General features: G+C 45.0%; 1 pseudogene; it reads left to right on the forward strand.

Annotated features, from left to right (window-relative positions):
• Positions 1-10,485: 10,485 nt before the first annotated feature.
• Positions 10,486-16,606, forward strand: LOC138515304 (E3 ubiquitin-protein ligase RNF34-like; annotated as a pseudogene).
• Positions 16,607-72,089: the final 55,483 nt, after the last annotated feature.

The raw sequence follows: 72,089 nt of genomic DNA on the forward strand, positions 1-72,089 counted from the left end.
TCTACAGACAATAGGAGAGAATGTGAGATGAATATTTAATCCAGAGGTGTCAAGACGTTCCCAGGTTGGGATCACTGGAAGGTGGCCTCTAAGTGTTGCCACATTGTGAAAATTTCGAGAATCCATGAAATCTGACCATAGTGCACCTCGTTCTAGAGATGTCGAAAGATGGGTATTTGCCGGGAGTTGCTCGCATCTGACATTCAAGTCTCCGCAGATGACAATGTGATCGGTGGCTAATTCTGTGGTAAATTTGTCTAGGGTTTCCGCAACGGCACTGCAGAAGTCAGTGTTATTTGTTTGTTGTGGATTCCAATAGACATTTATGATAGCTAGGTTCAATTTTATTTTCCCTCATGGTGCCTTTTCTGGGTAAAGCCACTCTGTTTGTAGAGCCAAAATACCATAGGTTTCTGTCACTTTCTTTTTGATGGAGATGCCTGAGCCAAGTTTGACTGCAGTTAAGAGGCCTGATGATGGTCTGCCAAACATGCCCTTAATCGCTGGAGAAGTACAAGTTTCGTTACCATCAATCGTTGGTTGCTCCATCAACCAGGTCTCCTGAAGGCAAATAATGTCAAACTGTTCCAGATCAAATGCGTCTGGTTTAGTCAAATGTTCATGGCCTCTCATATTCCACAAACACATGAATGTTTTCTTGGGTTGTAGCTCTAGGAGAGGTTCAGGAATTATGTGGGAGGTCGACGTCGCTGCATCATTTCGTTGTTATTTCTGGGGATTTGGGTTTAAGACCTTTTTCAACCATCTTCATGGACCTGAAGGTTCACGTTTTTTGTTGTGAGACCACTCAGAGCTTTGGTCACTCGAAGAACCGTGTCTAGAATTTTTCTCCGATCTGTAGTTCATTCTTAATTTTTCTGTATATTTTGAGTTCTTGTAGTTGGCATTTTCATTTTTTGCATAATATTTTGGTTGGTGTCTCCCTCGCCGGCTCTCCCCGTCCTCCTTATACAACTCGCTTCTTTTCTTTGTAATCTGGACTTATGTGTTCGTTCGATGGCCAGGATGCATTTCCGCCACTCTTAGCGGGAAGCATAATATTGTCCGTTAGTGCTGGTGTTACAATTTCCGCAAGGGCAAAACCCATATCATTCAATGCAAGGATCACGTCTTGTTTTAGATCAGTGCTTGCAGCCTTTGTGACATGGAGATACTCTTTGGCCTTTTTATGTCTATGATATGGTTCAATCAGCACCAGATCTGTCGTGTCTAAAGATTTCAGCTTTGGTATTTTGGCAAGGATTTTGAGGATTGTCTTTCTGTTTAGTATTAGAAAGTTTTTCCCATTCGTCAGTTGCTCCATCTTAAAAATGTGTGTTTGGGAAAGTCTCATGGCCGTTGTTAATCCTGTCCACTGCTTAGCCATGTTTGGTTCCTTAAGGGTCTTCTCCCTTAGCCGAGAGGTTTCAGTTTTTTCTGGAGTTAGGCTCTTGTTTTGTTGTGTTTTCTTTAGTCGGTCCAATGGCACTTTTTCCACCTCTTCGCAAGCATTGCCTTTGGGGCTCTGAGTTCCCACTGTGGTCAGAATCGTAGATGGTTTTTTCTTTTCCTCTTGAGCGACGGTGTTTTCGGGTGTATTTGGAGTCCGCTCTCGATTTTGCTGAATGTCATCTGGGGAGTCGTAGACTCCTTCGGTGTCCAGGTAAACTGTTAGGTCTGAAAGTGACAGATTTCCCGATGAGTCTGCTGCAGATGCGCTAGAGTTGTCTAATTCAATTATTGCTTGTTCCTCCATAGAATTATGGGAAACTGGACCTCAGAACTTTGTAGAAGTTTGAGATGATGGTACTGCTTTGATGGGTGCTGATGATGTCGACTTTACAATGTTGAAGATTGTGGCAACTTTAGGCAGATCTTTTTTTTTTTTTCCCGTGTCGCGATTTTGGGTCAGGGCGGTGAATCGTCCTGTTAGAAACGTCATTTCCACCAGCAGTTATTAGCTTCTTAGTACCCAACGTCGAAGTTTGTTCCATTTGAGAGTTCAGCTGGGTTTCTTGAAGGCAACTTGTGTTAAGTTTGGTTTCAATTAGATTTTCAAGTTGTGCGAGTTTTTCATCTCGTTGCCTTTCTTTCTCGATGTTTTGTTGAGTTAACACTGTAATGAAACCCTCTAAGAAGGTTACTTTGGTGTTTATCATGGCTGATAGTGATAATGAGTCTTTCATTGAGTCATTTATTGACTCGTATAACTTTACAAAGGGGCCCAGTCCCACCGTGATTGCTGACATGATCGTGACAAGATCCGTTTTTTTGTTGGAGTCTCTTTGGGGAGGTTCCCAAATGTATCACTGGGTCTGATGTTTCTAATTGGAGTTGAGATGTTGTTTGGATGATCACTTTGAATTGAAGGTCTCCTGAACGGGAGATCAGTATTGTTCCTTATTTGTCCCAGCTGGGCCAACACTGGTTGAGCCAGCAAAGGTTGGAGTGTGTTTCTTTGTTCCAGTCCATTGGATGTCGTGGAATTGACTGACGGTATTAGTAAATCATTTCCTAGTCAAGACCTCTCAGGGCAGTGAGGTGAAACGTCATCGTCAAGCAAGTTGATTTGAGCCGTGACTACGCCTTTAGGCAGTAGATTATGAACAGTGTTTTTCCCATTTAGGTCGACAGAGCTTTCTGGGCCTGGAGCAGTGACCTGCACACCCGAAGCCTCTTCTGAGATGATTTGGGACGCGACTGCTGTAATTTTTTTTTGTTTTGTTTGGAGGCTGGTAGAGCCGAGGGAGCTTCTGAGACTGCGTCTAATATTTCCGCGTCCTACCTCAGATTCTGATTCCCTTTTTGTTTGTTTGAAAAAGAAGTCTTTTAGGGAGTGAGAAGTCATAGGATTTTGCAGAAATAACTTTCCTGATTCTCACTTTTGAGATGGTGCTCTAGGTCCTTTTTTTGCTGTTGGCAATCTTGATGCAAGAGTTCACCCTGCTCCTTAAGAATCTTTTTTGTTAAAGCTCTTTTTTTAACAATGCCATTGCTATGTCTCTTTTTTGGCTCATGTAGTCATTTGCTACAGCATTTGAAGGACTGTGTGCTAATTCATAATCTAGATCCGAAGCCATAATGTCAATCCCCTCTGGATTGCAGGGGGTATTGTGGAGATTTTCCTTCTTTTTGTTTGGATGGAAAGGGCGCGGTGAGGTGGCCGAGGCAGCTGAGGCCGCCTCTGAGACCTTGCTATGTCCACTCGTAATTTCGCCTGCCTGGTTGGCGTGTGATTCCTCCAGTGTCCTGAGGCGTGAAGCCTCTCCCTCAGCCGCATTCACCAGGCCAGCCTTTGCAGCTGTAGCTGGAGACACACCGTCACCCGCCGTCTTCCTCAAATGATCAGACGAGGCGTTTCCCGACTCTCCCCCCGCTTCGGTCTCTGTGGTCCGTGAGCTGAGGTTGGCCTCGAGGCATCCTTCGACACCGCTTAGCTCCACCCCACTCGCCGAGGCAGTGGACCGCGGAACACGAACAGACGGCAGCGGGGGAGATTGAGCTTCCAACAGTGTATCAGCTAGCGGCGGGGGTGGCAGACACGGCCGTGTGAGCGGTGTAGCTTCTTCAGGACGGGCCACTGCGTCCACGTCCACAGGTAAGAGGTGGGGTGGCAGCAGTGAGCGAGGATTGTAGGGAGGGGGGAAAGTTGTTAGAGTGGTGGGGGGTCGTCCCCACTACTTTCCTCAGCACTCTCCTCTGACTCTCCAATCAATGCTTCCTCCTCTGCTTCCTCAAAATCGGTGGTCGCGTCCTCCATGAGGCCGGAGGCCATTTCGCTAGGTATTGGAGATATTTGGGCAAATGTAGTAGATATTTTTTTCTGTACTGCCATCGTGGGGTTGGAATTAATGCCACCATTTGTCCCCACACTCGAACTTTTACGGATTTCATTCCGGTTTCGTAAATGGGCGTATTTACTCCTCAGCACCCTGCCTGAAGGACTTTTTTGGTGAGATTGGGGCTGGGGAGTCGAATTGGCCATGGTGGATGTCTTTTCACTGTGTGAGTCTATCGCTCTAGGGAGCAAAGGCAACGTTTTTGGGACGGGTTGTAAGACCATATGCATGTCTCCTCACCTCCTCACCTCTGTAGCCTGCTGTTGACTGCTCGCACCTCAGCGAGCAAACTCCGCGTGCCGCTCCACGTGGCTGCTGGAGGTTTTAACCTCTGATGCAGGCACTGCAAGCACTGTAGAAAGACTCCCAAACAGGGAAGCAAGGAGGCAGGGACTGCTGCTGACTGCTCGCACCTCAGCGAGCCAACTCTGCGTGCTGCTCCGCGTGGATGCTGGGGGTTTTAACCTCTGATGCAGGCACTGCAAGCTCTGTAGAAAGACTTCCAAACAGGGAAGCAAGGAGGCAGGGACTGCTGTTGACTGCTCGCACCTCAGCGAGCCAATTTGATATTATGGAGGTCTCAAAAATGGTTGTTTCAGAAGTAGATGTGGAAGCACCATCTGCCAGATCAAACACATTCACAATCATAAGGCGTTTACCCTTCAGTAGTTCTATTTCCACAGCAAACACATTAGAGTTATTCCCTTTGATAATCACTTCCTTTGCTCTATACCGTTTTGCACACAATATCATCAGTCCTACTTAAGGGCAGTGCTTCAAACCATTTCTACCTAGCCTGTCTATCAAAATGTGTATCGCCATCACAGGTTGTCCCTCCCATAAGCCACGTGTCTTGCAATAAACAGATAGCTGCCGGGCAAAGCATACAATCCCCTGAGCAAACAAATGTGAATGACCACGAGAATTGCAGGATTTTTCTTACACCACATGTCATCAGGATTTAGGCATCAGGGCAGGGAGCACGGATAGAAGCAATTCCCAATGTGCTTTAATCGTAGCCTCGGTTGTCAACTGCTTATCTTTGCGTATACGCAGATTTTGCCCAACCCGCAAACCCATAGAGTGCCTTTGAACAATTCCTCAACATTCACTCTAGTTTTACAAACTTTCTGCTTCGGAATTACTGTCTGATCAATGTCACAGCCCCACTTCAGAAACACCCAGGCACGTATTAAAGCCACGGCTTCTGCTGCTTGACAGTGCACGCTAGTCATTGCTGTATTATAACTTCCGATTGTTCAATATAATTAACGTCAGTGCTTTTCAAAAGTCTCAAAGCAGGTAAATGACTTAATAATTCTAGCACACATCCCCTATTTACAGGCTAGCTATCTCCTTCAAACAGTCTAATTATTGTAAAAGACGTAGCCGGCAGCGTTAACTGTGCAGACAGATGATACATGTTTGGTACAGAGACTCCTCTTACGCTTTCTTCTTCGGCGCTTGACACCTTATTCACATCCTCTTCCAAAGATCCATTTCCGACCTGGATTCTCTTTCTCTAGCTTTAGGTGCGTCTTCCTCTGTTACCACTGTTGTACCACTTCTACCCTGTCTCGATTTGTCAGCTGTGTTTTTCTGATCACTGGTCAGGAGCCTATTTGTTAAATTGCCACATTTATGTTTGTCTCGTTTCAGTCTCCAGCCATCTTTTTACAGGACTTTTTTGCAATTTGCAAGGATTGCTTCCTGGCCTTTGGCTCATCGGGCAGGACCGTTACCCGTACTGCTGGCGGTCGCCCAGGCGTGTTTGTCCTCTACAACTTCTCAGCTTTTTTTTTTTCTTCAATGCTCTTTTCTACCTCATGGTCACTTGATTTCACCTGTGTTTTCTGCGGACTCAATGTTGTGAACTCTCGGATATTGGAGTTCCACAATTGCATCCACACTCTCCTCCACTGTTCTCCTGTGCACCATGACTGTATTTTTAGTTAACTGTTCCCTTACCGCCAGATGCCTACATGAGCTTTCGCACAACTTCTCTAGCAAGCTTAGAGTCTTTTTGAGTTTCAATGTGGGGTTGCACAGTTTCAGCAACATTTTTCAAGCAAAATGTAAAGCCTCATTGTGCACCATGCAACCACTGCTAGCTGACAAGAAAATTGTTTCCCCCCATTATATCGTCATGCAGGCTTACGTTTGATACACCTTTATTTGATCCTTGTTGCACCGTGTGACCTCCTGAATCAGACCTGTCAATTTCAGGGATATGATATTATATGATATGGCTTTTATAACGCGCCTATAGACAAGTGTGTCAAGGCGCGACGAGGCAAGGGAGGGGGAACAAAGGGAGGACAGAAAACGATACTACTAGGCCAGGTGTCATTCAGATCGTGCAAGTGCATAGAATGGGGGAAGGGACAGTGCAGTACATGGGACTAGATAATAACAATGAGTAAAAGTAACCGCCAGCAAGTGGCAAGTGCAAGGGTAAGTGCAGATATCAGGTGTCAAGTGCTGGTGGGGGGACTGTAGGGATACAGAAATAGTCCCCAAATGCGGGGGTTGCCAGGAAGGCCGTGCAGGTGTGTGAGACTGGCGGGGGAGGGACCTGGGCCCGAGATCAGAGGGTGTCCAGGTAATCAGTGCAGTTCCTGTTACAGCCAGGAGGTCAGCAGGGGAGAGGAGAAGAAAAACAGAAGCAAAGACAAAGGGGTTGAAGTGCTTACAGAAACGGAGATGGTTCTCCTCAAGTTTAAGGGCGACAGGGAGGCTGTTCCAGAGGGAGGACCCAGCTGAAGAAAGAGATCTACCACCAACTTGTTGTTTGGAGAAGCAACTGACCCAAAAGGAGTTAAAGGCGGATGAGGGAAGAGCTCGAGAAGGAAGATATTTAGTAAGAGAGAGTTGCAGATGTTGAGGCCCCGTGCCCTAGAAGACCTTGTGGAGAATGCATAGGCTCTTGAACTTAATACTCGCAGACACTGGGAGCCAGTGCAGAGATTGCAGTCCTGGAGAGATATGATCCCTGGGATTGAGGTCGAGAACAAGTCTTGCAGTCCTGTTCTGGATGAGTTGCAAAGGGCAGAGAATGGAGGCAGGCAGATTTAGAAAGAGGCTGTTGCAGTAGTCCAGCCTAGAGAGAACCAGAGCTCTGGATACAGTGAGCTTCTGGGGAAAGGAGAGCAAAGGAAGAATACCTGTGAGAAGGTGCAGCTGGTAGTGTGACTTCTTAGAGCCGTCAGAGATGTGAGGAGAGAAGGAGAGTGTGGAGTTGAACAGGACAATCTTTGTAAGGAGGAGTGAAGTGTCAGATTTAATTGTGGCAGACCCACTACCGCAACCGTGGACATTTCTGGCGTATTAGCATTTTCCTTGGCTAATTGCTGTACTTCAGATTGAAACGAATAACAAAGTTTCAGCAAAACATGTATTATTGTCTATTACCACTGAGGTACTAGATACTCCACCATTTACCGTCGTCTCATGCTTTTCCAGCATAGTGCAGGATTCTGAGAGCTTTCATGAGGGACAGGAACATATCTTGTTATTTTACCTCTAATTTATATAGTATTAGAAAAATCCTGACCCGTTTCATTAATCACATCAGGTATACCACCAGTTTGTGACCTCACCTCTATGTATATGTGTATGATCTTTGCACATTTTTTGGAGGGCCGATTAGTTATAGCGCTTCTTGACATGCCTATTAGCCATTAGTTATACCAGTGTAGGTTGCCCTGACCACAATGTACTGCATACGGGAGAGGGTTCCCAACACATGTACACATGTAATTACAATTTGAACACATGATTGTACTTTGTTGCATATGTATATAAAGGACCCTTATACTTGGCAGATGGATCCCCGAAAAAGGAAATCTTCCTCACATTAACCAAAGCATCTGAATAGAAAAATATCTATTTTGTATTCTTATTTTATACCAATTTGCTAACACTAGAGATACAGTGAGCAAAAAGTCATAAAACATATTCTCGAATAGTCAAAGACAACATAATGCTAATGTTGTGTACACATGTAAATGGAAGTCTTTCAAACAAATGAAAAGGAAAACAATTGCAACGCTTGCCATATAACAATAAACAAAACGTTCACATAGATGATCGATTTCTTCAAGTATACGTGATTAACACAATTATTACAATTTTTCTAAAGGTGAATTCATTTTAGCAGGTCTACATCTAGAATTAATTGGTAAGGGCCAGAAAGGTGCCCTTCTATCAGGTTAACAGTTACGTAGATTCTAACTGTCTTTAAATCAGATGTTTCGACAACTTTCTAATGGCTCATTGTTGCCATCTTCAGGACCAGAGATTCAAAGTGGACCCTCTAGGTGCTATGTTTTTTTTTCTGTGACTCAGCCAGATAGAGATGTTACATCTGAATCTGGAAGGCCTGCAGAGTTTGTGGTTCTGGGGCCTCAATCTGTTGTATTGTTTTGTCTCAGGTCCTCGTGAAAATGAATAGTGTGCAGCCTAGGCGTTCAGCATAATGGAGATTCTCGTCATAGTTATTTACTGCCAGCAGCGAGAACATGCACTGGAACTTTGAACAGCTAAAGGAGAGGTCTCAGTTTTCACATGGTGCAGGATTTCCTGGACCTATGGTGTTCAACACATATCCGTGAGTGTCGGGTGCATTGAAAAGGTAACACGTGCTGCTCGTGAGTGAGCCAGCAGACTGCCGGTACGGCGAACAGGCGGGCATCTGTGTCCCACAATGTACACACTGGTTGCCTGCACCACCAAAAATGAAGGACTGAGCTGCACTTCCCCTGAAAGCCTATATACCCCGAGCTACTGCAGAAGCTCAAAGGGCAGAAAAATAACCCAGCAGGCACTGCACCATTGACTATAAGTAGGAGAAAAAGACGCCACAATTTAACTACCATGCAGCTCAAAATGAATAGCGCTTCCACAACTAACAGTCACTCTGTGACTCAGTAACCAGGTAGTTTACTTAACCTCAGTGGGAGAGAACCGGGAGGTGGCAAAACTCCAAGAAGACTCCAGGAAGATGGCAGGCTGTACAGGGTTCTCGTTGCGGCTCACCACCAAGCTTCTGTTTCGATCTCTGAATACTGGCCTCTAAGTACTCAGAAGGATCAGTAGGCACATTTTCCCTGCAGTAGCACAGCCTCTCCGCCTTCTCCTCTCGGAATGCTGGATGAAAGCAAAACACTAATTTAGGCGACGTCCTCTCTCAAAGTCTATGTCTGAACTGAAATTGAAGCTGTCAAGCACCACCACCAACGCCACAAACACTACACCTCAGCTGCTTCTGACAAAGATTCCAGCAATGCAAAGCCTACCCAAACAATATCATCTCTTCATTTTCTGAGAATTGCATGACTTTATTCTGGATCAGGCTTGGTTGCTGAGATAACTACAGTCAACAAGTGTTCTTAATAGAAAGGCTCCTGGACTTGGCCAACACATGTTTTGCTCCTGGATGTAGCTTCTTTAGTGCCTATTTGAATAGATATGACCATAACAAATTAATGAATGAAATGCATATAAAGTGTGATCTGATGCAACACCACCATAAAAGAAAAATCAGGCAAATGGTGCAAAAAATCAGATAAAATCAAAACACATTGTTGAATGTATCCAAATTGTGTCCGGCCCATTTCACAATTATAGGGGCACATTTTGACTCCCCTGAATCACAACGAAAAACGGTGTGATAACAGTCAGGGTGTAATTCCTGTCTTACTACCATTTTCAGTGATCCGGTGGGTAGTGTAGGTTTTTGCAAGTAAGGCTGACCATGAACTGGCGTTTACGTATATTCCTTTCCAGGGTTCCACCTTTCAAAAGCACTTGGTTTACGACCCGCATGAAATGTTAATGTGGGCTCAAAAGCAATTGATTCATGAGGTGTTGCCTATTTGAAGCACATGCTAAAAGCAGGTAGATTCCATAGCAATCTTCACACATTTAAAAAAAAAAAAAGAAGAAGTGGAAAAAAACCTGTTAAACTATTGTGTCAAGTGTAACTTTTTATTTTCCAATATGTTGTGCATATGTCCAAAATGTCACGTAGGGAAGGAACCCAATCATAAGCAAGTGCCAATTATAGCTATCCCCTCTGTGCAACTGGCACTTATTCTTTTTAAAATGTTTCCCTTGTGTTTTTTTTTGTTGTTCTTGCTTACATGAATGACTGATAACGGATCTGTATTGACTTGCACCATACAAATAGCAACTTATGTTCAGAGATGGGGCTATCCTTCAAGGTACTAGAATATCACAGTTGGTGAGCAACTGAACTTCTCAGTACTCAAAACTGGCAGCAACCAAACAAACAAAAAGCAGATAGAGACTTGAGAAAAAATGGAACAAAAAGTCCATCAATAAAAAAAAACTACTTTGGACAATTCTAAAAATCCTTTTGCGAGACACTAAATAGGTGTTTCTTAGTAAAATGTTTGCCACTAATTCATTCAAACATAAATATTACAAACACCCCTAAGTCAGGGTTGGATATGGCTGGTAACTGCCCGCCAGCCCAAGCCTAGTTAGGTCATAGCGACGCGAGGGCCAAGTTGAGGGCTGTGGGCCGTTACTGACCACGTCTGCCCACCGACAAGGGGGTCATAGCCATTCGCAACCAAGGATTTGCCTCGGGTGCAAAAAGTTTATTTTATATTTTTGGGAGATGCACGTATTGCATGAACCCATTCTCTTGGAAAAAAAAGAAAAACGAGATGGCCTCCACCATTTGAATATTTCTATAGTGGCCACAACAGTGGAAGGTCCAGGACCGCAGCAGAAACCTCCAGTCCAGCAGGTAAGTGGGGGATGTGCAAGGTGGTGGGGAAAGGGTATTTTATGTTTTTGGGGGTAAGAGTGTGGGGGGACATTGAGAGGCTCCCTGTTGCATCCCCACAATCAACATGGCACCACCCGGAGAAAGGCCTTGGGTGGCTTGAAACAGTCGGTGGTGCACTGTGTCTTCTCTATCCCGCTGCACCAGTGACCTGATTGGCTGAGCCCCCTTCCACTGGCGCAAATACATTTTCTTGAACTTATCAAAACATTTTGAAATATATCATTTTTATCTGGCATTCAAAAGTATGTTATGTGTGTCTTTTGTCAAAGTGTAATGAATAGACCTGGAATTAACTTTTAAATTGAATCACCGGAAAGTGTGTGATTGATGTTGACCTGTGGTTAGAGCTCCAATTCAGGGGCTGATTCATGGAATTTGTTCGCCGAAAAGCAGGGATTTTTGCGCCATTCTGCCCGCAAATCCCTGTTTAACAAATGGGGATTTGCAGGCAGAAAGGCGCACAAATCCCCGTTTTTCGGTGCACACATTTCATGAATTAGCCCCTCAGTCTCAAACAGCTTTCAGAGTGACAGGAGGCTGTTGCTGGATTCAGGCTTACACTATTTAAGGATGTTCGGACATATTTACTGTTGCCCCCCACCCACTTCCTAACATAATACTGGTCACACCGACATATTATCAAACTACAACAATGCAAATGTCCAAATACATGTTCTCCAATGACATTGTTTTATTTTAAGGTAATTTTCTTCAAACAATGTTGGTCAATGCATTTTGGACTTAACTAGTCCATCATTAGGGTTCACTTATGTCTTAAGGAAAAGAAACAGATAAGGATACACAGCCTGTTGTACCAAGTTAAGAAACATATTAAACCACCAAATGGTACCCAGAAGTAGATGCAAAAGGTCAGCACAAGTTTATCTTGAGTAACTATATATTTTGCTTTTATAGTATATAACTACATTGTGCTGTGTGCCGTGTGGTCTGAACCAAATACAATTTTGAAATGTCCTGTAATAGATTCCAAAGCAAGGTGGTGCTCACTCATCTCAGCAATGGCATCCCACTCAATATCTGTCTCTTGAAATTGGTGGACAAGACTTGTACCAATCAGTGACAACTGGGAAGAGTAGAAGGTGCAGAGAAGCCTAATGGCAAATTGTGCGAGAGGTACACTCACCCTATTTAGTTGGGAGGCAGCAGCATACTTTTAGGGGCAATGGTGATGCACCAGGTGTCTGCTAGTGGGGGCCAGCTGGGGGGAAGTGCAGCAGGAGATGGGAACACCTGAGGGCAGTTTGTGGGAGTGCCACACTTGCTAGATTCTGCTGGGAGATAGCAGAAGAGATTCAGGACGCAGAAGACACAAGAGTCACTGTCCATCTCTTCAAGTGAGTGTACAAGACACATGATAGGTGCTAATATTGGCTCTTAAGGATCTGGTCATTGTGTTTTGGGAGATGGCATTGTTGAGATAGGTGGGGGTTTCTTGTTGATGCATTTGTGAGTTACACAGAGTGTTTTGAAGAGGATTATGGCTTTGATGGGAAGCCAATGAACTTCCCTCCTGGTATGGGAGATATGGTCCATCCTTTTGATGCCCAAGGCAGCTCAAAAGGCTTTGTTTTGCAGGAGTTGGAGTTTGTCCACGTTTGAGTTGGAAGTGCCTAGCAGTAGTATGTTGCAATAGTCTAGCTTTGACAATATAAGGGCACACGCGAATGTGAGGTAGTTTTGCGGTGTCAAGAATTGGCAACTGAGCGCGATACCTTTGGTTGTGTATGAGGTGGCAGAAAATAAATAATTAATGTGTCCTGTCATAGTTAGAATGGCGTCAAGATACACACCCAACGTTTTGGCCTGTTTAAGGACTGGAATGGGTGTTTCGGCAATGATAATAGTAGCATAATCAGGGTGGAGCATTTTTAGTTTAATGGGGGACCAACAATGAGCATCTCTGTCTTTTCATCGTTAAGGCACAGACTGTTTGTAGCCATCCAGTTTTGGGTTATGGCATATATCTTACTAATGGTGATGGTGTCTAGCTCGTGGTAACCCGTAATGGGGATAAGGATCTGGGTGTCATCTGCAAAGTTCATGTAGATGATAACCATAGCATCAAGGGCAGCAAATAATAGTTTTGCATGGAGAGACGTGGAGATGCAATGCAGCACGCTCCCAAGAAAGTGTATAGCAGGTTGGATAGCGCAGAAGTGGAGTCAGAGGTTGAGTCAAAAGGCAAGTCTTGATGCTACTGGTATGCACAAGGCTGGAAGAGTTGCTCAGACACAGCGATTTAAAGACTCCATTTTCTCAACCAGAAGTCAGGTCAATGAACAGCAGTAGCCTGTAATTCTGGAAGATTTAGAAAGTTTAAAGATCAATCAGATGGCAGCATTTTGCTTGAACAATAAGTGATGTGCATATTTGGCTCATAGATTTATCAATAATGCATTCGCATAATCAAGCCTAGCATTGATATGGGTCCTTACTGTTCCTTTGTGGTCCTCTTTAGGGTAGAAACCATAAGATTTTCTTTAACAAATCTAGAATTTAAGGCATTCACAACAGTGGTAATTTATCGAAACCAGATAGCCAGATAACTAAAATGTTCTTGATTTGATCAGAATATGCAAAGGGAGGCCAAAGATTAGAGAAGGGGTCCTCATTGATTCTTTTAACAAGTTTCCGAGGTCGAGAAGCAATACCATAATTTTGGTCAGATTTAGCTGAAGGTTCGCGCCTTGACACACTTGTGTATTGGTGTGCTATAATGCATTTGCATAATCAAGCCTAGCATTGATACAGGTCCTTACTGTTCCTTTGTGGTCCTCTTTAGGGTAGAAACCATAAGATTTTCTTTAACAAATCTAGAATTTAGGGCATTCACAACAGTGGTAATTTATCGAAACCAGATAGCCAGATAACTAAAATGTTCTTGATTTTATCAGAATAAGACAAAGGGAGGCCAAAGATTAGAGAAGGGCTTTGGGTCCTCAGTGATTCTTTTAACAAGTTTCCGAGGTCGAGAAGCAATGCCATAATTTTGGTCAGATTTTGCTGAAGGTTTGCGCCTTGAAACACTTTATTGGTGTGCTATAAATGAAATATCATATCATAAATCCATTTCATACCATCCAATTCATAACTTCGCCCAAGCAGACATTGAAATCTTACAGTGATACTCAAGTGCATTACTCTGAGTATCATTAGTGCAGGGGTGAAGGTTACAATGGACTTTTCTAAAGAAATTACAGGCAAAATGCAGACATTTAACAACAAAGGAGATGGGTGTGATCCATGTGGTACCCAACAACAATGAAGACACGAGCTTTAGTTTGTGTGATATTTCGGAGAGAAAGAACGTGAGGCATTCCTATGAAGCATCTGACAGGCAGACTTATTATATAAGATGTAAAAGAAGAATTTCAGGATCATCCGTGTAAAAAAAGAAATCCAGCATAACTAGTAAAGAATGAGCTCCATCATTGGCACTCGACATGATATCATCCCATACCTTGGTGAGTGCAGCGTCAGTTCCCTGACAGGGATGAAAATGCGACTGATACAAGTCTAAATTATCCAGTATTCCCCCAAAAATGTTCAGTTGAGGAGTGAACACTCAATAATTCAGAAATCCAGAGAAGACCGGAAATTGATTGATGAGGAGACCTGACTGAAAAGGCTAAAGATGATTTCATAAACCGTGGAGACACAATCGGCTGTTTAAGCAAGGGTGGAACTGTATCCTGCAGAAGTGATACATTGATAACATTGGAAATTAGCCACAGTAAATGCAGGTAGGTCACCTTCTTATTAACAGGTATATTTCAGGCCCTCACTAAGGGAGGAAATTAAACGTATTCCTCAAATCCATATGGTAAATTAAACCATAACATTACAGAGTTACCTAAACTCTAAGATGATGGTTAAGGATTTCTTATTAATCAAGACTTCTTTTTAAATTGCTTCAAGCATAGACATAAAATACTTTTTGACATTATTTACTGCCTGCAGTAAGGGTTCAATGGAACTCGGCAGGCAACAAAGATTAGTAAAAGACATCATGGAAACCTACTTCTTTAAGATGAGAAATGTAATAAGGATGTCAATGCCATATTTGAAGTCATAATCCTTAGATGACACTAGCATAATAAGAAGATATGGAAACAGTTCTAAAACTGTCATCAGCTTCAGCATTTATGGAAAGAAAAAGAGCTTCTGCTAGTTAGTCTTAGACCCGACCATTGGTGGCCAGTGGGAGAGGCGGCATGTATCTTGTCAGCTAGGATTGAGCCTGAAAATATAAGATACAAGGCTGTGTAACACCGTTCAGCTTACCGTGGTGGCGTGAGAACAGTCTGTCCTGAAGCCGGGCACCACCTCCTTGTGGGCTTTATGTTGTTGGCTGCTGAATGCAGTAATGTGAACCGGAGCTGTCTGTTGCCAGCAATCTGGATTTGGAAGCAGCGTGGGGCCCTTCCGATTTGCCCAACATCCAGACTTTTCACCGTTTCCACCTTCTGCAGAAGGGGCTAACATTGTTTGCAATGCTTGCAGAATGGCGTTTTCTGACTTGAAGAAAAAGCTTATATGCTGTGACTGCAAGAAGGACGTTTGCTGTCTGTTCCATCCCCAAGAAAACCTCGGAAGATGTCCCACCTATCTCCTACTACAAAACAGCTTTTCAACATCCTCAGTTGATGCGTAAAAAACTCAACACCATACTGTTCAATAAATACACCTAACTGTATCCTACTTACCATTACTGGTGCAATCATACTCATTGTGTCACCCAGCAACTGTGTATTTTCCACTTTTTCCAACCAACGTAACATAGCGCCATGATATTTCCGGGCTAGAGCGCCAGCAACAAATGAAATAAATAAATAAATAAACAAATAAGCAAAGGTCAAAGATCCCAATATCTGAATCTCTGAAACATACCAACAGAGAGCAGCAGAGAGAAGTAGGACTTGGTGGACCTTATAATGTGCCACAATAGACCGGGCCCACAAGGGCAAATGGACACCAGTAGCATTCATTCTCATGGTCACAGACTTTTAGTTGGTTTACCCACTCTTTCTTGGCAAACCATAGATCATCCTCGCCTGCGGCATCATCATTTCAGGGAGAATTAATTGACAGAGGTGAAAATTCAGCAACTTGGGCCAACTCTGAGGGAAGATGTGAAACCTCCACCATCACAGAAGGAGAAGAAGTCAGTGTCCAGCAGGATAGAAGTGACACATCCTCGATAATTACTGAAGTAGTTGAAGGTCATGAGAAGCAGCAGATCCAGAAAGAGAGCAAGAACATTTCTGTCTGATTTGTCAACTCTTGAGGTAGTTGTAGCGCTGACCATAGGACAACTGAAAGAAATCCTGGCTCGTACTTTTGTAAATTAATCTGGATGTTGTGAGAAATGGGAGCTGGTTGAGAAAGTGAACGGATTGTACAGGGAGAACGAAGAAAATCGGTGGAAAGCCTGGATAACAGTATGCTTACAGATGGAGAGAAGCTTCACTTATGAATAATAACGATTAACATTGTAGGATCTGTATCAATGCGGTTATTGACTGTGTCCTTCTGGTGTGTGGTCATATTGTCACCTGCACCAAATGCAGCAAGAGAATGAGTGAATGCCCCATCTGCAGGCATTATGGTGTTATATGATATTACGTTATGTTACATAAGCTTGTATAGCGCATGGAAATCCACTGCAACGTGGCACTAAAGATAACAGCAGAGTGAAAAGGACTGCATGAGGAAAGCACCAAAACTATTAAATGCAAATACTGCATATGCAAGAGAGCAACTAATTCCAAGAATTGACCAGCAAAGGCGGGGCCGCTACCCAGAGGATGATAAACTATTAGGATGTGAACCGAGAAGGAAGCCGAGAGCGTGAAGCGTACCAGAAGGGTGTCACACTTTATGTTTACTGAAAGTCGTGAGCATTGTGCATATGTTTAAGTCCTAGAAAGAAAGACCAAAACCGAATTGGAAACCTTTTGTCAAAGCTTATGACTTGAATGTAGAAATATTTTAAGGAAGACCAGGATAGAATCACGCTTGGATTGTATGTCATTTTAATTGACAATGTGAAATGTGGCATATCCAATGATGGGACTTATTTTTCAATTTGACTGGGAAATAGTGCTTCTATCACATAACATTAAAAGGCCTCAAATAGCAGCATGTGTTGTCAATGTGCATACAGCGATGATAATAAGAGCTGCCTCAGCCATCGGACGAAACCACACACTGTCAAAGTTAATCTGTTTACAGGCAATTTATAGTCGCATCTTCTCCACTGGAAAGTGTTTGGCTCAGTGAAGCGAAACTTGGCTATCGTCTGTATTTAGCTTCTCACATGATCTCTAAGGATGCTTTCATTCCTAAGCTTGGTTTCAGATTACTTTCTTAGGTGCATCTATTTAATGTGACTTTGCCTTGGTCTATGCAAATATGATTTGTTTCCGCTTCTCATGCTTCTAGTTGTGCCACTGCATAAAGAAAGGAATCCTCACCATCTTGCCTAGAGCTAAAAACATGGCGTGGAAGTTGTTTTTTATTTCCAAAAGGAGTCTGCTTTCATATTTTTGAAGAACAAGGTGTGGTCTGTTAAAACGGATTTACCTTTACGATATAGATGGCGTAGAGACTTTTCACTTGAATGCTAAATACTTTCAAATCCCAGTTTATTTACCAAGTAGAGAGACACTGATGATTTAACTGGTCAATATTGACTTGCTTTACATAATCAAAAGCCTAAGCAAACCTTCTAGTTTTGGGAGGGCTTGACATTCAACTTGTGTTAGAAAAACTGGAATAACATGAGGTGAATACTTTTGAGGTGCACGCTTTTGTCAGGATGTCAAAACTTTCACAAAGCCTGCTGCAAACGTCTGCTCGAGATGCTGCGTATATTGTATTTTAGCAATACTATGTCACATAAGTACTTTATTTTAACATGGTTACAACTAGATAGATCCTGCCTCGGTAGGTGGTGAATAAATCAATCATGAAGGGGATACAATTGTTAAAATTATGCAAAACAAAATGCAAAATGAATGAATAATCATTTTAATTCTTAGATATCCTGAACAGATTGTTCTTCAACCACTCAAGTGCAGCCTTCCCACTAGCCCCTAATTAAAGCATGCAACAGTACTACATAGGAACGTCTTCTCTGCCTGCTTGGATTTTGATATTGGAAGTAGGGTTTCTATTGGTCACATGAGGATTGTCTACATTGAGCACCGTTCGATGGAAATGATATTCCAAAGTAGGTGGTCTTGACGTAAATAAGCCCTGGCCTTCACTTGAGTGAAGGAAACTTTCTTTTTTGAAAGTGTCTACCATCATGAGGGGAATAAAAGTTTGACTATCTTCTGCTATGCCTTGAGGGGTGATGGTGCTGCATGCTCTAAGTTCAGAGTCCTAAGAAGATCGACTGCATGCCACTACAGAAGCCACTCCGAGAAATCGCCAGTCATGGCGATAGCTCAAGCTCCGAAACAGTTACTGTAGCTTTTCCCATGGCAATTGGTTTCCCAATTGCCTATGTATTTGCTAAGGGAATCTTTTTTGCTCAGCACAATGGCTAAATGCATAGCTTTTCACTCCAGTTGCCTAGATTGTCAGCATTATTGTATGAACCGTTACTTTCATATATATCAAGAGCTACAGGGCAATATAAAACCTAACCACTGTGCCAACAAACAAAATCCACTTCAGAGAAGCCTCAGAATACTGACTCCAATCCTGCGTCCAGATTCTCAGTACTGCCCTAACCAAATCTATGGGCCTCATTACGACTTTGGAGGTAGCCATGGCGCTATTGGCGCAATGGCTGCCTCCAAAATCGGGTCCGGGTCTGTGTTCCCTGAATGGGGAATTACCGGGCCATTCCGAGTTTGGAGGGCCCGGTAATTCCTCCTTCAGGGAACCCGGGCCCAGACCTTCCCCATTCCCATTTGAGCCCCTATAGTTCTCAATGGGAATGGGTGCGGGAGCTAACAACGGGCCGATTACGACCCGCCCGTTGTTAGCTCCCTGGTCCCCTTGTGGGACCCGCTCTGGACGTCAGGGACCTGGGTAGCGGCAAGAGAAGATGTCAGGAGAGAGAAGAAGATTACAGAGTGATCTGTTCAGATTAGGGGACAGGGAGGGAGAGTGGATGTGAGGTTTGTGGCACTGAATGCTGCATCAAGGGTGTGGCCTGTGGTATGAATGGGGAGGGATATGTGTCATGTTACTTTGAGAGTGTTGGGTGTCCTGACCCACGTTTAAGCTATCATGCTGCAACATTTGGTGCTGTGGGCTTAGAAAATTCAAGATGGCGGAAAACCCACATGTGCGCTGAAATCCAGGAAAGCTGCGCAGTTTGTGCGCACACTAAAATGGTTGCCTCACTTGCCACCCACCAGTGCGAGAATGAAAGGCTGGGTTGCCATGAGGGAAATGGGTTGCCAAAGGAAAAACAGTAGCGCCGGTTAGCTTCAAAGCGCTTTAAAACCACCATTGGACTACCCGCACAGTAGTCTGAAACCATTGGGAATGGCAATGCTGATTGCCAAATGCAACCTAGAATTGTTGGGAATTCATTTTCTTAAATCCCAAAAATGGGTGCAGTACCAGTACTCACCACTATCCAAAAGCCGGCAGTTTAAAACCACCCTGTGTTTCTCTGAAGGCAGGCTCAAACTGTCTATTTTAAACATTGCAACACATCTAAAAACTCACTGGACACCAGCAGACATTTGGTAGAATGGAGTGTTGTGTGCCTACAAAATCTGGGAAATGAAGAGCCCAAAACAATGCTTATAACAAAACTGCTATGGAGTCAGCAGTTTAAGTTGCACTGGATTTAAAGACACTAAAATCGAAAATGTTTAGATTAAATGAGTGAGCTATGTTTGGTGTCACATGCCTTTGTAACTGTTTAAATGTCATAGTTTTAAACTTAGAATCAGCCTTCTAGCTGCATATGTAAAAATGTTTAGTTTTATTTGAATGCAGAAACTGGGGAACGAAAAGTGACATTTTATCTGAAACCCGGCTTAAGGAACTGAATTCTGCCTGGCAACTACCCCCATCAGGAGAGAAACTTGAGTCACCACTGTGTTCCCAGGCCAAACTTCCTTTTGCTGCCCACACTAAGGATATGCCATCTATCTGATAATTGAATTATCTGTGCTCTGCAAGAGAGTGAACAAAGCCCTCTTCACTCAGGCAAAGGTTTTTATTACCGCAGTCGTAAAATGTAGCTTCCTCTTGGCAAGAGCTGGGAGGGGCACTGCCTGTGAGAGCAAGCTGGCTTGGCAGAAACTGGAAAGACTGGTTTCTATACCATGTGACCTGGGAAACCACACCCCTTTGGAGCCAGAACATAACTTTAAAAAGATGAATAACTCATAGAGCGGACATGTGAAAATTTCATAAATGATACCATAATTCTTGTGATTTTTCTGCCCACATTTCAAGAGGTTTTTCGACCCGGTGGCATGTTCAGGGGGGTGTCAGCGGAAAAGTGGATATTACTCTAAATGTATGCATGTTAAAAATCTGAAACTTCATCAGTCAATGTCCCTACTCCCTGCACACATGTATGTAAAGTTGGGTCAATGTCAGAAATTGCAAAATCAGTTAAAAAGTGAAATATGTGCCAGTTCTGAATGCAAGCTCCCAGGAAGAGCAGAGTTTGAACAGGGTATACCTCCTGTAATGCATGATGGGTGCATATGATTTTAAAACAATATGTACCTCTGCAAATATGTATTTGTTTCAAATCTAGATTTGTGTGTAAGTTGACAGGAGGAGTGGACTTTCTGCAGGCTGTAAAATGACATCACTCTGACTCACAGTTCATTCCCCAATCAAATGATAAATGGAAGTTTGACCAATTAGAAGCTGAGAGAGAGGTAGGGTCAGTGATGCTAGAACACACCCACATTCTAAACACATAAAAGCAGACAGTCAGGACAGATGGGGACTTTCCAAATCCATCTGCAGCGGGACGCTCTGCCGGAAAAATCCATACTTACCTCCATCAACCTCCAGAAAGCCAAACTAGAGACTTCAATCTATCCAGAACTAAGAGACCAGACCAGAGAGAAAGCAGTGCTGTACTAAGAGAGAAAGCAGTGCTGTGCCCAGAGAGAGACCCGAGCCCAGTCCAAAACCCTGACCAGATCCGTGATGAGGCCCATTTAATTCAAGAATATAGTGTGAGTACCCAGCAGAACTGTGTAGAACCAATCTCTTAGTTTAAATTCATCTAATTCAATCTATTTAACCTAAGTAGAACTGCCTCCTAGCTGTCACCTGTCATTTCTAGTTGCAAGCTGCACTTGTCATTTTGAGCTTTTGAAATTTGCAAACCCAAAAACGACCTTTATTAAATCGCTCATATCTCCGCGACCGTTTGGGCTAGAGACTTGCAGTAACTTTCCTCTGATAGCTTAGAATCGTAGCTTTGAATCGCACCAAGAACCGCATTCCTACCCCTTATAGTTTTACCGCAATCGCGGAACACGCATCCGCGAATTTTACCGCGATTTGCAATTTCTTCACATGTAAAAACTGCTGCTGTTTGCTTTCCATTTGCCAGAAATTCGTTTGACCTGCTAACTATCCCTGCATCATTGCTAGTGTGAGCCTGGACTAATATTAACTAGATACCACTCACCCTGAACCTCTGTAAGGGAATTAAAAGCGTTTAGCATATTTTTTTAATTCATTGCCAGCACATATCAAAGCAATTTGGGCTTGTGTTTTCTAAACTCCTATCTGTTTTCTGTTGTCTAAGCTTGCTGGATTGAACTGATTACATTGATTGCATTTCTGAGAACTGTGTGCTTCCTTCCATTTCCTTGCATTGCATCAAGGGGGGGAGGGGATTGCCAGAGAAAAGTGATTACATTGTTTGGTTGAAATCATATTGAGTATTTTCTGTACTGCATTCATTGAATATTGCATCCACCTGAGCTTACATAAAGCATTCTGTACCACCTTATACTTTTGTTCCGATTCACCAGTGTGCCACTTTATTCATTTCATGTCAACTCCTTATTGATTATAGAGAAGCGTGTTAGTGCCAGATTCTCCGTTGTTAATCTTCATCATATCAGATTAAGGGTGATATTCAAGTATTAATTTATTATAAAGTGTGATATATCTATTTTAAATTATCAAATAAACCTTTTAAACTTGCAAAACAGAACTACTTCTTGGCTCAGTGGGGTCAGGGGGATTCCAAGAGAGGGGTGTTATATAGGGGTAGTCATCCAGAACGCATGAACTGGACCTAAAGATATATCAATAAGGGTTTTCATTCAGTATTATAGACTAGGCGTTGACTTAGCTGTAGTGTTGAATTGAATCCTCTTACAAGAGCTTCCAGGTTATCCATCAGGGAGCGGGTCAAAGGTTTGATGAGGTGTCAAACCAGATGTTGAAATCTCCTAGTATAGTGAGAGCAGGATGCTGGTTGAGGTTGGTTGATAGTGCATCACTAAGAAGGTCTGCTAAGTTCCTGCTGTAGCAGGGGTTCTATATATATATGAGTAGAAGTCTATGCGAGGTAGAGGGGAGCAAAGGTATTTTAAGAGAAGAGATTCACAATCTGTGCTGAAGGCTACGGTGTCCTTAAGTAGGACAGGAATGTTGTGTCTGTGTGGGATGGCTAGCTCTCTTCCTCTTCTTGGTCGGTTCTGGACAATGCGGGAGTACCCAGGGGGAAGAGGATGCCTCAAGTGCAATAGGTTCATAGTTGTCTGCAAACCAGGTCTCTGTGAAGAAGAGGATGTCTGGATTTTTGTCTGATATTATGTCAAAGATATTACATTTGTTTTTATAGATCTGCCTGGATTGATGAGTATGCAAGAGAGCAGGTTTGAATTATGGGGGATGGGGAGGGTGTGCTTCTGGTAGCAGTAGGGGTTGATGTGTGTTGTTGGAGATGAAAAGTGGGCTGTAAAATGTGAGCCGGCTAGGGTCATGGGGTGTGTTGTAGGACAAGAGGGTTCAGGGGTTGGAAACAGGGGAAAGGGTGGGATGTTCAGCAGAGGGGGTGGGAGGAGCAGATGCTCATATGAGGTAAGGGGGTTCAGTGGAGGAGGGTATAGAGCTAGGGTGTATAGAAAAGGTTGGACATTATTTTCAGAACTGAGTCCTCCTAATATTGGTGATTTGCTACAAAAGCCAAGAAATTTTCAGGTAAGCAACCAACACTCAGAGTATCTAGGAATGTTATAAATATAAGTATTCAATTTAGAAGATGGTTTGAGGAATGCATACTGATTGGCCTTTTATAAAAAATATGAGGCATCATCAAACAATTTGTTTTATTTCTTTTTATGCATGAATTGTTAATATTCTGTTCTAGGTTCCATATTTTATAAATTCATGTATTATTTGCTGGCCAAACAGTGAATCTGAGAAACAGATAACTCTTTGCCTACATAACCAGAAGGCTTCAAATTTCACAACACACATTTAAATAAAAAATCAACATATATTTTAGAACAGAAGGGAGAAAGGAACTTCCTAACAGACAAAATGCGATCTGGTCGGGGTGTCTGTCGTTTGATGCACAGTTCCTCCAGAAAAATGCAGGTAAGTAATTCCCTTTTGAAATTATCAGGATCATAGAGAAGACATGAATTAATTTCCCCCTTTCATAAAACAAGATTTTAGATATATGTTCACTATGTAAAGTACAGGTCCTCGGGCACAGATTATTACACTATTGTCAGAAAATGCTGTTTTGCTGCCAGGCTCCATTTTCTTTTAATTTTCTTTCATGAAAAGTGTTTACCAGCACCAAACGATCAGAGTAGAGTGCAAAAAAGGAGTTGGGTTGTGAATAGGTCACTTATGTCTTTAAAATGGTATTGAACATACTTATCTGTCACATGCTACAACAGAAGCAAACTTGGAACACAGTTTTTAGTACCACTAATGTATGAAAGATGTTCATCTCTGGATTATTTACAGTTATAAACTCATTTTGCATAACTTCAAATGTGAACATCACTCACTTTCAACGACTTAAAGGAAACAACAATTGGCCAGATCAAATTATAGGAAACCGTTGATCTAGGAGTCACTCAGGTGATGAGGCGTTTACTCAGTTGATTGGAACCTGGATCCCAAGTCTATCGTTAGTGCAACACAGAGGCTTCAATCCATGAAGGCACCACTGCTACAGAGAGTAATGGCTTTGGGACACACACATGCTTCAAAGGACAGCTACATCTCACTATGCTTGAAAACACAGCATGACTTTAGTAAGAGACAACACAAGAATATGTGTGTGCTTCAACCCCTGTTGAATGGTAATGAGTCACCTAGTGGTGAAATGATACACATCATCTAAAATCGAACACACATTAGTACCAAACCAGCTTTGAGGCCTGTGGATGTTGTGGCTAATTCAGCCTACAAAAAAGTGATATATGAAAATGTTACTCCTGGGTACTATATTGCAACATAACTTTACCAATACCAGCTGCCGTGTAAACCTCGCATCATGCTGTTTCTTAATTGTAAAATGAAGATGCATTCTTATAACTAAGGAGCCTGTTTTTGTTCCCAAAAGCCACATTTTTGTTTTGTTATTGGTTCTTTTTATTCGTACAATTGAAGTACTACCTGCTTTGAAAGATATGTTTGCATCTTTGAGTTTGTTGAATGTATTCACCTGTAACATGTGAAAATATACATATAGAGAATAAAGCGTCAAACACTTTAATTGTCATATTGCTTTGTTTGTGCTCTGAATTTGAGTAAATAAATTACCAGAAATTGGTCACATTTCAGAGTAAAGCTTGACTGCCTTTGAGGCCCAAACCACATTCCCTGAAGGGCCACACCATGCACCTTTAAATTACACTGGGCCTCATTACAACCCTGGCGTTAAGGGGTTAACGGCGCCGTAAAAGGCTGCAGCGCTGTTAAACCCTTAACGCCAGATTCCCACTTTAACGCCTGCTTTTTGCAGGCGTTTAAGTCCAAGGCGCTAAGCGACCTTGGAGCTAATTACGGCACCGTAATTTACGGTGCCGTAATTAGCGCCTTCCACATTCCCATTGTGCCCTACGGGCCAAAAACGGGAATGGGGAAGGGGCCATGGTGAATGGGGAATTACCGCCCCGCCAACCTTGTAATGGGGCGGTAATTCCGCCATCCACCATGGTGGAATCCGGCATGGACCATGGTGCTAATAGCACCAGCACCATGGTCCAACGCCAGGGTCGTAATGAGGCCCACTATCTTTTAAAAAAAACATATATCTATAAGTGATGATGTTCTCTCCAGAAAATGCAGTCATTCATTCACATTAATGCATTGTTATATCTCATTTCATAGGTCAAATCAAAAAAAAAAAAAACTTTGTTTCCTATAAAGCGTTGATCCATGCATTATGTTCTATGGTTATATGCTGCACAGTGTCATAGTTGTCACACACTAAAGAAAACACAAACTTAAGTATATTATCCCATACTGCAATTGACAATTAGTCGGTACTATTCCAATGTGGTGCCAATTATCGTACTGCTTTTTTTATGTGAGGCCCTAATGAACAGCTTTAAGCATTCTGTAACGCTGCAGAACAGTGCAAGATCCAAAATCAATATGGCTTCCACCATAGAGCCTGAAGAACACGTCAATCTCATATTTGTTCAACTATATCCCCAACTCACACAGTTTCAATAGATTTCACAAAATGACTGACACTTTAACAAAACATTTAACAAGATATACACATTGGCATCACAGATTAGTTGAATGTTCTCTGTACACTGGTGTAAGCAGTCTGCTACAGAGGTAAAGACTTTGATAACAGACTGAACGTGGGCAGGATGTATCACAGTTTTATTGGGGATGTCTAGCTAATGTCAAGGCAAGGAATTTCTGGTCCATTGTAGACATTTTCTGGACCTACATTGTTGTCATTATCTGAATGAGATTTAAACATACATTTAAAGAGTTTTTGATGTCTTTCACACAGGGAATTGTAGGGGGAATCCGCATCAAATGGTGTGTTTTGCAGTACATTGGTGAGTGACATAGAACCAAGTGGATATGACCTAATGACACTGTATTTGGGTTTTGGGAGTTCTGGAAAAAATGAATTATTGGAATTATGTACTGAAAAGTGCAGTTTTAGAAACATTTATGCAAAATCACAATGGAAGACTGATTCTAAGAAGGCCTTGGCTTAATATGTTGTAAAGGGAACCCAACAACAATAACTCTACCAATTAGAACATATATTCTGTGCAATTCTCATGAACATTTGGCACAGTATTGAACTAATGGTAACACTCAACTTTCATAAGTCATGCTCGAGTTATAACAAATCCAAATATCAGGACACCAGCAATCAGGAAACCATGAAACATATCACATTCAACAGCTAAATGGAATAGATATGCACAGTTTTTACAATGATCCAGAAATGTACATATTTGCCCACTTTCAACAATGTTGACATGTTTTCCAATCCTAGAAGTGTAACAGTGTCACTATAATTAATAAGTTATAGCAGTGCAACCACTGCTACAGTAATGCACACATTACTTCAATTACCTCAATGTACACACAGACACAGTAAAACTCATACAATAAGTATCCTTCTCCAGCAATACCAAGTAGAATGCTGATATTGCATTAAAACATAATCGCCCAGATGACAGAAAGTTGAAAATCATAGTGAACGAAGTGGCTCGAATTTGCAGATTTATGAACTCAGCAAAGCAGAATGTGGTGCTGTTTGGTGTTATCAAACTGCATAGTTTGTAAAATGGAACCGCATGCACGCAATCATCAAAAACATGCCTTCTCTTATCATTACACGTATATAACATAGCAGCAACCTTTAGCTCTCCAGATATTTTGGACTACAGCTCTCATCATCCCTAGTCACAGTCAGCGGTGAAGAAATATGATATTTATTTAATGTATTTATTTATTCATTTATAGAGTGCACGTACCCCATAGGCATCTAGGCGCTATATCTTAAGAACATGGTCATTCACTTAAATTGCAGTTTATGTTACATCAGTACAGTGTCAGTAGTCAGTTATTGTAACAGGCAGTTGAGGTATTTACATAAGATCATGAGTTGCAGACAGCCGCAGGAATTACAATGGCCGAGACATTTCAGATGGGCATTGGGGGCTATGGTTTGATATCAAGGCTGAAAAGGTGGGTTTTTAATTTGTTTACGGAAAGACCATAGGGAGGTGTCCTTTCTCAAGTGTGTAGGCGAAGTGTTCCAATATTTAGCTGCTACTTCAGGGAGGCTTGTGCCGCCTGCTTTCTGTTTTCTGTATCTAGGTGTTGCAATGAGGTTGGCATAGGGAGAACATGTAGGTCTATTGGACTGGGTTTTGCTGATCAGGTTGCTAAGGTAGGTTGGTGCCGTCTTGATAAGGCAGTTGTGTGGCAAGTGAGGATTTTGAATTTGATACTCTCTTGGACTGGGAGCCAGTGGATATTTTGTCTAGTGGCAGAATGTTAGGGAGAATTCTCATCTATGGCTGATTTCCCTCACCTAGTGAGTCCCCCAGCAGCTTTGATGGACTTCTGGACTTTATTTTTTTCCACTTGGTAAGAGTGAGAGCTTTTTCCCCACTCTTACCTGTGTTTTGCTATGTGTTTCTACCTGTTTTTGTGATTGTGGACTCTGAAGTACACCACTTCAGTAGCCCCCTTCTTTTTGTGTGTCACACAGCACCTTCAGTGCTGTGGCACAGGGATGTCTCTGAGACTTCCTTCGACTCCATTTCTGAGGCGACTACCGTCCCCCAGAAAAGGGTAAAGTTACCATTAACTTTACTTAGTCAATCTACCACAGATCCAGTACACACCATCTTCCATGGAGTACTGGAAAGGGTTAATTTGTATCCCTTTTTATCTGTACCTCCTAGAGCATTGTTTTGCTCTTTTAATATTTAGACTTGGCTGATGGCAGTGGTATCTACCCTAACTTTTCTACCGTGATTATATTAGATAAACGTGGTACTGTTCTTGGCTATTATATTAGCCTCGAACATAAACCCGCTTGTCCAAATCGTCTTTCTTTTGGCTCCGGTTGGGTTTATTCACCATTTCTTTTTGTTAAAGTCCTTCTTGTGTCTTACTTTGCGCAGCAAACTAGGTTTGCCTTCTTTTTCTTTGTTCACTGTATTTTGGTGGGCTTCTGCTCAGAAGCCCTCCTCAAGGCGCCTGGGTGTCTAGATGGGCTGAATGTGAGGGAGGGGTGTAGTCACCCACTGCACAGGGTATCCTAGGAAACCCAAGTCACACTTTGTCATGATTGGCCAGGGTAGTTGTCCGGGCTGGACAACCCCCCTGCTGGGTGATTGACAGCCAGGCTGTGTGAATGGGTTTTTTTGCATAAAAGGCAGGTCTTTTGGGCTAGAAGACAGAGAGTCACCACTGGAACTACAAGGAACCGAAGAGAAGCGGAGAGAACAATGGCTGCTGCAACTACCCCATCCTGGTGAAGCCCTGCTGCAGTCCTGATCTATCTTCCATTCAACGACTCAGAGAAGATCCAGTCTGGAGTCTTCTTCCCTTGAGCTTGGTGGGGATAACCAGCTCATCTTCCACAGCCAGAGGATCCTCTTCCTTGGTCGAAAATTCTGCACGCTGCTGTAGTGGTCCAGATAGCCACCTGAAGAGCCTCTCCTGTTTTTAAGGAGCGCACCTTTTATTCCTCGTCGCTGCTGCCAGCTTCATCCCTGTGTGGTGCAAACCCCCTTCAGACGTCCCCCTTCACAACGAAGCTCCAGGAATCGTGGGTCTGCGGGAAACCAACAGGAACAACTGCCAGGGCACCAGCTGCACCATTGGAAAAAGGTACTGTGTTCTACTTGAGGAAACTGGGTGAATCCCTTTTCTTCATTTCCAAGGCTTGCCTTTGTCTTCCCTCCTTCTTACAACTTTTGCTTCAGAACATTGACGATATCGAAATACTTTTGGCTACGTTGAATCGTGAACTGTCTGACTGTGTGATCTTCGGCAACAGGCCCCAGTGTCTTTCGACCCTGGCTCCGGCACTTTGACCTTTGAACTCCTGCCTCTGAGTCTTTCTTGATTCTTCCTGCCTAACCAAAATATTGCCTGTGATTTTTGCCTCCAACTCCCTCTGGGTATCTCAGGTGCTAAGTGTGTTTTTGCCCCGGTAGCATTTCATGTCACGGATACGCATTTATTTAGGGAACCGAACTGTCAAAAAGTGATTGCAATCGTATTCGTGGTAACGTGTTTTGTTCGTAACACTGGCTCATTCAAACACAGGGTACTTACCTTGAGACTTACTGTACAAAGTGTATTGGTTAGTTGTAGTATATTTAACGTGTGGTTTTTATTTGAGTTTAGTAGAAGTGTTGTGTTTATAACGAATGGTTTAAAAAATAAATGTACTTGTATTTTTTACCTGAAACCTTGAGTCAGCGTTTGCTTGAGTCACAGTAATTGTGGTCCCTTTGTGTAATCTCTGCTAGTGCTCATATACTCTTGAGATAAGCCTGGCTGCTCCACCACTGCTACCACTCTGACATAGTAGTACAGGCTTGTACCAAAGGTAAAACTTGTATTGCCACCTATAGTCTTAATTGTGTGTAGTGGTCCCTAAGGGCACTGCACAGGATTCTGCCTAACACAGAAATATGTTCATTCTTAGGTATGTTTAATGCCGCTCTGATGGCATTATTTTGCACAATTTGCAGTTTTCTGATGTTTCTGTTGCTGGTACCTGCAAAGAGTGAGTTGCAGTAATCTATTCTAGATAGTATCAATGCTCTGGCTAATTTGATGCTGTTGTCCGCAGAAAGGAATGGTCTGCTAGCTCTGATTAATTCAGAAGTTTATGCTGAGGATGAGACAATGGCATTCACCTGTTTGTCTTAGGTAAGTGCCGAGTCAATGTAAGCCACTAGCGTTTTGTATTTCATTTGCAACCGTAATTGTGTTGCCGTCAATGTTAAAGGAATTTTATTGTTGTGGGAGGTTGTTCAGTTTGGTTTTATTACCGATTAGAATAAGGTAGCTTTTTCCGTCATTGAGGCATAATTCATTTTGCGCCATCCATGCCTGGATTGCTAGGTAGATATTGTTAAGATTTTTAGAATCAGTATCGTAACATCCTGTTTTAGGTATAAGTATCTGAGTATCATCTGCATAATTTGTATATGTGATACCCATTTTGTCTAGTTTGTCAAACAGAAGCTTGGTAAAAGCATTATACAGGGTGTGGGACACGCATGAGCCTTGTGGTACACCAGATGTCACTAGTATGTGGGGGCCACTGCGGAGTTGAAAAATACCCTCATGGATCAGTTTGATAGAAAGGATTCGATCCATGTAATGGCTGCAGGTGAGAAGTGAACAGCTGTTTTCAGGTGTTGGCATAGGATTCGGTGATTGACCAAATTGAAGGCTGTTGAAAGGTCTAGTAGAAGGATGCACAGATCTCTTTTGTCCTTGAATTGGTCCATTTAGGTTTTTAAATGTAGGAGCACTGATTGAGTTCCGTGACCAGGTCTGAACCCAGATTGTTTCAGTCCTAGAAGGTTATTGAATTCCAAGACTTTTCGGATCTGAAAATAGGCTGCACGGTCTAGAATTTTTAAAAGAAAAGGAACTGTGGTGATGGGTCGGAAGTTTGTCGGGATGTTGGGATCCAGGGAGGGGTTTTTCAATAGCAGTAGTACCCTTGATTCTGTTAACTGATCTGGTACTGTGTTGGTGGCGAAGGAGTTGTTGATGACGCTGGTTATGAAGGGTGCTAGTTTGTTGGTGCATTCTTTCATTAAAGTTGCAGGACAGTTGCTTTCCTGTATAGTCACAGGCATGAATGTAAATTTGCATGCATTGTGTGGTTCTGTTGCAGGAGGTAAAGTAGGCAAGGTCAGGTCGATATTGAGTTTGATCTTTTTTATTTTTATTTTATTTTGCAGTAGGGAAGTTTTGTTGGCTAATGCATTTTGTACATTAGAGCACCATTTACATCTTCAGTGGAGTAGTCAGGTGAGGATGCAGTAGATTCAAGCTCATGGAGAATGGTGAATAATTCTCTGGAATTAGATAGAGAGTTCTGGATTCTTTGGTTGTAGACGTCACTTTTGGCCTTGATGATGGCTGCCTTGTAACTGTTAGCGATAGTCTGGAAGAGAGTTGTATTCTCTGTCATTGGTGACTTCACCCAGTTGCTCTCGGCAGACCTTTTGGCTGTGCGCAACGTTTGTAAATCAGTGTTAAACCAGGAGTTGTTATTTGCTATAAGTTTGGCCTTTTTAACTTTCAAAGGGGCTGCTTTCTCAACAGCGTCAGTCATGGCTTTATTATATAGCTTGACCAATGTTGAGGGGTCATTGGTCAGGGTGCTCACATCTAGTATTGGATATAAAAGAGGTAGCATATTATCACGATTGATCTTTTTCATACTTCCCGGAGGGTGCCATGGGTGTTGAGGGGGTATATTTTGGACTTTTGTTGGTTAGCGTAGTCGAGAATATTATAGTATTGTGGTCTGACCAAGGAGCCACAATGTTAGAGATGATATCGGTGACGTAGTTAGAGTCCCCAATCCAGTCTAGGGTGCGTACCTTTTCATGTGTGGGGGAACAGATTCTGTGTTTGAATCCTTGAGCTGGCATGGAGTTGGCCAAGAGACCTGCATGGGCGTCAAGGGGGTCATTCAAACCATGGTTGAAATCTCCTAAAATGGAAGTTTTGGAGTGAGGTTTCATGTTGTGAGCTAGGAGATTGGTAGTATCCTCTTCAAATGAGACTGTGGGGCCTGGTGGCCTGTAAACGATGTGAAGGGTGAATAGTACATGTGTGACTGATTGTTATTTGAACAGAGATGACTTCGCCGGAGGTGAATGAAAGTTCATATTAAGTTCTTATGTCAAGAGTGTTTTTTGTTATTAGAGCTACACCACCTCCTTTGGTGGTTGTTTTGTCCTTTTGATAGATTGCTCTGGGATAGATAGGGATATGACTGGTCCTGATGCTGTGTAGAGCCAAGTTTCAGTGACTGCTATATAGTCTAGGTTGTTCGTTTTAATGACTTTTGTAGGTATGGCAATGCTAGGGCTTGAGTCCAGTTGCAATTGAGATAAGCACTGTTTTAAATAGTTGGTAAACCTTTAGACTGATGAGGCAATCACATTTAGGCCATTGTTAGTAAATTGGTCAGTGATTGATGAAATGTCACGGTTCTCGCAATGGGAAAGATGCAGATAATGAGTGCGCAAGTTCAAATGCTCATATAACAATTGTCACCATTCGAAGAGGTAGTAGTGTGGCAGTGCTAGTGACATGATGCAGGTGTGCAGGTTGGTACAGCCATTTGGGAGTACCAATGTGGTCGGTGGAGCGGTCGGTTATGCTGACACAGTATACACTGTCATGGACAACGTTTTGTGGGGGATGGTATCAGTCAGCAATAAGGGTGACGATAGGCTCACAATTACTTGCAAACAAAGTTAGCATATTTTTCCTTACATAGGCGTGTTTTTGGAGGTGGCATGGAGTGGGTCGAAGTAAGAGTCAATGAAGAGCCGGAACCTCAGACCTTCGGACCTCCCGGCTCCGACAGGCTCGGGACAGGTGCCTTAGTTTGTTGCCTTTGTTTGTGGGCTGGCATTCTCGCCTGCCGGCGGCTGGTGACAGGAAAGCAATGCCCAAACCCAGTGTGCGCTATTTCAGCAGCCAGGCAACCAGCACAGAGGGGTGCAGCACAGGAAGGCCGGCAGCCATCTTGGCTAAGTTCAACTTCAATTGAATTGGATCGGATAAAGTACACCTAGTGTGCAGTGCACCGATGTCAATCATATATTATTTGAAGTCAGATCTGCATATTGAACACAGACAATAGTGGATGCTGCGGTGCACATTGGATGTCTGTCACACTTGATGTGAACAATCAGCTGATCACGCTGATAATATCGAAGATCCCGCAGGTTTACCTTCAGTGCGGGTGGGGGTCTGGGTGGGCTGTAGACACTGCTCCAGCAGTGTGGATGGAGCTCCTGCTCCCATATTTGTAGTTCAAAATATCCAAAGTGCCCAGGTCACAGACCCCAAAATTTAAGACTAATAGGTGTGTCTGCCCTGCAGTGCATACATCTGGTACAGTGCTTATATCCCTGATCTCGCTCCATGAGGATTATTTTGTTTTGTTTTCCAGAGTAAAGATTCGCAAAATACAAAGCTATGTCCACAGAGCTTCTAAATTGATCATGAAAAGGAGTGTAAAAGAATATCATGAGTATCCAAACACACTGTAAAGATATCTACATGTATGCCCTTCTACCCGCATGTAACCAGGGCTCTAAAACTCAAATATATTGTGTATAATCTTTAAAAAAAGAAATTGTGTCAACATATATTAAAGAGTGTGGAATGTTGCATGCCCATGCAAGCTACAAGCCCATAGCATCAAAGATACATTAGGCATATTGTGGGTCTGTCTGTCTTGACATCAACTGAGATAGTCACAGTGGAGAGCAATGCAATGCATCCATGCCCTCAAGAAAAGGCAGCCAACCACTGTATGCAATCATTGTGGCACAGATATTTGAGGTCCAAAATCATTAAATAGGAGGAATGTACTGAAAAACATATACTCTCTACAAGTATTCAGTTGATACAGGAAACAGAAAATACAAATTCAATCATTGCACAGGCATACATCACAATGGCCTAACCTCCTCCCAACCCCATCTCCTCTCATCTTAGATTCGGCTTTTCTCCCTAGTTTAAGATCCTCAGAGGATGTTGCAATCAGCATACAAAAGTCTCTGTGGCTTTCACAATGCCCCTTCTGTGCTTAAAAGGGAAGACAATATTCTGCTTTACTACCATTGCTTTAGGTAACCGACCAACCTCCCCTTTACCACCAAAATCAGTTGCATCTATCACCCCATATTCTTTCAACCTTTCTTCCCCTTGCCTCCCAAAGGCACTGACAGCCATCAGGAATCCCCTCCTACCAACTCAGACTCTTCTTTCACATTCCTGTCCTTCAGATGGACTGTACACGGGGAAACTCTTGTATGCAGTCATGTAAAGCAAAGGACTCATAACAATGACAGTAATTGTATCCTGAATCAGGTAAACACCCCACCCTTAAACACAGACATACAAAATTGGCTTTGCCAATGCTTGCTTTTTTTAGATTGATCACTGAACATTAGTACAGTGACTCATAAAGAATCGCATTTACCAAGGCACTGGGAGTGCTGGAGGTCTAGCATCATTACTCTGTATTATCAGGATGGGCAGATGTCTACATTCCATTTGAATAATATGTTTCTGAATAAAGTTTGGTGTTGATAAAATAAAATAACTCTCTCTGCTCATCTCACAATTATATTTTACAGCAACTGACCTTTCAGTTCTTCACTTCATGCTGTCCTTGATTCCAGAAACATGCAACAGAATTGTCTTTACTGGCCAACGTGTCTTTTCATTGGCGTGTTAGGGCAGCTCATCTATTATTAGGCGCAGACATTCAAAGTGAAACACAAGAAAAGGGAATGTTAATGCACTGTAAAATATGCAAACCAAATGTTTTTTGGGAACATTCAGGACACCCTGAACCTACATGCAAATCAGTGAGTTGGACATGCTTACATAGTTCTAAAAAGCACAGTCTCTATTTATATCAATTAGATCAAATTTTCTAAATGCAGGACACAACAAAAGTACACTGAATCCGGCTGCATTTCAACAATTGCAGTGTTATGGTGATTATCTTATATATTATTTAGTATGATTAAATGTTCTAATAGCTAGTGATGTTGATCAAAATATCAAACAGGCAACCAATCCCAGTTACTTGATTACGGTTACACAATCATGGTATTGCAGATACTTACCTGTAAAATAACCCTCACTTGTATGGTGGTGCCTGCCTTTGACACTTGCACCCACCCACCATCCCCAAAAGCCTTCTATGCAATCCCATACTCTTTGATAGAAGAAGCAACCTCATCCTCCCCAATACATGCTTTCACCATTGACTCCTACTTCACCTCTTTAGATTGGCAGGTTGACATATCCTAGAATATGTCCTGTCTACCTACACAATCCTAGATTTGACTTATTTTGCACAATATCTGTATTGTATAATCCAAAATTGATAATCATCCAAGATATATCACCAAGGTCAGTGTATTGTCGTTTGGCACAATTGAAACTGTTGGCAGACACATGTGATCATATAAAAGATTCCCAGTTCGGTTTGAAAAATCATTTTGAGAAAGGGCAACAGTTACCAATCCTGATGCTTAATTATCCTATTCAGTGTATGTTGTTTTCCGCTGGTATGATAATAAATGGCAGCTCATGTGAGGGAATCCTGGGAGTAATAAGCCAATGCTCTATTTCAGCAATGGAATACCCAGTGGCAAAAAGCTCCCTGAGCTTGGTACATAGTTATGGGCTGATGTATTTAGGTGTTGCAGAAAGAGCAGTAATGTGTATTGCATTCTCAATAGCCCATGAGTTGCAATGCATTACGGATAACTATAAGGTAATCTCCAAAACAGTGTTCTATGAATGGATAAGAATAGTCGGTGAAGGGGGTACACAGGTGGCACCAAAGCCTGAAGTTTACCTTTTTGATCTAGTAATGTCTTATGTACAGCCATCGTGGCATGGGATGTATTAAGGGCATATACAAATGTTCAGACCTGGGAGACAGAAATCATACATAATGAAAAGTGCAAGTGACTGCAAGGTATTCCCAGTAAGTACCAGGCACTCTGCAGGAGGATCACATATCCATATCAGTGAGGAACCCTCACCCTGACTCAAACAAATCTCAACATTTAATCGGTGAGGTAAAAAAGATGTTTGAGAGGTACCTTACATGTCAAAGATTTTATAAAAATCCACCATCAAAGCAGTACAGATTTTAAATTGTCTATGACACCATTATAATATTAAGTGTACAGGAATAAAGCATCATGTCCTGTAAAAAATATTATTAGTATTAGGTAAAAAAAACAAAAGTGGCAATCGATGAACAAGAGAGACAATGTTAGAGGTCATGCTAAGTTACAATCACAAAGCACTGTAACGCTGTAATATGAATGCAAATCTCATTGTCACTGTACTTTGTGGTACTGTTTTCATTTATACTGTTTGTGGATTAAGCTTTTATCTAATAATTCGTTTTGTTAAAGCAACACAACAAACAACATTAAATAAAATGTAAAAGCCAATCAAAAAGACCATCAGATGAAAATGTACTGCATTGAATTTAGTGAACAAAACACAATAAATAAAATGTGCATTGGATGGCATGGCTTTTCAAAGACTGCCAAACAATGTGCTGAGCACCTCGCTCACATGGATTGAAGCTGCACGATTAGTTTCAGCTGCATTGTCCATTATACCATTTCAAAATTAAGAAGTGCAAAACACAGTTTTCAAATGTATTCTGTTTATTTTATTTGTGTAATTCAGTTAAATATAACATAATACACTCAATGCTAACTCCAACAAGTGGAATGCAGAGGTGATATTGAAATCCAGCTCTCATTGATGGTCCTCATTTGGAAGCCCATGGTGTATTAACCTCCCAATCCAAAATTGAGCATGTGAATCTCTCAAAATTGTAAATGAGCTTTAACACATCCGCAGAAGCTACCATACTTTCTCCTCTGGCAAATCCTTGGACATTGGCATTGCAGTTTCTGTGCAAAACGGACAAGAGATGGGAGACAAATAAGACATGAAGCTGCCTCCCGACAAGACAATGGGCCTCATTCCGAGATTGGTGGTAGTCATGGTGCTATTTGTGCCATGACTGCCACCAATAACAGGACAGAGTCCGGTGTGGTGCAATAGGGATTTACCGGTCTAGTCCGACCCTGGCGGGACCGGTAAATCCCCATTACACCAACCATTCCCATTTGAGCCCCCATAGGGCTCAATGGGAATGGGGAAGGCGCTATTTACGGGTCTGCTAATGGCAGGCCCGTAATGAGCAGCCTGGTCCCCTAACGGGACCCGTAAGGGACGTGTGGTCCGACCACATGTCCCTAGTGGTTCCCGTTAGGAGATCTCGGAATCGGGCGGTAGGGGATTACCGGCACCAGTCTCCTTACCAGTGCACAGTATCCCCTGCCGCCCGACTCGTAATGAGGCCCAATGGGTCTCAATTTGTTTGTGTCTTCCGATATTACAAATGGCAACTAACAGTAAGGTAACACAAGGTAAGCCGTTTTATATTACACTATTCTGCCAATAAATGTAGCCTGGCTGCACCTGTCCCTTTAACTAAAGCAGGAGAGCAGTGGTGTTAGTGGTATAGATGGATAGACAGATGCAGACACATGTGGTGTTGATTGTCAAAAGCGCCCATTGCCTGTTTGCTGGTATCGAATTTGTGTCCTCGGTGGCCTACACTGGGTGTGTTAACCACAAGTGTGGCCCAGGGTAGAGAGAGCAACAGTGGGTTTGATAATGCTGCAAATAGTAAAAGGACAAGGTTCAGGCCTGTTTGTTTTGCTAGACAATGTGGGTCATCTGATGGGGAATTAGTGTGGTGTCGCATTGCAAGATTTTGGTAGTAAGGAGTTAGCAAGGGAAGAGTGAGGTGGTCACATCTTTCATTAGTTTTGGACAACTCCATCAGTGCCATGGCTGGGAGGCGAGCAAGTGGTAAGGGTGGCAAAGGTGGCCGAGCCTCAAGAGGTGGGTGTGGTGGGCGCGGTAGGCGATGTGGCCAGGATTTGCAGACTATCCCTAGCCCCCCACGTGTGGAGGACCAGTCAGGGACACACATCCCCCCCCATGGTTGAGGAAAACGTGGCTGACACCATCCCTGCTCAGCCCTTGTTGGACAGGCCCGTTGTGGCACCTGACCTAGCACAGGGTGACTCCCAGGCTGACTTCCAGGTTGCCAAGTCTAGGCCACGGGTGGCGGCGCAAGCCAGTGTCACCATGCCACGTGGTACAGGGGCAGCCATGTCATGTGCTGCCCCGAGTAGGCGGGGTGGTGAGGCTGCAGGGGCAGCTTCAGCTCCGTCCACCCCAGCTCTGACTCTCCCAGCCAGGACAGTGTTGGTCCCAGTACATCAGACTGAGGTTCCCACTGCCATCATCACACTTCAGCTAATGCCTGCAGAAAGTCATGTGGTCAGTGTGCCATCGCACACTACTACTACACAGTCCACCGGTGCTCCTGCCTCTAGTGTCCAGAGCAGCGTAGGGCACTCCGGATCCCCACCACCCACAAAAAGAAAGAGGAAGAGTGCTCGTCCAGTACAGGCTGATGACCCCGACACGGCTACACGGTCCGGCACACCAAGGAGGCCTAGCTTCAATGATGCCGAACTGGATGCACTTGTGCAGTATGTGTCCGAACATGACGCCGAAATGTTGGTCACTTCAGGTTGTAGGATTACACCTGCTCGACGTCAGGCACACTGGCAGTCCATCGCGGACAGTATAAGTGCCCTTGGGTTTATGAGGCGCACAGCTGTTGAGTGCTACAAGCGCTGGAACGACCTTAAGCGTAGGGCAAAGAAAAAGCTGGCCTCAAGTCATGCCGCAACTCTGGTGACTGGAGGTGGGTCTCCACAAGAGGACATTGAACTCACTCTACATGAGCATGTTGCTGGGACCTACGTCACAGAGGAGCAGATCCAAGGTGTGGGAGAACTGCCAGATTACGAGGCATTGTCCGGTGAGTGCACATACATGTGTGTGTGATCCATGTGTATGTTGTTTGTGGGAGGGGTTCTGGTTGAGTGCCAGGTCAGGGTGTGTGTGCCTGAGTGTTTTGGGCCACCCATGTGCTTCATCCAATGCATTCGGCGCCCCGGGATTTGGGTATTACAGTATCCCTTCTGCCCACAGTAGGCATTTTGCACTACATCGCGCCAGTTGCCCTTGAAGTGGCATCTTGCTACAACATTGTTCCGTATTTAGCTGTGTTCATTCAGGCTGATTGTAGAAATTCACCTGGTTCTACTGCGCATCACTCTGCCCTATTGTCACATATATGACATGCCTATGGTACATGCCATCTGTGTGATGGCATGTGTCATGTATGTGTATTGGACATGCCACTCACAGGCCAATGTGTGATGGCACTGCTAGCCAGCATGCAGCTAATGTGTTGCTCTCCCATCTTGGTGTCATCAGTGTCTGACATTTTCCTCCCCTTCCAACTCATGGACAGTGCATGCATGGGAGGGTTATAGTCATGTGGGACATGTGTAAATCAAGTACTGGTACTATAGCTTGTCCAGCCTAATAGCGTGCCATGGTGCTAATGCCTGTTTCCATTTTTTGACTTTCATGTTTTTGCAGAGGATGACGCACCTGATGCTGTTGAGGGAGAGGAGATGGTGCACAGTCAACCATCTGAAGCACGACCAGGCACCAGTGGGGGATGTGGTTTGGTGGTGGGGGAGAACCCTCTCTTGCTGCAGGCCATACTGTCCAGGGGTGTCCCTGGCTGCACCTCCCCAGAACTCTTTTCAGGTGTTGATTCGGATGAGACCTATGTGGATTCGCAGGTATGTGTTCATGGAAGGGATACTGTTCTGTCCGACCCACTATGGGGATGTCAGTGTCGGGAGGTGCGCCTATGGTGGTTACGGATGCAGGGCCAAACTCCGCAACATCTGATCCTGTTCCTGGGCCAGCAGTTCAGAGGGGAAATGCAGTCCTGCAGCCTCAGGCAGTGCCGACACAGCAAGGCGCAGTTCGCCTTGCCCCAGACAGGTGTGGTGCCCGCCAACGTGGTGGCCGTCCGCCACCAGGCAATACCGCATGGGAGATATCCATTTACGGTATGGCCAACCAACAGGCAGCATCATCAGAAATGATTGCTGAAGCCATGGAGAGGGTGGCCACTTCCATTGTCCCCCCAGAAAGGCAGATGGAGCTACTACAGCAGGCAACAGACTCCATTTGCCAATCAGTCATGGAGGACATGTTGGCGTCCAACAGGGACAGACAGGCGGCCCTGGACAATCTGAGGGAATCAATTTCTCTAGATGCCCAGGGACAGAGGGAAGCCTTGAGGGGAGAGGTCCGGCACCTCAGGCAGACTCTTGTGGACCTTGAGGCTTCCACTGTCACCAGGACGGAACAGCTGCTGGAGCGCGTCACCCGTACGCTCTCAGCAGAGTTGAGGGCAACTCGGGCGGAGGCCCGGGCAACTCGGGCAGAGGTCCGGGCAACACGTCAGGTGTTGCAAGGGGATCTCCGCACCATATCCCTCCAGAACGAGGCCTTCCATACCCGCATGCTTGCTGCCATGGAGGACCAAACTAGGGCTTTGCATGGGCTGCCTCCCATAGCACCACCACCTCCTGTGGCAGAAGCAGCAGAGGTTGAGGAGAGCGAATCCAGCAGTGAATCTCCCACAATTTAGTAGCCGTGCAGGCCATGAGCCCATGGAGGTATTTTTTTTTTCCCAACATTCACGCAGGTGGCTGTTGGTGGGCACCCTGTCCTCGGACCTCCGGGGTGGCCTCCCCCACACCCCCTGGCCCACACATGGCCATTTTTGATTTTTGATTTTTGATTTTTTGTTGCAGTGTGTTGCCTTGTGTGGCTCCCGTGGGCATCCACTGTATTCCGGCTGGGCACATGCAGGCTTGTCCTGAGTTTGGGTTAGATGCTTGGGTTTGTGAGACACACACCCCTGCTGCTTTCCGTTTCCATGGGCTTGCAAAGGGTGTGCCCAAGTGACAGTGACTTACACAGTGACGTTGGACTCCCACGACATGTGTGGGCAGTCTGTAGTCAATGCTGTGTATACATTCCTAGTGCATATTGTTGTTGTATTGTGCACTGCATGGTGTATTGATGTGTGCTTGTGCATCCATGTCTACCTCCTAATTTGCAGGTTCATTCCTCATGTCTTCACAAGGCCATCCACTTTGGAGATGGAGCTCATGTTGTGAGCAGTGGACTTCCAGATGTGCGTGGCAACAACACTGTACAGTTGGAGGTGGTGGATGTGCTGGCATTCTCATGTTGTAAGACTACGTATCCTTTGCCTTAGTACTGTCATGTTTATGCTATGTCGATTGTATTGTGGTAAGTATTTGGTCATGTGTGTTGTTGTTTCTACATTTATGTGGGCATATTGTGTGTGGCCAGTTTCCATTAGGGACACTGTACTTTGTGACACGTGTCATGTTTGGGGGATGACTTTGTTTGCTCTCACATGGCATGTCATGCCATGGTGTGTTGGGTGGAGGTGCTGGGGAGGGGTTGGGTGACATGGCACTGTTGTCATGTTGTGTCTTGCAAGGGGGTCATGATTTTAACAGCATAGAAGTGTGTCTTTTGAACACAGCATTGGTGGTGTTTGTGTAGGTAGGGAAGCACACAATGGAACACTTCCAGATGTACAATCTCAGGCTTGTATGGTTGTGACAGTTGACTGCCCATTGACATATCATAATTGTCAGTTACAATCATCATTGATTGTCAGCTGGTATGTGCCAGGGCTGTGTGCACTCCACAGGGGTGTGATTTTATGTGAAGTAATTAGCCATGAGCTGCGTACGGGCTGCCTCACCCCGTGCCCTTTCCCCTCCCATGCGCAGTGGGCATGCATGTGGTAGGGGATGTGGGGGCACCACCATGTCCACGGCCAGGCCCCGGCGTGTTGCAACGTTGTGCAGGACACATGCTGCCACTTTGATCTTGCACACTACTGGGGGAGCGTATAACAGCTGCCCGCCAGAACGGTCAAGGGAGCGGAAGCGTGACTTGAGCACTCCGAATGTGTGCTCCACGATGCCCCGGGTTGCAATGTGGGCTGTGTTGTATCTTACCTGGGGTGGCGTGGTGGGGTTCCGAATTGGCGTCATCATATGGGTGCTGAGAGGGTAGGCACTGTCCCCTGGGGAGGTGGTGATGAGTATCATTAGTGTGGTTGTGACATTATCAGTATCTGACATGCATGCATGCGCAGTGGCATTTATACTCACCGAGCAGCCATGTATCGCCATGCCGCCCAGCTTCTATGTCCCGGTTTAGGGTAGACATTCTGTAGATGAAACTGTCATGGGTGGAGCCTGGATAGTTGGCGTATACTGAGGTGATGATTCCCTTGGCATCACATACTACCTGGGCGTTGATGGAATGCCAGTGCTTGCGGTTTCGATAGATGTGCTCAGTTGCCCTGGGGGGACGTAGAGCCACATGGGTGCAATCAATGGCACCTAGCACTTTGGGGAATTGTGCCACCCTGTAGAAATCCTGGGTGACAGCCTGCCTTTCTGCAGGTGTTCTGGGCAGGTATATGTGCCTGCGGACTGATGGGCGTGCAGTGATGATGGCCAAGACCTGGTGTAGGCAGCGTGACTGTGTGGCCTGTGACACCCCCCCGCTATGGCACTTGTCCGCTGAAATGATCCAGTGGCCAAGAAGTGCAGTACATTGAGGACCTTCTCCAGGGGGCTGAGTGCTTGGGAGCACAGGGTGGTTGATGTGAGGTCATCCTCCCACTCACTGACCAGGTTGAGTATTATGTGAGGTGGAAACCTGTGCCTCCCATACACATGGTCATCAGGCATCCCAAAAAGGCTGGTTCTGGGTGTAAAAATTCTGGCCCGGACTATCCTCCTCCTCCTCCTGCGGTATCCCACGGCCACTGCTGCTAGGAACAGTATGTTCATCCTGGCGTCTGAGCTTGTTTGTTGTTTGCGTGCACTTTTAAGCTGTGCGGGTGGACGTACGCCTACTTCCTGCTGGCATACGTGTTTCCGGATTGGCCACGTTCGATTCCATGAATACGTGTCGTAGGCGAGCGTGTAAAACTTCCCGCGCACCCCTGGAATACCCGCACCCAGCCCAATCACGTGTGGAACTTCTCACGCACCCCTGAAATAAATGCACCCTGCTCCCCCATGCCCGATCGCGTGTAAAACCACCCGCGAGCCCCTGAAATACACGTACCCCGCTCCCCCAGGCCCGATCGCGTGTGAAACTTCTCACGCACCTCTGAACTACACGCGCCCAGGCCAATCGCGTGTGGAACTTCTCGCGCACCCCTGAAATACACGCACACGCTCCCCCAGGCCCGATCGCGTGTGGAACTTCTCGCGCACCTCTGAAATACACGTACACACTCCCCCAGGCCCGATCGCGTGTGGAACTTCTCACGCACGTCTGAACTACACGCGCCCAGGCCATTTGCGTGTGGAACTTCTCGCGCACCTCTGAAATACACGCACACGCTCCCCCAGGCCCGATCGCGTGTGGAACTTCTCGCGCACCTCTGAAATACACGCACACACTCCCCCAGGCCCGATCGCGTGTGGAACTTCTCACGCACCTCTGAGCTACACGCGCCCAGGCCAATCGCGTGTGGAACTTCTCGCGCACCCCTGAAATACACGTGCCCAGGCCATTCGCGTGTGGAACTTTCACGCACCCCTGAAATACACGCACCCAGGCCATTCACGTGTGGAACTTCTCGCGCACCCCTGAAATACACGCACCCAGGCCATTCGCGTATTGTACTTCTCGCGCACCCCGGAAATACACGCACATGCTCCCCCAGGCCAGATCGCGTGTGAAACTTCTCGTGCGCGCGTGCTCCCGAAACCCGTAATACGCGTTCCCCGCTTTGCGTTTGCTGTTTGCCAGTCCGGTACAGGGTTGGCGCAGCCCTTTGCGATGGTTTTGCGATCTTGATGGCTTTTCCTTGCGCAAGGGCGTTCTTGGGGGCGTAACTGGCGCTGCTGCAGGTTCGCTGCGCCACTCTGCGCCACGTCTGCTTTTGGAGGCAAGAATCCATGAATACGCTGTGCGCGGAAATTGATTTTATCGCACGCGCCTGGCGCAGACATTTGCACGGGCACGCTGTGTGCCAGCCGCGTGCGACACTTTTGTGAGGAATTACATGAATCGGCCTATAAAGGTGTTCATATGTCTGAAAAAGAAAACTATTTTAAGTTTCTCAGATGCTAAATTAAACCGTGAAGATTTCTGCTAATATAATTCTCAGAAGGACACCAACTATCTATCGCTGAGTGACCTAAAATTAAACTGGCGAAATATCCTGAATTGTTCACAAGAACACGTGTTTTGCCTTCATAGGAAATAAACGGTACATTTAAAAAGAACTTCATTTCAACACTTTTTCAAATTACAAGAATGCCTATGCTTCGTGTTGATTTTAGCAATGCCAGTTTGTGAAATGCCAATGAAATACAGTCTAAGAATATTGTTTGCACACCTTCGTCTATAAAGCAATGGCTTAATTAGTATTATGATAGCATAATCATTTTTATCTTCCCTTTTGTAAATTCTCTGATTATTGTCACGGACACACAAAAAAACACCTGTTCTTCAGTTCATCCTACAAATTCACATGATTAAGCGTGTAACCTAGTAGAAACGTTATGGTTTGTCTTCTTCCCTGTTCATCCCAACCTACACTTTCCCTGCTCCCCCGTCTCACCTCTTTTCTGTTACTGCACTTGCACGTTCCGAATTGTCACATTACCTAGCAGGAACGTTGTTTGTCTTTTTCCCTGTCCCCCTCCCCCAACCTTCAGCTTCCCTCCTCCACCCCTACCCCCTGCATTTTTGTACACCACTTACACAATCCAAATTTCTCAAGACCTAGTTGGAACATTATTGTTTTATTTTTTTCTTACCTGTACCTCCCCCTCACTTGTCTTGCTCCTCCTGGAAACACCACTGTCACATTGTGAAGTGAGAGATCCCATGTGCTACCACATCATTATGTAGATGGTTCCACGTTTGGGCCACATGTTGTAAGGGAAGTGACGTTGGGCTAGGGTGGGAGGCGGGTGGAGGGAGGTGGAAGCAAAGACAGTTCACTTGTATTGGTGATTAAAGTAGGTTCCACTCAGCACCCTGTCTGTGCCGCGTTCTTAATTGATGAGTGCCCCGCTCATGCAATCCGACAACCACTTGGGTTTATAGGCACATAAATAAATGTATTATTTAGAATAACCAGCAGACCAAGTTTCAGCATTTATTTTTAAAATGTGTTTTCTTCTAGACGTAAGTGAGCGATCTGGTTCACTTGTAACACAAACTGAAATAATATTTAAACAAACTTCTGAGCTCCTAAAAAGTAACTGGGCCTCATTACAGGTGGGACGGTCCGGAATTAACAGTGGCGGTAAACCCGCCGCCACTGTTAATTCCGGACCGCCCGATCCCAAGTCCTGCAGGCAGAAGGTGTTCACGAGATGGTGCCGGTGTTTCCACTTCCCCATTCCCATTGAGTCCAATGGGACTCAATGGGAATGGGGATTTACCGAATTTCCGCCTCCGGAATTCCCGGGACACCAGGGCTGTAATGCCCTGGTAATCCCGGGAGTCACGGAGGCGGAATGGTAATACAAGTCCGGCGGTAACCAGGCGGTTTTACCACCGCGGTTACCGCCGGACTCGTAATGAGGCCCATTGTGTGTACCTTGCTTCATATGAACTCTAGTGCTCAGGTTTATTGCTGCTGGCATACTTAAATATGACGGTTATTAACAAAGCCAGTTTGTCTAGCTTTCTGTATAGATGTACGTGTTTATTTTCTGTTTTATATATGTGCTTATTTTCATGAATGTTTGAATGCTTGGGGGAATTGTTAAGATCTATTGTTAGGTGAGAGTGTGGATGGATGGGTGGATGGATGCGTGGGCGGGTGTTTGGAAGAATAGATTGATGTATTAATACATGGATTTGATTGCATTGATAGATGTGTGGTTGAATAATTATACACACATTACAAATGGGAATCTTCATTAATCCTAATCAAAATATTCTTAATCACTGCCCTCAGCAAATTAGGTTTGTTGACTCATGACGGGGATGGGGTCAACTTTTTGAAGTTTACGCAGGGAAATTAAAGATTATAAACTTCAAAAAGTTGAGTGGCTCTCTTAAGGACAATGCAGTGGAATGCGTGATTCTACTCCATTGTTCTTAAGAGAGCCACTCACACACAGTTCATCCTGTTATTTATGAATCTGTGTAAAAAAACGGATTGGCAGAGGTGAGTCCTGAGTTTGTGTTATTAGTGATGTGTGTCTGAATAAAGTTCTTCTGAGCACAATATTGTTTAAATGTATGTATCCCAATTAATTCAATACATTAAATTCAGTCGACAAGTGTTTCACACTGATCAGTCTAAGGTTACATTAACATTGTCTCAGTGAGCAGTTAAATCAAACTCAAGTTACTTTAGAAGGATGCCAGTCCTTTTTGTGTTGTGAAGGAGTTAGTTCCCAGAGGATAAGAATGAGGTCAGAATTGCTCTGAGGTTTTGTGCTGTATACACCAGTACTGGAATGAAGATTACCTACACTTAAAGCACTGGAAATCTTGATTCTATTAAAGAAACAGAAGTTTCAACTTAATAACAGCAACATAAAGACACATGTTCCTTTTCTTTTCTTCTAAAAACTACATTTACCAAACGTTAATCTCTTTCTTGTAGTCCCTGACACTTCCTGTCCTTGTAGCTCTCTAGCAACCTCCTGTCCATAACTCCTCCTCTTCTTTGGATGCTCTGAACTAATCCATGAATATAACAACTGTCCCAATGAACTCAGTGAACAAAGATCCTGATCGAACATCTCAGACTCACAGAGAAAACAAACTAATTTACCCACGAGATGCACTCACATGTTAACTCCTTGCACTCAACATCTCTCAGCCATTCCTCTTGTCATCCCCTATCAAATCAGAAAGAACAATATTTGGGAGGGAGAATGCACTGTCCTACTTTATCAGATAGAATAAAGGTTCAAAATTAGTACAACACAACATTGCAGTGCATGAACCAGGCAGGAAAGTAACACTTGTGTATTTAATAGAATCAAGACTCCCAGTGTTGTAAGGCTATGTAATCTTCAGTCAAAGTCTAGACCAGAGGCAAGCATTATGCCTGTTCAAAGCTCTGCAGTACCGCCTCAGCGGATGCACCTGGCAATGGTGGTAGATGCCACTGCCTTGAAAGGTTTCCTATGAGCGATGAGCAACTGAGATACTCCTGTCGGATGCAATCCTGCTGTCCTGTTCTCATACTCACGAATCCAAGCCGCCACGCACAGTCACGGCTGGCTGGGCAGGTAAGGATATGAGATGGTAGATAAGTTAGTCTTGGTCCTCTTTGCCAACATGAAAGTAACCCCATCTGGGCAATAGATTTTCGTATCGACTTCCAGTGCTCTGGCGTCAGAAACCCTCCTACATGACACTGGACACAATAGCATTGCTAGCTTTCCCGACAGATGTGTCATCAAGAGGTACTTCTTGCTAAGAACTGCAGCACTACATTCCCGTCCCATAGGGAAGCATATTTTGGGACCGGGGAACCCAAAACCACACTCCTTTCATGAGCCTAACTACCTCTGGGTGATCTCCTAGAGGCACGCCATCCACAGGTGTGTTTCCAGCTGATATTGCCGATTTATATATCCCTACCATCCTGAAGGCTTTGTTGTCTTCCAGGAGGTGGCTCGAAAGTTAAGTACAGATGCTACAGGGGCAGGCACAGGAGTAATATCTATATTCTTGCACCAGCACGCCCACCGGCCCCATGCTGTGTTATAGCTCCTGCGTGTTGAAGGGGCCCAAGAGTCTGAGATGAGCTGAGCAGTGTGGCTCAAAAAGCTTGTCATCGCCCATATTCTCCCAACTCCTTGCAGGCCATCAGCGGTAGCGCATCCCTCACTCTCAGGGGATGAAGCGACCCAGCTTGGTTCGTGAGCAGGTGTATGTCTGATGGGAGCATGGTTGGGGAAATCCGATGAAAGTTCCATCAGAGCTGGAAACCATACTTGTGACTTCCACATGGGCACCACGATCACTATTGTAGCTCTCTTTCTGCAAACCTTCACCAGAACCCTGCTCAGCATCACAAAGGGCGGGGACGCATAGTGCACTCTTCTGCCGCAGTCATGTAGGAACACGTCCGTCCCAAGAGCGGATCGTCCTAACCTCCAGCTGAAGAACTTGGTTGTCTGCACGTTCAGTCTGGATGCAAAATGGTTCATGTGAATCGGTCCCCATAACAGATCCTGCTGCCAGAAGATTACCCTGTCGAGTTTCCAGTCGCTGGAATCCATCAGGTAATGTGAGTTCCAGTTCGCTACAGCATTGGGTGATCCAGGTAGGTACTCTGCTGTCACCAAAATTCTGAATGCAGGCAGTAGTGCCAACAATCATTTGCCAGCTCCACAAGGAGTCTGGACTTTGTCCCCCCTAGTTGGTGTATGTACCTGACTGCTGATATGGTGTCCACTGTCCATCTTTTGTGAGGATGCAGTTTGATCTGGCCTTCACAAATGATTTGATCGCAAATGACCCAGCTAACAGTTCTAGACAGTTTATATGTAGATACAGTTCCTCGGGAGCCCATTTGCCCCCTGTGTACAGTTTGCAGAACCTGGCTCCCCAGCCTGCTCTGCTGGCGTCTAACTCTATAACTAAATCTGCCCTATTTGGCAGACGTCCGTTCCACGCTTTCATCTTTTGTAGCCATCATACTATCTCTGTCTTTGATTCCTGATTTAAAGGTATTTTTTGATGATATCTCAGACCCTGCTGCAGATGTCCTATCTTCAGTCTCTGAATGGCTCTGTAGTGTAGAGGTCCCCAAAATAGGGCCTGTATGAAAAATGCTAACAGCCCTACTACTCTCGGTAATGAGTGTAGGGATATGACCTCTTTGTCAAGGCACAACCTTCACTCCTTCTTGATATCTCATATCTTCCTCGCTGGAAGCTCCATTGTCGCTTTCCTTGTGTCCACCACAATGCCTAGGAAGTGTAGCCTCTTGGTTGGGGACATGACTGATTTCTCTTTATTTATTAATAATCCGAGATGACAGGAAGTTTATTACCCAACCTGTCTGATATATCATGGTCTCCCTGTTTTCTGCTAGAAGGAGAATATGGTTGAGGTATATAATTATGTGTATGCCTTTTTCTCTGATGGCCGCTGCTAGCGGTCTCATCAGCTTGGTTAAAGCCCACAGGGCCTAAGTAAGACCGAAATGCAGCCTTTTGAATTTCCAGAATTGCCCTTCAAAGCTGAACCCCAGGAATAGACAATACCACTGGGATCTTGGTATGCGTCCTTTAGATCTATTCTGGCTAGCAAGCCCTTTCTTCTGAGAATGTCCCTGAGCTGGTGAATACCTTCCATTTTGAAGTGTAAGTCAATTACCTAGCTGTTCAGCTCTTTCAGGTTTATAACCAGTCTTACTTGTTCTTTCCTGTGGACCAGGAACATATTGCCCAAGAACCCGGGAGCCCGAGTGCCACATAGTTCTATCGCACCCTTCCTCCTGAGCTGGACAAGCTTGTTGTTAAATAACACCTGTTCTGCCTGCGACATGTAAATGGGGTTTGTATTAACTCCATATTTATTTATTTTAATGTATTGGTTATTTGTAATGTGCCTATACACAATGTGTTTGAAGGCACAACAAGGCAAGGGGGACACACGGATGACAAGAAAAAAAATATCCTACTAGGCCTTGTGACATTCGGATTGTGCAAGACAAGTAAGGAGAAGTGTGTGGGGAGCGGGTTAGGGGCCAGGGGTGGCCAAGTGGACAGGGACAGAGAAAGCAGAGAGTACAGGGGAAGGGGTCCACAAGCTAAGTGCAAGGAGCAGGGCTAGAAGGGCTCAGGCGTACAGGCCCAGCCAGGCTACAGCAGGGGGAGATGACTTAGATGGGCAAGTGCAGGATGGGGGGTCAGGGACTACAAGTGCAGGGGTAGACTGGTCGAGGTCAGACTGGTGCTCTGTTGAGTCTGAAGTAACTAGACAGCCAGTCAAGAGGCAGAGGGGACATTAGCAGGGGAGAGGGAGATAAAAGGAGGAATAAAAAATGATGGTCTTGATAAGCTTCTGGAACTTAAGGAGATTTGAAACTAGAAGACCAAAGGGCTCTAGCAGGGAGGTATTTAGGTAGAGAGCGTTGGATGTAGCAGGGTACAAGGCCTGAAGAAATCCATGTGAATGATGCAGAGGATCTTAAATTTGATACTTGCAGCAACCGAGAACCAGACAAGAGATTTTAGGGCTGGAGAGATGCAGTCACTGGGCTTGAGGCCAAGGATAAGTCTTGCAGTCCTATTCTGGATTAGTTGAAGGGCCTGAAGGTAGGAGTTAGGCAAACTGAGGAAGTAGTTGCAGTAGTCCAGCCTGGAGAGGACCAGAGCTCTGGAGACATTGAGTTTCTGGGGGGAGGTGGGGAGAATGCCTCTGAGGAGGTGCAGTTGAAAGGGGGCCTTCTTGGCAAGGTCCTTGATGTGAGTCGAGAAGGAGAGAGTGGAGTCGAAGATGACACCAAGTTTTTTTGTCTTACAGAAAGGTGAGTTGAGGGGGCCCATGGATGGCACCAGAGTGTAGGAGTCAAGGTGGTCACTGGGGTCCCATAGAGAAGGATCTCAGTCTTACTGGCATTAAGGCAGAGATCATTAGCAGTGCAACATGCCTGAATAGCAGACAGATATTCAAAAATGAGAGTGGAAGAGGAGGAGGCAGAAGACGGAAGTTTGAAGGAGAGCTGCATGTTGTTCGCATAACACTGGAAGTTAGGAGAGAAGGCAGAGATCAAATGGTCTTGAGTGGCAATGTAGATGTTGAAACGCCATGGTGAGAGGATAGATCCCTGAGGGACACCACAAGTGGAGAGTGAGATGGAGGAGAGAAAAGGGCCCAGTTGAACCTGGGAAGGCCATTCAGAGAGGAAAGACGTCAACCAGTCCAGAGCCAGGTCTGTGATGCCAAAGGTATCACAGAGCCGATTTATATAGTGGTGTATGATTGACCATATCAAAGGCAGAGGAAACAGAGGGAGAGTTAGAATCGAGATTACAGAAGAAGTCTTCACGGGTGTTCAGGAGTGCATTTTCCGTGCCTCTGAAGCCAGACTGGTGGTCATGAAGACAACCAACAGATTTAGTGTGGTGGATGAGCTGGGAGATGGCCAGCTTCTCCAAGAGTTTGCCGATGAAGGGGGTAAAGGCGATAGGGTGGTAGCTAGATGGACTGGGAGCATAGGCAGAAGACTTTTTGGGGAGAGGGTGCAAAAGGGAGTGCTTGAGGGGCAAAGGGAAAGATCCAAAGGCACAGGAATGATTGCAGAAATCGGCCAAGGCTGGAGCGAGTGGGGGCAATGTTGTCCTAATTCTAGAGGAGCAGGGGATCACCTGTGTGGATGAGACTTTCATAGCGCAGACTTGTCTAGAAACCTCATCAGGTTAAATGGGAGTGAAAGAGGAGAAAAGGGCGGGAGGGGAAATGGGGCTAAGGGAGGCCTGAGAGTGGGTGAGGGAGAAGGAAGTATTGTAGAGGAGATTGAGTACAGGATGTGCTGAGTTTTAGTTATGAAGTGAGAGGCCAGTGCAGTGCAATGCAAAGGGCTATGGATTGAAGAGAAGGAAATTAGACTGTGGTAGTATTGGTGTGTTCCTTGGAGATTTTGAAAAGGTCAGCCATGTTGTTAGTGGCACCAGAGATGCACTCTTGGATATAGGCCCTGTTTTTAGAGCAGATAGGAAGTCGGTATTGACTTTGGAGCAGGTGGCAGGCCAGTTTGTCAGAGGATGTGGTCAAATTCTGCCACTTCCGCTCAGCAGCTCTTCACTTGCCTTTCAGAGAGACCATGTCAGAGTCATATAAGGAGTTGCGCTTGGAGGAAGGCTTCATGTGGATCCTCATGACAGGGACAAGGATGTCCAGAGTGTTGGAGATGGAGAGTTGAAGGTTAGTAAGGGCTGTGTCAGATTGAGAGTCAGTCGCAGGAGTTGGAGTGAGAATGAAGGTGGTGAAAAACGCATCAGCTGACACTCGCTTCACAGGTTAAATGACGTAGAAGGAGACTGGCAGTGTGGGCAGTGGCCTAGCTGGAGGACCCAATGGGTCAAGGTGAGAGGACAGGATAGCATTGACTGACCAGGAGAGAGGAGTAGTGAGAGGGTTGGAGATGGAGATGTGTGCATAAATGAGAGCATCCAAGGTCAGAGTCCACATCAGAGGAATCAAGGTGAACATGGAAGTCTCCGAGGAGGAGAAGCTTGGAGGTGATGGCCAGGAGAGAAGAGATGAGGTCACCCCATTTCTGAGAGGAAGAGGGAGATTGGGCCAGGGGGCCTGCAGAGGGTGGCCAGAGTCAGCAAGAGTATAGGAGAGACACCAGGCATGCAGACAAGACATTCAAAGGAGGAACAGGACTGAGTGGGATTGATAGTAGCATGGATCCATTCAGGGAATATCTGGGCCCCTCCACCCACGTACCAGTTAGGCATGGGCTTAGAGAGGATCTTGTAGCCCTTTGGGAGGAGAGTGTCAAAACTTGTGACAGAGCTGTCCGTGAACCATGTCTCTCTGAGTGTGAGGACATCAAGGTCAAAGTCTTCGAGGAGGTGACATATGTCAGAGGAGTGTTTGACGGCAAATCAAGAGTAAGCATAGCTAATTGAAGATGGTTGCAACTTTAGAAGGTCTTCCGAGGAGGGACACAGGAATGTGGCACACCCGTCAGTGGAGGTAGAGGGGACAGACGGGTGGCAGTTGGAGGAGTGGCAGCACCCATGCATGGCAGGACAGCGTGCACCAGTTTTGCCAAAATTGCGCTACACCTACATGGGTTATACGTTATGTATTGTTTGCTCACCTTTATGGTGTTGCTGAAGCTGACCTTAAGAAGGGAGGGTGGCCAGGATTTACGAACTCTGATGAAGAAGATTGAGACTAGCATTAATTCAAAAATGCAATATGTAATCAGGGCATTACCCCACTACGTCCCTCTTCCTGCTCTCAGTCCCTAGTAAAGAAGGGATACCCAAAGTGAAGCTTCAGTTATAAAGACTATCACATTGCTACACCCATGTTTACTAGCACATTATAAAATTATCACTCCCCATTCGAACCTGCTCTCTCTTAGATCTAACAAATTCAAATGGTAGTTTGAGATAAATGTATGAGGCACTGACATATTGTTGCATTGAAAATGTTAGCCAAAGAAATCCCATTGAACTTGTTCCGTTCCAAGATTCTACCATAGCCCTGATGGCCCTATCCCGAACATGGGGATGGGGAACAACATTATTATTATTATTATGAAGCTTATGTCTCAGTAAGTAACAGTTCTCATTAAACGTCATGAGGGTAGGTGCATGGCAAGGGAAGCAGATAGCAAGGGATCAGTACAAGTAGCAGGGAATTCAGATTGGGGAGGAGGAGGTGGGGAATTTTTGACAGGAAGTGACCTACAAGCAACCATAGGAAGAAACAGAGGAGGGGCCAGTCTCAGGTTAGATGGAGAGTGGAGGATGTGTGGATCTAGGAGTTAGGGAGGACTGATTCTTTGAAGAGGTGGCAACTCTGATGTTGATTGGGAAGAGGTTCCAGAGCCTACGTGCAGAGACAGAGAAGCCCAGTTTTCAGGTTTTTTTTTTTCCTTCCTGCACCGGTGGAAGGACATTTAAGAAAAGAGTAAGCCAAATTAGTGATCTATGTCCACATACTGAGGTATGATGTTGTTTGCTTCCTGTCTTGTGCTGATATGTCAAAGGCTAGCAAAAAGGCTTCCTAATTTAGTAAACATGCCATTTTCTCAATTTAGAGATGAGCTGCTCTTTCAAAATGAGGTTTCTATCCTCTACCACCTCTGAAGACAATGGAGTTGATTATCTATGAGCACGTATAGGGTAGAAACTTTGCTTAAGACTTTAATGATGTTCTATCCTAGCCCATTGTCATGTATTTGTGTAGTGGAGAGGAGGGGCGGCATGTAACTTATGTTCCTGCTGCTCCTTCCTCTCCGCCATACAAATGGTGTGGATTCATATGGATTCTGCCAGCTTTTCACACCAGCAAAAAGCAGGCAGACTTAATAGGAATCTATCATAAGCAATGCCGGCCATGCGTACATGCAAGACAGCAATTACTTAATTTGCACTAACAGAGTGCAAAAGGGTGCTGTACAAGCATGTAGGCTGACTTTTTACCATCCCCTTTTGCACTCAACATGCAAAGGAGGAAAAGGACAAAGCTGGGACTTGTCTACGCTAAAGTGCAAATGTAACAGGTCCCCTACAGTGTTTTTACTCGCACTCAGAAAATGAGCCCCAACAAAGCCTAAAATAAAGGAAGGCTAAGGCCACAGAATCTATGAAATTAGGAGAATAGTATTGGTTGAAAGTCAAGGCCTGGTCTCAAAATCAAAGCTTCTTAATTATGAGACAATGGGGCTCATTAAGAGGTTGGCGCCAACCCTGTAACACTGTTTCCACCACCTAAGATCCCAGTGCCACTGGGACATTCCAAGTACTGGCGGCCCGGGATCTCAGGTAGCAAAAATTGTAAGTCCCAATTCCCATAGGGTCCCACATGACTCTATGGGAGTGGGGAGACGGAAGCACCAGCAATGTTGCTAACAGTGCCGGTGTGAACTGGATGGATCCCAGCCGGTCCATAAGACTGGAGGTCCCCAAACAGCCCTTTAAGATGAGCAGCAGCCCCCTCGAGATGGATGGGGATGCAGATTTGTACTCTTGCATCAAAGAATAATGACAATTCAGTAGTTTGGCAAAGTGAGTCCGTTTAATGAGAAGTACAGAAAACGGGTTCAATGAACATCAGCAACTGCTCAATTTTCCTTCTCGCTTAAACTCCAACTAATTTTAGAAAAACAACATAATTTATACCAAAACCTCATCATCATTGACGTGTAATCTTAAAAACCTAACATGCAACTCGATTGGTTATAGCAGGGTAACTTTAATATAGGTACTATATCTGTATATGGTAAAAGGGAGAGGGGATTGGATAATAATGTCAGGTGGGGCACCTAAGCCCTTCCTTCAAACTGGCCACTGTAAACGTCACATAAAATATGACGTCCTATTGGCTCTACGATCTATAGGACCCTAGATTACATGGTCCACTATGATTGGGTTGGCATTGAGCCCACACATACTCTTCCACTTGCACTTAGCAGCATGCAGAGTAATGAGGTCAGGTTCAGGGAGTAAGTCTGTACCCCAGCCTCTCTCCAATTTATGTTACAGCCATTCAACACCTTAGTGGCCGTGTGTCAATTACTGCCTTGTAGTTTGGCCTTGAGTCTGCCTCTAGGTCTGAGAAAGTTAAGGAGGATGGATACGATAAGGCTCCATGCGTAGGTGTGAAAGTCTCATCCCTTTCGGCCTGCCTTGCCACGTGACTAGGACACCGTGAAATAGGCCTCTTCTTCATGCAATTTCGTGTATTTGATTTACTTCTGTCAGTCGTTTACCATCTGCGGCTTATCTCGACCTTGCTGAACAGGAGACTCTTTTTTATTCTTCTCTTAAATCGTAAGCATTGCTAGTCTATTTCAGTCGACACGACGTAGGCTTCCTTGCATGTTTACCTTCAGTAGGATTTCTCTCCATCTTTAATTCTTGAATTGTTAGCTGAGGCCCTCTCCTCTTGAGACCGTTACTAACCTCAATTTGATTCTGCTCTTGTGCGTAGTGGATTTTTGCTCATTTATAAAGTGCTTTTGAGATAGATATGTATAGTTGGTGCTTGCCGCAATCTATTTTACTATTACGCATAAGCAAGCTTTCACAATTTCTTTGCTTCTTGCGGTTCCCTGCGTATGTACACATTTAAACTGGCTTAATGTCTTCATCGTGCATATGGCATACGTTTCTTAATCTTGAATTCACCTGTTTTGCCTTAGGCCCAAGATGTCACTTATCCATGGCATTTCCTTTCTTTATCAGCATTCTTGGGTCATCATATACCCTCTCTGAGTGTCAGTTCGATCTCTCGTGATGTCACTAGTCATCTTCTTTTAGTACCTTCTTGGCTTCTTTGGGTATTCCATTCTGACAAACGTCCCTTTGTCATGTCTGTAGGTATGGCTTTCTCAGTGGGTACCTTGCTGTCCAGGTTTGCTTAGGTGTCGGTACTTCAATAGGTGCTGTTCTTCCAATAGGCACTGGGCAGAACCCAACTGTGGCTCTCTGCTGGTTTATCTGTTCTTCATATGTCACATATTTTGGCACAAAAGTACCTGGCACTTCGAAGGGGGTGGCTGGGGTGTGGCCGATACTTGGCACTTCCTCTTCACTCCCCCCTCTGGGCGATTCATCAACCACTCTTACTTCTTTCCTTGCATTCACTTCTCTGTCATCCTATGGATCTGGACATGTAGGTCTGCAGAAATGTTCCTTTGGAGCCCATATCTTTATCACTCCCTTTAAACATCCTGCTGTTCTTATGTGCTTGTCTTTGTTCCATGTCATAAGTTGACATTCTCCACCTTGATTGCAATAGATCAATTTTCCCACATATTTTCTATGTTTCTTTGGATGCCGAAACTTTCTTCATCAGTCAGGTCTTTGGGCTTCCGTCCTGACTCGAAGTCAATCATTATTTTCATCCCTATGGCTTTTTTCACAGTTTTCTGGTAATGAGAGATTATTATCTTGATAATGCAGAATCCAAACAAAAACCTCCATACCTAGCTATGATCATATCTGCGACATATCTGTTCTGGAGAGTCATTAGTCGAATTGCTCTTAACTCTTCCTTGATTGCTTTGAATCCCTTTATCGTTCTGTTGATGGTCTGCAGTAATTCCCATCTGGTTATCTGCAACCATTTCATATTTGCTCCAATCTGAACTCTTGCCATCAGGATTGTCCTGAACACTGATGAGGGCAAGCTGAACATCCTGTGTTCGTATGGGATTGCATAAAAGGCAAGTTAAGTTGGCAGATAAGTAATTCTCTCTCTTCATTTGGCTCATCAGTTCCACAGCTCTCTTCTTCCTCATGTGAGCATCTGCTTTCTGGAAACTGTCAATATTCAGGTCACTTTTGGAATCACCAATTCTGGAACATGGACATTCACCAATGTGCACATACCTCCCCAATTCTTCGACAACCTAATATATGCTTTGGATCCACACACCCACTAATGGTCCATGATCACTGCAGTACCATGTGCCATTCCATTGGCATCGAAGATTCGTTCACAGTTCTGATTTTCTCCCATTTATCTTGTACCATTGTTTCTGAAGCACAGTTTTGCATTCTCCAACGGCACTGTCTGTAGGGGTCCTCCTCTGTCTTCAACCCATGTTAGCAGTCTGGCCAGTCTCGGCCATTATGGTTTGTATATCCTCCGTGAATTTTCAATGGTTTCCTCATAGTGTCCAATGATCATCCATGCTCTGCAGATCACTAGTCCTTTCTCCCATCCGTCTGGTGAAAGCACTGTTCCCCAGACTTGCATTTGGCCTCTGTTCTTTCATCTTTGCGTTTCTTCCTGGAGATTTCCCTTGGACGTTCAGTTTCTTGTTTGTTTCCATTCTGATCTCTGCTCCTTTAACAGGCTTTTCATATCTTATCACAATTATCTTTGTTTTGTCGTTGTTTCTTGTCTTTATGTCCTGGACATAATCATCTTCATCTGGATCTGTCGCTTCAGTTGCCCATTTCAGTGAAGCATCACTTCCCATGAACTGACCTCTGGTCTTGCACATTTCTATGTGTGACAGACAGTGTGCTGTCTGCACATCTACTTCAACAGCTACAAAGATGTTTGACTTCCCCATGCTGTAAGGTAGGAGTGCACACACAAAGCATTCTTCCTCTGAAGTTCGTCTTCCAACTTCCTTCATGTGTAGTACCATATGTTGTTCCCCAAGTGTGCTGTGCTATCCAACTAATCGTTCAATTAATTATTGTCTTCTTGGGTGCTCCTTCTAATTCTTAAGGTCTTCCTGTAGTTTGCTATAACCACATCCTTAAACACATCTGTATAGCTTCTTCCTGCTGGAGGATTCTCAGCTATCTTCATCCATGATCCAGGCATTTTTGTCGGTATTACTTGAGTAGGAGAAAGTCTGGTAAGTCTTTCTTTTATCCCTCTAGTTCTTTCTGGCTCTGTTTATAATCGTCCATATTGATTCTGCCAGTATCTCAGCACTTGATCATGTTGCAGGATTTAAGCTTGACCTCTTCATCATTGGGTCAGGCGTGCTTGTCGGTGCTGGCTCTGTTTGTTCATTCTCTAAAGTCTTTTGTATATTTAAAAGTTCAGCTTTCTCCATCTGTCTCTCAACTTCTCTTGGTGTAGAACTTCTCATTGTTGTTTGTCCAAGCTTTCCCCATTCTCTGGAATGTGATTCTGAACTTCTTGACACTAGACCAGGTGTGTATGTGCTCATTATTTGTGTATGTGTACCTTTCCTTTACGCCCTTCTCAGGTTTATTTTGCCGACCCAGTCTCTGGCGTTGCAATTAATTTGTTACCCCAAGTTTCATGCGTGTGTAATTTTTTATCTCATCCATCTTAGGTTCAGTCACTCAATCATCTTTTCTAGGAACTGGAATGACTATGTAAGGTCTGGGTACCTTTGTAGGTTGCATGCGTACATCATTAGATGGGTGCACGGGAACCTGAACGCTCTGTGCACCAATGAAAAATGCAGTTCTAGTCATCAATGGCAGTAATATGATAATGAATACTATGCACATGTAAATAATGCATGAATAAGTAAGCGTGCAGCATTTGTTCCTTGGCCAATATGGACGTCTATCCTCATGAGGGAGGACAATGTTACTGTTCTGGTTTCCCATCTCGATAATTTAAGGAAGCAAAACAAACTTTTAATACATACTATCATTTGCCTTTTTTATCTGGATTCTACTGTCTCTGCGGATTACAGATGCTAAACTGCTTATCCTTTTTGACTGAATAATAGACTGTCTCTTGTCTCTGGAAACAGATGCTTTCATAAAACGAAAGTTCCAACTGAGGCAATAGGTTCAGCAAGTCTTTTCATTTGCATGTTCAAAATAGACCAGTTCCCAGTCAATGTCTCTTATCTGTTTAGCTCTGGATGACATGTCGTTCCTTGTCAGCATAAACAAAATGAAGGCCTTAGCAACACCTTCACGATCTGTCCATCGAAGGAATGTTTTGCGATCTTCTCTGGTGATTCTGCTGTTGATTATAAAGTTTGACCTGCATTATAATACATTGCAGGAGCATGCTCATCTGCTCAGAGTTTGCTGGGTCTGTAATGAACGTGAGGCCATCAACACTGGCATGTCTCCCCACAAGTTCTGGAAAGTCTTTAATTAATCAAAAAAATATGTTGCTAGCTAGTCTCTATCTTCTCGTGACAGGGACATTTGTCTTGTCCTCACTGTATTCCGGAAGCAAAAGAAACTGCTCTGCAATCGCTGTGAGCAGCCTCCTTATTGTCTTTTCGTTTTTAGGTTCTTGAAGAAACTCTGTTATGCTTGTCATTCTTCACACCAACGATGGGTATGACCTCAATACAAACTCAAAATAGATCAGAATGTCTTTGGTGAGATCACTATTGTGTGAAACCATGAGTAAGTCCAAATAAGGCTTCTGTATTGAAAGAGTCAAGACACTGTATTATTTTCCAATTTACGTGTTGTCAATGAAAATCTGGCATATCCTTTCTTTTCGTGGCTTCAGTGTGCCTCAGTCCAAAGTCTAAAATCAACAGGCTATTTTTGTGGCTTATGTGTGCAATTCTTCTTCTTCACCCTGCAACTAGGATGCACAGAGTGTCTGTGTTTTTATGTCCCTTTTTTCCCTTATTTTGCTCAAAGGAAGTATCCAAAACTAGGCCACGACTTGCGCAAAATGTTGCTTTTCTTTGCGTTGCTGATCATGCGTCCTTCTTCCTCGTCATGGATCTTGTCTGCACGTGCTGTTGTTCTTCCCTGTCGTCTGTAGTCTCTACGCAGTGGGGTGCGGGCAGAGGGTCTTCTCCAATGTATGGCTTGATGTCGCCCAAAAAGATCCAAGCTCTTCCTGTGACGTCTTCCACCTGAAAGTTGCGGTTGAACCTCGGCTCGTCCCACTTTTTCCTTGTGCGGTTTCTCACTAGTACTGTGTCCCCAGGGAATATGGGAGATATATGAAATTTGGGAATTTGGTCTGTTGTAGTATCTCCTGTCTTCTGTGCTGCCCTGCACCCTGCTTGTCGTCGCTGCATATGTCCAGAAATGACAGTAAGACAAGATGTCATGCAATTCAAGTAGTTTTGCATTTCCAATCCTAGCACTTCTCCTGTTGGCTGGGCATTTATTTCATCTAGCTCTATTTTGAGGTGTCAATGGCATTTGCTTCCTCCTGCCGTCACAATTTTGTGCGGCGTGAGATGATGGTCAGAACCAGGCCGGTTTCTGTGTGCATACAGTGCCAGTGGAAGACAGTGTGCCATCCTTTCTTCAGAGTAAGCTTCAACTTGACTATCCTTTCCTTTAACAAGGCATTGAGCTTCTCACATATGCCGTTCCCTTGAGGATGATATGCCAAAGAAAATGTGTGCTTTATACCAAGCAACAAGCTAATCTGCTCAAATACTGCATTGACAAAATGAGGACCTTTGTCTGATCTCATGACTTTACACACTCCCCATCTGGGAAACACCTCCCTCACCAAGAATTCGACCACAAAGGTAGAGTCTGGGTGTGTACATGGACCTGCTTCTATCCATCTAAAGAATGGACACACCACAACAATTAGATACCTGTACCGTTACATACTTGAATCATGTTGACGTAGTCAATATGCAAGTGCTGAAAAGGCCCATTAGGCCTTGGGATAACTCTTCTAATTACACATAGTGTAACTGCTGGCAGATTATACAGTTCACCATAAAAAATGCAACATATTCTGCCAAGTTCGGTGTGAACCAGTCTTCAGCAATCATTGCTGCTAGATTCTCTTTTGTCATGTGCGCTGGATAGTGTAACTGTTCCAGTGCTATCTTCAATAAAGCTATAGGCATCACCGGTTTACCAGTGCTATCTTGTCGCCACAAGCTCACGGAGGGGTTTAAAGAACACCATTGTCGCATCCATAGGTTCTTCTCCTCCTACAGTGCCTCCCCCTGGAGCTCCACTAACTGCGTCCTGGCCAGGTTGCTATAGCCTTCAGGCTCGCTTGATGTAACAGTCATTCTCTCACGCACATCAGTTATTTCCACACTCATGATTATTTCGTCTTTAGTCTCCACATGCGTAGCTTCAGTGTATGCTGCTTGATTGTCACGCACTCACACCTACGCCTCAGGGCTCCCAGTACCCCCTCCATTGCTCATGATTCCCCCAGTCCTCATGCCCGGTTCCGGGACTCACATGTGTCCTCCCCGATTTCCTGTGTGCCAATACATGTGCTTCAACCTACAGTCTGCTCGCGGAGACGCCCACTTCAGTGGCGAGTTCCGTGGCGGTTACGGGACCGGCTTTGTGCTTCGCTTCTGCATGCAACGACCAGCGCTCGTCACCCACGTGATGCGGCCACAAGCCACGTGACCAGAAGGACATGCTCACGTGAAGCGCGTATGTGTCACGTGTCCAGGAAGTGAAAGAAGCGCCAGTATTTAAACAGCCGAATCGGAACACTCGATGCTTCACAGCTGTTTAATTTGGATACTGTTCGGCGCTAAGGATATGGACTTTTGGATTACCTGGAAACCGACCTCGGATTGAATTAAGTATTTGCTCTCAGACCTCCCTGGCTTTGTCTTCTGGTTTTGTTTGATTTTCTCGTTATGGATCACGGTCTGTTTCTTGGACTCCTGCTTGCTTAATCATTTTGCACTACGTTCTCTGGTTTTCTTGCCCGGACTCAGGTGGGCCCGGTACACGAAACAACGCCTGACCTATTGCCACACGTCCCCTGCTGAGAGGATGCTTGGTTGGTCCCGGAATCCCTGCTATAGGTACAGAAGAGTCTTCACTGCTCCTGTTGGTAAGACCGTTCCATTTGTTATTTTCTGGTTAGTGATTGCTTTTTGGGCTTTATAACTTAACCGGTGCTTTCTTTGCAGTGGTCCAGGGTTCCCAGAGGTCTTCAGTTCCGGAAGATCATCTCCCACCTGTGGCCTCAAAGGTTGTACAAGGAGAACTTTTGACTCTCTCTGTGCGGCACTTGTGGACAGAGGACTCTTCTGACTACACGACAGTCAAGACACAACAGACTATGAAGCAATCATGTTGTGTAGTCATGGAGGGGGCTGCGGACGAACCTTTGGCTGCTATGGTACAAGCCATAACCGTGTTATATGCAGACATGGCCGCATCGAACACTGCCATACACCAGTGTTTGGACAATATCCAAAACACAAGACATCCCTTGCCCCCGATGCTGAATTCAGGGATACTCTGTCAAGTTCACAGCCCGTTCCGCCTCCTGTGCCACCTCCCCAGAGCACCCTACCGGTGGTACTTCCTTCTCCTTTTCCATTGGCTGCCCCCGAGAGGTATCATGGGCACCCCAGTAAATTCAGGACCTTCCTGAATCAGTGTAAATTACATTTTGTGTGTAGACCGCAGGCCTTTCCAGACTCAACCACTAAAGCAGCATTTACCCTCTCATACTTAGCCTGTACAGCCGCCTCCTGGGCTAACCCCCTCTTAGAGAACGACAACCCCGCCCTTTATTACTTTGATCTACTAGTCTCAGAGATGTCTCGGGTGTTGGATACACGCCACAAAGTACAGTCCCGAGACCTAGAACTCCTGTATTTAGGGCAAGGGAGAAGACCCCTAATCGAGTATATCACAAGATTCAATCAGCTCGTAGCAGAGAAGTCTTGGCCCGAGAGTAAAAAGGCCATCGTGTTTTATAGGGGACTGAACAATGCCATGAAGCACCCTTGCTGTTGTTCCCTCCTTGCCAACCTCGTTTCAGGACTTAATCGACTTAGCCTTACAGGTAGACGCCCGGCGTTCAGAACGCAGGGCTGAGGCCGGGTTTGCCCATGCTCCAACGCCATCTGTCACCCCAGCTACCTCCAATACTCCTCAGGAACCCATGCAGATAGGGGGCATATGAAGCCCGATCACACCCACAGAGAGAGAGCGCAGGAGGGTGGACAATGCATGCTATTATTGTGGGCTAACCGGTCATTATGTCAAGGAGTGTCCCCGTCAGCCAAAACTCAAGACCTCAGGTTTTCGGACTGCTCGACCCTAGAACCGGGGGTTAGGTAGAGTGCTTCTTGTTTCACCCCGAATCCAATACCCGCTTTCGGTCGCATCAGGCCAATCCATGTGCAAGCCGTTATCCAACCCACGCCTGAGGTCTCTCACCAGGTAACGATCATCATAGACTCTGGGGCTACGGGCAATTATATCGACATCGCACTTGCTCATTCCATGAACCTACCCCTTCTGACCAAGACCTGGCCCGAACCAGTACAGGCGGTCGACGGAACATCTCTGGGCCTATTAAACAACAGAGAGCTCCAATGCTCCTGACAATTCAATCTATACACAAGGAAATCCTGAGCTTTGACCTTATTGCAATGCCCCAATTCGGCCTGATATTGGGGATACCTTGGCTCCAGGAACATAACCCATTGATAGATTGGAAAGCAGGTTCCGTGCACTTTGAATCAGATCTCTGCCAACATTATTGTCTTCCCGCAATCACCAGGGACACCACACCAGCCCAGGCTTTGGGGGCCATTGCCCATCTGACCCTTGGAGATACTATAGTCCCCCCGATAGGACACCATACAGTGGGTCTGATTTCCACACTAGTTCCTGCCCAATACCGGGACTATGCCGGGGTGTTTGATCGGGGTTCTTCTGTAGTGCTACCACCACACCGCCCATATGACTGTCCGATATACCTGATACCTGACCGCACCATTCCCGCCGGCCGGATCTTTTCCCTATCCCCGGCTGAAGATCTAGTTCTGAAGGAATATATCCAGAAATCCCTCCGCTTAGGTCACATATGCCCTCCCACTTCCCCAGCAGCTAGTCCCATCTTCTTCGTCCCCAAAAAAGAGGGCAATCTACCCCCGTGCGTGGATTATCGCTGGAATAATGCTATCACAGAGAAAAACCGGTATCCTATTCCCCTGATTACGCCCTTGCTTGATCGTCTCACTCACGCATTGGTCTTCACTAAGTTTGACCTTCACGGGGCCTACAACCTGGTTCGTGTACACCCTGGCGATGAATGGAAGACCGCCTTTTGCACTTGCTATGGGCTATATGAATACATGCTAATGCCATTTGGCTTATGCAACGCTCCGGCCCCGTTCCAGAGGTTTATGAATGACATATTTTCCGATATCCTGGACATGTTCATTGTGGTCTATCTAGACGACATTCTGATTTTCTCTCGGAACCTGAAAGAACACATACAACATGTACGCGAGGTGCTAGCCCACCTGCAAAAACACTCCCTGTTTGCCAAACCTGAGAACTGTCAGTTCCATGCAGACACCGTGGAGTTTCTTGGTTTTCACATCACGCCTGGGGGGTTGGCCATGAACATATCCAAGGTGAGGGCTGTATAAGACTGGCCTGTTCCCAAAACTCTGAATGCGTTACAATCATTTCTTGGGTTCGCTAATTTCTATAGGCGTTTTATTTCTGGGTTCTCTTCTCTAGTGGCTCCTCTCACCTCTTTGACGAGTGCTTGCAATCCTTTCCTATGGACAGAGACACACCAACAGGCCTTCGAGGCCTTAAAACTAGCATTCACTACCGCTCCTATCCTACGAAACCTAGACCCAGAACTGCCATTCATTGTAGAGGCCGACGCATCCTCCTTTGCCTTGGGCGCGGTTTTGTCTCAGACATGTCCCACCACCGGCCGGCTTCACCCCGTGGCTTTTCATTCTCGTAAGTTCACCGACACCGAGGCTCATTACACAGTAACTGAAAAAGAACTGCTGGCAGTCATAGATTCCTTCCGTGTTTGGCGGCATCATCTCTTGGGTGCCAAACACCGGGTCATGGTATACTCAGATCACCAGAACCTGCAGGATTTAGCATCCCTGAAGTGTATCAACAGCAGGCAGGTCAGGTGGCATTTGTTCTTTGCAGCTTTCGATTTTGTCATCAAGCATTGTTGGTGCTCTGCCCACGGAAAGGCCGATGCCTTTTCCCGATCCCCTGGGGATGTGGCCTTGCCGGGATTTCCTGACATGCTCCTAGACTGCGGCAAGGTGGTTTGTTTATGCACCCCGTCTCTGCCCTTACTGGAAGCTGTATGGAGGTGGGTTATCCTACACCCCGACCAATTGTTCGAATGGGACCTAGTGTTTCGTGACGGTCTGCCCTTCGTCTCTGATCGATTATTCCTGCGCACTACATATGCCCGAAACATGGCCCTAGAGTGGTCCCACAACGCCCCTGTTCACGGACACCCCGGCCAATCACGTACATTGGCATTATTGAAACGATGGTGCTGGTGGCCGTCCATGAAAAGGGACGTGGAGTGTACGTCAACACCTGTGCAATCTGCGCCCAATGTAAACATCGTAGGGGTTGCCCTGTGGGTCTCCTCCTTCCCTTGCCTATCCCTCCTAGGCCCTGGCACACATTGACCATGGATGTCATCACCGACTTACCCCGGTTCCAGGGTTTCGACACTCTGTGGGTAGTAATCGATTCCTTTTCTAAAATGGTTCGCTTTATTCCCTGCAAGGGAATCCCCTCCGCTCCTGCACTGGCTAAATTGTTCTTTGTGAGCATTTTTTGTCTCTTAGGTCTGCCTTTGGTTCTCATTTCTGACAGGAGTTCTCAATTTACATTGCGCTCATGGCGTGCACTGACCAAACTGCTCGGTATCGACGTCCGCTTCTCATCGGCATATCATCCCGAGACGGACGGTCAGACCGAGAGGCTCAATCAAACCTTGGAGCAGTACTTACGCTGTCTGACCCTGCAACAACAGTCATCATGGCTCCAAGTGGTGCATCTTGCGGAATTCGCATATAACAATGCTGTTCATTCTTCCACTGGTTTCTCCCCCTTCTATGTCCTGTACAGTCAGCACCCCCGTGTCTTGCCCATTCTTGATTTGTCTTCCTCCGTCAACCCGGCCGATGCGGCTTGCGTTAGGGACCTGGCCTCCATCCATGCTCAGACCTTGACCCATCTCCTCGAGACTCAGGCATCTATGAAGGCGCAGGCCGACAAACGACGGGTGATGGCCGCGTTGTATTCGGTGGGGTCCCACGTCTTCCTACAACCCACTAGCACTTACGGCTAGTGGGTTGTAGGAAGCTCTTGCCTCGCTTTGTAGGTCCTTATGTGGTGTCCCGGGTAATCAACCCAATGGCCTATCAGCTTATTCTCCCGGGGTCTTGGCGGATTCCTCTGGTTTTTCATATTTCCTTACTCAAGCCCTGTCCCGGTCCTACTCGGCTACGTGCCCTGGTTTCTCTGGCCTCCCTTGATGTTTTTGAGATCTCTGCGGTCCTGGGCTCCCGTGTTTGTAGGGGTCACCTTCAGTATCTAGTGGAGTGGTCTGGTTATGGGCCGGAGGAGAGGTCCTGGGTCCCTGCTGTTGATGTCCAAGCTCCCGGCCTGGTGGCCCAGTTCCATAGGGACAATCCTTCCTGCCCACAGGGTCGTGGGCCTTTTGGGGGGGCTCTGTCACGCACTCACACCTATGCCTCAGGGCTCCCAGTACCCCCTTCATTGCTCCTGATTACCCCAGTCCTCATGCCCGGTTCCGGGACTCACATGTGTCCTCCCTGATTTCCTGTGTGCCAGTACGTGTGCTTCAACCTACAGTCCGCTCACAGAGAGACGCCCACTTCAGTGGCAAGTTCTGTGGCGGTTACGGGACCAGCTTCATGCTTCGCTTCCGCATGCCACGACCAGCGCTCGTCACCCACGTGATGCGGCCACGATCCACGTGACCAGAAGGACACGCTCACGTGCACGTATGTGTCACATGTCCAGGAAGCGCCAGTATTTAAACAGCTGCATCAGAACACTCGATGCTTCACAGCTGTTTCATTTGGATACTGTTCGGCGCTAAGGATATTGACTTTTAGATTACCTGGAAACCAACCTCGGATTGAATTAAGGATTTGCTCTCGGACCTCCCTGGCTTTGTCTTCTGGTTTTGTTTGATTTTCTCGTTACGGATCATGGACTGTTTCTTGGACTCCTGCTTGCTCAATCCTTTTGCACTACGTTCTCTGGTTTTCTTGCCGGGACTCTGAGATCAGGTGGGCCCAGTACACGAAACAACACCTGACCTATTGGCACACGTCCCCTGCTGAGAGGATGCTTGGTGAGTCCCGGAATCCCTACTATAGGTACAGAAGAGTCTTCACTGCCCCTGTTGCGAAGACTGTTCCATTTGTTATTGTCTTGTTAGTGATTGCTGTTTGGGCTTTATAACTTAACCAGTGCTTTCTTTGCAGTGGTCAAGGGTTCCCAGAGGTCTGCAGTTCCGGAAGATCATCTCTCACCTGTGGCCTCAAAGGTTGTACAGGGAGTACTTTTGACTCTCTCTGTGCGGCTCTTGTGGACTGAGGACTCTTCTGACTACATGACAGTCAAGACACAACATTGATTTCCACGCAAGATAAAATCTGTCCCTTTCATGTGGGCGGCGCATTTCACGACAGCTATGCCCAATGGGAGTTTTAGTGGCTTAATGAGCCTCTCCAGTAGGGCTCCGTGCTGCACTGGCGTGCCGTCTGCTCAGAGGTAGCCCCGCCTTTTCCAGCACGCTAAACCTGCGTGCACTGTTCACATCACATAGGCAGAGTCACTGTACACTGTCACTTCCTGGTCTGTGTAATTCTCAAGCACGAGTATCAACGCCAATAATGCTGCAGCTTGTGCTAAATAGTGTGAGGATAATCATTCACTAATGAGTACTCGAAATTCCCTATTTTCCGTGTGCTTCATCACAGCGGTGCCTGTATATCTTTGTCCATCATTTTGATCGATCCTCGAAGAATCATCAACAAAGATGATTTCTCCTCCTGCCAATGCATTTTCTTTTACTCTGGGAATCTCATCATAACATTCTTCATATTCTTTTCTTGCAGCAGCCTGCAATAGTGCACGATCGTCAGCTGTATTTCAGACCATGGCTTTTCCTCTATTCCCACCAATTTCTTGAGCTGCTTCTGTACCTGTTCTTGCAGCCCTTGGCACAATATATTATAAAACACGGGTATAGATTTCCCCCAAGATTCATGAGTTTCCAGCACCTAGGCTTCTTGGAAATTCTGAATGCAAATCAAAGGATCATCTGACTCCTTCATCTTGCGTGACATTAAAGCTCCCATATCAGAAGTGTCCAGCTATTGCACTCAAAGCGCTTTCCATACCGCGGTTCTGCAATTGTTAAACGGCACTCCGTCATGCGCAGTATTAACTGTTGTCACCCCAGGGTAACCTGCTCGTGCTCACACATCGTCAACTCTATCACCAAGTATGGCAATTTAAAGACCCTTAATATCCCCTATAGCTAACGTGTTCCCTCCTGTCATGTTTTCTAAATCATGTATCCATTTCCCGGCTCCCCATGTCAACATTGGGAGCATATTTTTCAGGTTTTCTCTGTCCATGTGAGGCTAGGGTATATCTTGTGGTCTTATTCCTCCCTTTTCTAGTAAAGGGAACTGTTACACATGACACTTCTTTTCCTCTTTCATCATTTTTCTGTCTACCGCAGGGGTAAAATACCCACATCGCCGTCTACCTGGCAATGTCCTTAGTCTACTCACATAGGGTGGTGGAGGCACCCCCCTCTGACCGTATGGTACTCCTTCATCCTGATCTGATTGTGTGGCTGTCTCTGATGCCTTTGGTGTAGACCCACTAGAATCTTACCATCGTACTGCCTTTCCCCTAGAGAAGTGTTTTTCACGTCTTCTCTCATCTTCTCTTTCTTCACATTCTTCTCTTTCTGCATCAGATACTGTCTGTGCCCAACTCATGCAACTTCTCTCATCCACCTCATTTCTGGTTAGGATCAACGTATCTAAGGACAGCTCTCTATTTCTGCTACTTCGTGAGGCATCCTCAGTATCGTACAACTGAGTGATCTCCAGACACCCATCCTCTTCTTCCCTTTGGGGTACTCCTTCTAGCCCCATCTCATCATATATTCTATTGATCTACTCTCTAATGCTTCTGGTAGTCATCTTCTATATTTGCCCTAGCCATGCCTGGTACGGAATCGTACTCAGGGAAGAATTATTCTCTATCTTCCCAGCCTACTACTGGATCGAGTTTTTTAACCTCTCTTTCCAGATATTCAAGATCCCATGCTGTCTGTCTTTGCTTATGTTCTATGTCGCTTTCTCTCTGACCCTATTTTCTTCTTGCTTCCTCGCATCTCTTCGTTCATGTGCCCTTTGTATTTCCTCATCCCTTTGTCTTTTTATTCTCTTCTGCCGTATCTTTTGCTCTTCTTCTTCTTCTACTCTCCTTCGTTCTTTTCTATCTCGATCATCAGCTGTTCTCTGCTTGTAATCGCATTTTTTCTGTTCTTTTACCTTTTCCTGTTTTCTGACCCGTTCATCATGATACAGCTGCTTTCTTTTCTGTCTATCCTTTTTTTGTCACTCATCCCGTTCTCCCTTTTGTCTCATATCCCCAATGCCTTTACCATCGAGTTTCAATACAATCTGACCTCCCATCCATTTTTTCTGTACGAATGCCATCTCATCAGTCCTATCCTCATCTCCCTTCCATCTCTTTTCCTCTCTTCCCATATCTAGAGATGTACTTTCTTGTGCTTGGTCTCCTTTTCCCTTTTCGTGCCTCTCCTTGTCCTTCGGCACTTTGGCGGTTATATCTCTGTCTCTGTCCTTCTCTGGGCTTTCGTCGCTACTTTGCGTAGGTGATTCATATGATTGGCTGCTATATCCTTTGGCCGCTTTAAGTTCCCTCAGCGGGTGTAATCCTTCGTCTTTACTAGCTTCGCTTTTTGTTTCAGATGGAGTGGGTGGCGCAGAATGCTCTTTACCCCCCTCTGTGCCAACATTCAGTATCCAATCTAACGGTGGCTCCTCCACCTTTTCTTGTTGGTACATTTTCCAAAGCTCTAAGCTAGCTAGGCGTTTGTCTAACTTTTTATCCATGTATGTGGCGTGCAAATATGTTGTCATGTGCTGTAGAACCGTTTTAGATAGCGAACCACCTTGGGACCATGGCATAAACATTTTGTTTGCAGTTCCTTTAACCCATTCTGCACTGTACTGTTTAAGCTTAGGTGCATGCTTCAGCAGTGGTTTGCACATGTGTGCCAGTGGGGTAATGTCTGCCATGCTTAACCTGTTTATTTTCTCTTCCATTCAGCACTTTATTTTGCTTTATGTTTCACAATCAAGATCAACAATATGAGCAAGCACCAATCGTTGCGAGCTCCAATCCAGTTTTTTCAACAACAAATTTCACTTTTACTTTTGTCAACTACAGCCATCAATACATGCAATGCAACATCGCATTACCATAATTGTGCAATTTTTATGCTACTTTTTAAAAGTTTTTACCTTCTAATGTTACAGACAAGAACATGAAACAGACAAGACAGACTCCAGCCGGCTACACAAATCTCATGCCATCTGCTTCCTCAGATGCGTTCTGCCCCTAATTGACATGGAATTTCAACTCATTTCTTTCAGATCGTCTTTAATCAATTCTGGTTGTCTATTTCATCCTTTCAGTTCCGGACTATAAATGAAAGCTTCTTCTAGCACTCTTTAAAACTTAGGAAACTGGGCGAATACTCTTTTATACCTCGGTCACTCCCGGTATCTCACTCTATTGCGCATCCACCCTCGAGTCAATATTTTCCCCTTATATATACATTATACTCTTACTCTGTCGTTATTTTTGTCCCACCTCCCTCCGTTACCTTCCCTTTACTTGTTTCAAGGCCTGTAACTTTTTGCCAAAGCATTCAGTCATTTTCACTTACTGCTTGCATTTTTTTCCTCTCTGTACGCTCGGGATCACTGCCTTCGTTACCGCCTTTCCGTGCTGCTCATCCGATCAGCTGCTTGTAGAAGTGGGAAGGGATTCTTGGGGGAAAGCAAAGGTTCCTTCAGCCCTAACCTGCAGGGTTTTCGATTACACTAACCACTATCATTGGGGAGCTTCTTATTCTATCAGTCGGATGGCAAAGAACTTGTGATATTGCAGAGGACCCGAAGTTACTTATGTCGAAGGCCAATGGGTGTCTTATCTAATCTAACCATCCTATGCTACCAAGTGAACTGGATGTACCCCTACCAGTCCTCTTTATCAGCATTCTTGAGTCATCATATACCCTCTCTGTGTGTCAGTCTGATCTCTCGTGGCGTCACCAGTCATCTTCTTTTAGTATCTTTCTGGCTTCTTCGGGTATTACATTCTGACAAACATCCCTTTGTTGTGTCTGTAGGTATGGATTTCTCAGTGGGTACCTTGCTGTCCAGATTTGCTTAGGTGTCGCTACTTCAATAGGTGCTGTTCTTCCGATAGGCACTGGGCAGAGCCCAACTGCAGCTCTCTGCTGGTTTATCTGTTCTTCATACATCACATATTTTAGCGCGAAAGTTCCTGCCACTTCAAAGGGGGTGGCTGAAGTGCAGCTGATACTTGGCACTTCCTCTTCAGGGGCTTCCATGAAAAGCGTGCCTATCGGGGCCGACGCGCCTGGCAAGTCCAACCCTGCTGGGCGCAGTGGCCCCGGCAGGCACAGTTGTAGTCTGCCGGTCTGGAATGTGTGCCGGTACGTTGCTACCAGCACCCTTAATTCCAGACCGGTAGACTTGTAATGAGGCCCAATAAATCCACCTACGAGAGCTCTCACTTCCCTTGTTCTACAAGAAAAAAGTAATACCTATAAGCAGATCCCAGAATTTGCAATTGGCTCTTGCCATTGACTATTCATACTTGACTCTTGGTGAGTGACTTTTTATGCCTGGCTAGTAGCTTGCAACTTGATATGTTGCCTAATGGCTATAAGAAGTAAGATTTTAATTGGGAGGATCCTGAGGTCCCTTGACAGATGGGGTTTTAATTGGACATATTGTAATGCAAGCAGCAACAATGGAAGGTATGATAGTGGAACCAAATGTACAATGTTACTGTTAGAAAAAAGAAGACTTTTTACCAAATGAGCGACCAACGGCAAGGTTCCTCACACCCCTCGCCAAGAGTCGCTAAAGGCCTGAATAGATGCACACTAACTCCTCATCCCTAATTCTCTGATCCCATTAATAAACACTGATATTTCTGAAAATCTCACTGAAACTAAGCATCTACCAGGTCTATTAATGCTAAAAAATATTGGTAGGACACCAGAACAATTATATTTTAAAGAACTGCATCATATTAAAATCAATCAGTGCTGATACTTTAGGTTCAGCACTAGGAGGAGGATTTCTGGACCATGGAAAATGAGGAAATGATGAAATGCCCCTTTTGTTGTCAGGGACTGGTGCAATGATCTTTTTCCCTGGAAGTTCCTGATTCTCTTTTTGCAAGTTGCCTTATTCTGAGTTAGATAAGGCTAATTATTAATCCTAAGATTTGGTAGCGGAAGAGCAGAAAAAATCAATCAGGCAACTGTGGAACACTGTTTTTCTCATTCAAATATCTGACACATACATACAA

The sequence above is a fragment of the Ambystoma mexicanum genome, chromosome 6q (assembly GCF_040938575.1).
Source record: "Ambystoma mexicanum isolate Mex_15411 chromosome 6q, UKY_AmexF1_1, whole genome shotgun sequence".
Taxonomy (NCBI): domain Eukaryota; kingdom Metazoa; phylum Chordata; class Amphibia; order Caudata; family Ambystomatidae; genus Ambystoma; species Ambystoma mexicanum.